Source organism: Vicugna pacos, chromosome 16, assembly GCF_048564905.1.
Source record: "Vicugna pacos chromosome 16, VicPac4, whole genome shotgun sequence".
Classification (NCBI taxonomy): domain Eukaryota; kingdom Metazoa; phylum Chordata; class Mammalia; order Artiodactyla; family Camelidae; genus Vicugna; species Vicugna pacos.
The window spans coordinates 36930604-36987705 of record NC_133002.1 but is presented as its reverse complement, the minus strand read 5'-3'; the positions used below and the strand labels follow the sequence as shown (position 1 = coordinate 36987705).

General features: G+C 51.9%; 1 protein-coding gene across 3 annotated transcripts; it reads left to right on the top strand.

Annotated features, from left to right (window-relative positions):
* The first annotated feature begins 28652 nt into the window (after positions 1 to 28652).
* On the top strand, positions 28653 to 56559 carry ITGA3 (integrin subunit alpha 3). Of its 3 annotated transcripts, XM_072938899.1 has the most exons (27): positions 28684 to 28792; positions 29228 to 29435; positions 36596 to 36723; positions 37049 to 37128; positions 38986 to 39235; positions 40740 to 40826; positions 41189 to 41396; positions 41840 to 42036; positions 43650 to 43738; positions 43864 to 44000; positions 44166 to 44252; positions 45298 to 45365; positions 45439 to 45575; positions 46152 to 46301; positions 46399 to 46496; positions 46729 to 46876; positions 47120 to 47188; positions 47780 to 47859; positions 47974 to 48051; positions 48571 to 48673; positions 48782 to 48964; positions 49137 to 49259; positions 50010 to 50123; positions 51074 to 51172; positions 53787 to 53912; positions 54296 to 54438; positions 55164 to 55302. In XM_072938899.1, the coding sequence occupies exons 2-26, from the start codon at positions 29230 to 29232 to the stop codon at positions 54404 to 54406; spliced, it is 3156 nt and encodes a 1051-aa protein (XP_072795000.1). In that variant the 5' UTR covers positions 28684 to 28792; positions 29228 to 29229; the 3' UTR covers positions 54407 to 54438; positions 55164 to 55302. The 3 variants fall into 3 exon arrangements, with proteins under 3 accessions (XP_031530525.1, XP_006218710.1, XP_072795000.1); XM_006218648.4 differs by having other exon boundaries at positions 28657 to 29435; positions 55164 to 56559; XM_031674665.2 differs by lacking the exons at positions 53787 to 53912; positions 54296 to 54438; positions 55164 to 55302 and adding an exon at positions 51288 to 51371 and having other exon boundaries at positions 28653 to 29435.
* The last annotated feature ends 543 nt before the right edge of the window (positions 56560 to 57102 follow it).

The following is a 57102-nucleotide window of genomic DNA, read 5'->3' as shown; positions in this document are numbered from 1 at the left end:
AATGGTCATCTTGATTTCTACGTTGATTCTAACAAATCCGCAAAAAACACACAACAAAAGGTTGTTGATATCTTACACAAATACAAACTAATCTTGCTCATCTGTCTTGGCTACCCAGCGGACAGGGCAAACTTTAGCAAATTCCATTCAGCCAATAAACCACAAAATAGAAAGGACCTTACCTGCTAAGTGGTCCGCACATCTTATGCACAGTGCTGCTAAGAAGGGTGTGATTTATTTATGTTATATTACTGTTTTCATAATGAATGTTTTCAGTCACTTTTCAGTTTCCTCCAAATGTGCAGAAGCACTTAATGAGTTTATTGACCTTATATAAAGGAGGTGGCTTCCTTAGACATGGGCCTGGGACAGCTATCAGTGTCACTGTCCACGGCAGAGATGTTAGAATGATGACCTGCTGTAAAATCACATATTTAAAGGGTGAGATAAAAAGAATGTACTTCTCTAATTTGCAAGCACAATAAAGCTGAGAATGGAAAAAGGGATGACAAACAAATTTATATGCAATTTCCCGAAAACTGCTTGACAGCCTTTGGAGAGACCATAAGGAGCCTAGAAAAGGATGAACCAACTGCATCTGAGTTGTTCATTCATGTGAAGGTTGTGACAAAAACTCATATAGAAAAAAAAAACACTTCATACTTTGGAAATAAGACTGCTTCAAGACTTTCTTAATTTCCTTACTAAAACTTGAACTTATTTGAAATCTGTATTAGTCTGGATTCTCCAGAGAAACAGAAACAATAGGATATTAGAGAGGTATATAGAGATAGATAGGTAGATAGATTGATTGATTGATTCATTCATTATAAGGACTTGGCTCACGTGGTTAAGGTGACTGAGAAGTCCCGTATGTGAAGTCAGCAAGCTGAAGACCCAGGGGAGTTGATGGTATAGCTCCAATCTGAGTCCTGGGACCTGAGAGCCAGGAGAACAGATGGTGCATCCAGTCCCAGTCTGATAGTCAGGCCTTCCAAGGACTGGATGAGAGCCCCCACATTGCCAAGGGCAATCTACCAATTCAATGTACTCAATCTACCCATCTCATTCAGACACACCCTCCCAGACACATTCAGAATAATGTTTAACCAAATATCTGGGTACCCAGTGACCCAATCCAGTTAACACATAAAATTAACCACTGCAGAATCCAACTTTGATTTTGCAAGTTCAGATTACCTCTGTGCTTTGAACTGTTTTCCCTGCGCAGGAAGTTAAACTTCTGATGACGTCTGAGTATTTTTAAATGGTGGCTAATTTACATACGGATAGTCTAGATGATGAATTCCTAGAAGCAAAAGACCCAACTGATGAACAGCTGGTCTGTGAAAACAAGCCGGTAGATAAAAGTAGATGAACATTTCTCAAGCACCGTAAACTCACTTTCGCAAGTCTACAAGCTGCGGCTGCCAGTAAGTAAAACCCCGCAGATTCCATGCTCACATCTTTTTGTTGCGAGGGTATTTACTTCCGTGTCACCGCACTGGACTGACACAAGGAGTCAGTATACCGTGGGCTTGATAAAGGCAGAGCTGTAGGTCCAAGTGAATTTTACATTTGACTGTCTGGAGTCGCACTACCTCACAAAAGAAGAGAAGGCTGTCCTAAATAAAGACTGCAGGCAGTTCAAAGAGTATTACTGGAATAGAAAACAGAGTCAAATCACCCCACTGTGCCCTGGACAGGAAGAAACATGTCAGTGCTCTTTTTAAAATTAAATATGGGTAATATCTGTTTAGTCTGTCCTATTATATTTATGTTCTCCTTTTTCAAAGCCTTATGTGTATGTATCTTAAGAATACACAACAACAAGCCCATGAAATGTTAGTATCCAAGAAAGTGTTTTAAAGAGTTAAAATAAATTTGTAAAACTACATGAGGACAAAAGGAGATGTTATAAAAATATTGTTAAAGTTTTATCATACTGATTATTTGTTTAATGGGTCCTGCTATCAATCAGTACTAATCTCCTCTTTAGTAATCTCCTCCTTTAGTCCTGTTGTTGTTTTGTTTAACAGCATTCATGGACCAGAAAAGTAAATAATAGAGAATTAACATATAATTGCAAAGAAATATTTTCATATTTTAATGTTAAAGTCACAAAGCATGTCTATATCATATATGATATTATTATGCCCTTATATTTTTTTTGTCTGGTTGTGTCCCAGGTTGGCCTTCTAAAAAATTGGTCACCCATAGGTGAGGGGATTCGCTGCCTTCTGAAAGCTAGGGTCCAGGCAAAACCCATTTCACAGAGCTCAAATGATGTCCCCAGGTCCACTCTGTCTGTCTGTCTACTTTCTGTGGTCCCCACCTCCCCCCACCTCCCAAGCTTGGACTTACATCATTCTCATCGAGCAGTCCTAGCCAGGAAAGCACATCCCCAGATGAATCCTGGGACTGAGTTTTAGTAGGTGCCCTGAACCACTTGCTCCATGTCCAAAGGGAGTTGCCAAGCCTGGATGCACTCATCCAAATGGGAGGGAGGCTGGAGGGAGCCAGCTCCTTAAACACAGGTTGTGGGAGTGGATAAGTTGTTCCCTAAAGGGAAACTGAGGGGCTCTTACCAGAAGAGGGAATAGATGCCGTGCAGGCAGAAGCATCCTTGGCTGTCCACTACCCGGTCAGAAGGGAGCCAAAGCGCTTTCTGCTCAGTTGTTTTTGGCCAGATCCCTGGAGCCAAACAAACATGCATCCATTTTACCACCATATTACATTGAAGGGATCTATCAATATGTCTCTTTTACCAACTGGACAGTGAGTTTCTCAAGGACAGAGACCACATCTGATTCCTACTCCGTCCCCAGTGCCTTGCACTCAGCCAGGCGCATAGTAGATGCTCAGTAATACCCCGGGATCCTGCTCTCAGCTCTCAGTTCACACGTACCTTGCACAGTCTCTTCCACTCCTATGGCCTTTACATCTGCAGCTCTGGCACAGACCTTCCCCCAAGTCTAGAGCTGAGCATTCTACCATCTTCTGGACACTCTAACTTGGATGTCCCACAGGACAGCTCAAACACTATCTGTTAGAAATTGAACTTGCTGTCTTCATCCCTACACAATCTCCTTCACTGCTCCCCTTCTCAGCAACGGCACCATCAATCATTAGTGTACTACACTCTCATCTGCCACAGTCAGGCATTCCCCAAGTTTTATTGGTCCTGCCCCCAAATACCTCTCAATTCCCCTGCCCCCCATCCCACCCGCTGCCCCGCCCAGGCCTCAGCATCCCTCCCCTGAGGATGCAGCAGGTGTCCTGCACCAGGCCTCCCTCAGCCTGCCCCTCCTCTGGACATTCTAGTCCAAAGCCCTTCAGTGCTTCACCTCCTCCTTCAAGCCCAGACCAGCAGCACTTCAGCGCTGCTGGCTCTGCCTGTGCTCCAGCCCTGCTGAGAGCCTTGCATTCCCTAGGGGTCCTCTGGGAGCACCACACTCCTGGAATCTGTCCTCCTTTTTCAGGTGCTAACTCCCTCCACTCCAAGACCAAGCTTGCCTCCAAGAAGCCCTCCATGATACACAGCCCCGTCCCCCAGCTAAGAGTCCAGCCTCTAGGCCCTCAGTGCTTTTCTCTTCCCTACCTCGTGTGTCCACTATTGTACTTGATAGCAGTTTGGCTCCCGGTGTTAAAACCTCTGCCGTTAGACAGGTGGTCTCTCTACTTACCAGTCTCTCCCTCTAGATTCTGAGTGCCCAGAGGGCAGGATAAGGTCCCTTATCGCTGGGACTCCAGCCAGAGTTTATTACAGGGTTGGCACATCAGTTGTTAAATGGACGATCGGCAGACCAGCTACAGCAGACGTTGGCAAACTTTGTAAAGGGCCAGCTAGGAAATATTTCAGTCTTTGCTGGCCCCATGGTCTCTGTTACAACAAGAAAGCAGCCACAGATGAACGGAAATAACATTGTATTTACATAATCAGGCAGCAGGCGGGATTTAGCTTGTGGCCTGTAGCTTCCTGAGCTACAGGGATGAATGCTTGGGGGGATAACTTCCGTCCCACCTTCATACCCATGAGACCTGCACCTACTTGCTGTTCTGACCAGCCTCGCTTCTCAGCCCAGCCCCCATGGCCCTTCCTCCACCCTGCTTCCCACTCTCTTACCCCATTCCATGGTCAGTGCCTCCTCACCCTCTTCAAGTTCAAAGCTATCTGTGGACCAGAACCCAGCCCTCCTTTTTTCCCTGGGGCTCCTCCTGCCCAGCCACTGGGACGCCCATCATTCCCCTCTTGACACAGTGACTAGCCCTTTGGAAGAAGGAGTGCTGAGCAGATATTTACCATGAATAGGACTTCCTTAGCTGATCAGAAGCCCTATAGGTTTGCGAAGCAGCTTACCTGCACTATTCCTCTCTTTGGTCAGCCCCTGCCTCTCTTGCCTTTAGTTGGGTTCCCCTAGAGGCTCGGCCCTCCTGGTCCCTGCCCATGGCGTGTCAATCAGCAGCACTGGTCCCCAGGAAGATGGGCACTGGAAGAGGGTTAGTTGCTTGCCCAGAAAACTGGGGAGGGGCAGGTATAGAAAAAGCATGGGAGATTTTGTTTTTTGATAGGAAGGAGGCAGAGAGAAGATGACAGTCAAGGCACCAGCCCTCGTCCAGCCCCACGGTCTAGGTTTGAGCTCCTGGTTAGGCAGAAGCATTTAAGTAAGAGACTACGTGCCTCTGAGCCCCAGCACAGCTGCTGCAGGGCCCACGTGCCTGAACCGAGCAGCGCTCTGGCACCCTAGGGGCTGGCAGTTTGGGGAGCACTGGAAACAGCACCCTGGGAAGGACCTTGGTGTTCTCTCCAGAGCACCCTTCGAGGGCCCTTCAAATTGCCTTGTGGGCAAAGGAGCTCAGCTTAGGGGGCTGGAGTGGGGGAGCGGCCTGGGTGCAGCCGGGTACCCATGGCCTGGGGACAAGTTTGTGCTTTCCCTCCGGGGGCTCCAGAGGTCTCGGCTGTCCCCAGTAAAAGTGGGGTCTGTGAAAAAGGAGAAAGGGAAGAGTGGATGTCAGGGGCAAGCAACCATGATTTCACCACAGTGGGATGCTTCTTGACAAGGACAGAAAGAAGGGGGCATCTGAGAAGTCACCTTTTTCTGCAGCTGACCCTGAGGGCAGAGAGCAGGACAAGGAATGGAGAGGGTGGAGGCAGCTGTGGAAACTGGGCTGACGGAAGGAGGGAAGAAGCACTACGGATGGCAGCTGGGTGTGGAGAGGCAGAGGCACCCCAAACTATACAGATGGGAAAGCTGAGGCCCAGAGAGGGACCATGACCTGCCCACAGCTGCACAGCGATGCCTCCTGTCCCCAAGCCTGGCATTTCCCCGTTTCAGAGCTGCCAAGCTCATCGCAGGCTCTCGTGGGTCCCCACGGCGTCCTGCTCTGGGAGGTGAATGGCAGTGCGACTCTGGGCCCTGGGTGCCCACTGGGGCTGCCAGACACCCCCAGAGCAGCCTGGTGTCTGCCTGCCCTCCTCTGAGGAGGGAGAAGCCAAGTTTTCCACACAATTGAAGAGGCAGGAGAGATCAACCCATCCTGGCACAAACTGACCAACCAAATGCATCCAGAAGCGAGGGAGAGACGGGCAGACAGACAGACAGGATTCCTGCCCACCCAGGGCCCGGCCCTTCCTCCAGCTGACCATCCTGTCTGGGTGAGGGGGTGAGAGCCTTCTCATCCTCTCATCCTTTCTCGGCCTTGAGGAGAGGGAATAGGAGGAAAACACGAAGGTCAGTCCATCAGTAGGATTTTCCAAGGAGCAAGGTTGAGGAAGAAAGCTCTTTCTTTGGAGGTTTTAAAAATTAAGAGAAATTTGCCCGAGTGTGCTGGAAAATAAGGTGATGTGGTCTGGAGGCAGGAGAAGGGTCAAGGTGGCCCTTGGGTCCGTCTTAGTGATTACAGCCCAGGGTTCTGCGGTCTGGAGAAGGGCACGCTCGGCCCTGAGCGCCGGCCGCAGTTAGCGCAACCGCCACCAGGTGGCGGGTCTGCCCATTGCTCACCGACCAGGACTCTGGCTGCCGGGAACTCAGACTGGTTGATGTATTTGCTTATTCATCCATCATTTATTCATTCATGGTTTTTATTCCCCAAGCACTTTGGACTCTTCGTATGTGCCAGCAGGCATTGTGCTAGGTGTAAGGAGGAAACAAAAGCGGCCAAGACAAGGTTTCTGTTCTAGCATGACTCCTCTCTGCTCAGCAGCCCCTCCGATGCTCGGAGGAGGGTCCACAGCGGCAGCCAGGTGTCTGTGGGTCAGGGCTGCTGCCCAGGTCGGTTCCTACTGCAGCCGCATGGGATGGTGCCCCTTGCCCTCCGTTCTGCAGCGAAAGCCAACGGGCAGAGAGCCCTGAGCCGGGTTTGGACCGCCTCCCACCCCGGTATCAGGTAGCCCGCAGTGGGTCTCAGGTGTAGCCGCACAGCGGTCCCCGGGGCTGAGGTTTTCTCCATTTCTGTTCCTCCTCCCACCAGGCCCAACCTCAAACCACCAGCCCCATCCCCTCCTCCTCTTCCTCCCTTCCACTGCTCTTTTCTGGCCAATTTCCTCAGAAATGCCTATCCAGAGAGCAGAAAGTGGGCCCTGGGAGCAGACCCAGGTCCTGGGTAACCTGAGGTCACTGTAAGCCTTCTGCCTTCCTCATGTTGGCTCCTAGCTCAGCCCCCTGCCCTGGGCTCCCAGGGCCAGTGTCACCTCCAGAGCACTGGTCTCCTGTGTGGTGGAAGCATGCGTCTGGGTGCTTTACCCCACCCCAACCTGAGGAACAGCCTCAGAAGTGCAGGGACCTCAACTTGTTCACTGTCCAAGCCCCAGGACCCCACACAGTGCCCTGACACATAGTAGATCTCAGCCAGTGTGGATCTTTGGAGAGCATGCAGCTTTGTAAAGGCTTTGAGGTCTTCCAAGGGAGGCTCCTTGGATCCACAGGAAGGCAGGGTGGGCAGAGGTAAGCTTGAATCCTGAGAACACACCTGAGAATGTCCATTTTCCAAGGCCTTGAGTCGAATCGAAGGACCCCCTGACCAACCTCAATGAGGACCAAGGCGTCCCGGTCTGCTTCTTACGCACCAGAACTCCAGATCCAGCAGGGGCGGGGTAGCGCCTACTTGGGCCACACAGTCTTTGGACAGGGGCCCCAGATGGCTTCCTCAGCCAGCAGCCATGGAGCCCTGTCCTCTGGAGGAGTGCCAGCCACTGTTCTGCCTCACTTCCCTCTCCCCTCTCTTCCTGCCCCAGCTTCCCTGGCAACTGGCAACCCCCTCCCTTAACCCAGCCCCGTGCCTTCTGACTCACGGTGGAGCTCAGCTGGAAAGCATCTGGCCTGATGCCCTGCATGTGGAGCACCCTCCCTCACACCTTCCATGCAGTTCCTCCATTAGAATTACGTCCACAGAAAACCTCCCTATCCCCAAGAAAATCCCCTGTCATCAGTGGGGGTAGCAAAGCACTCTACCCCCAGTCCTCAGTGCCAGGTGGAGTGGGAGTCCAGATCTTATCAGCTCATCACATTCCAAACATTCCCTGTGGGCAGGGGAGGGGTGGCCAGAAGAGGAGAATGCTGCTTGACTTCCACATCCTGTGTCTGTCTGCTCCTGTTTCTCCTCCCATGCCTCACCCCTAGCCCAGGGCTCAGGTCCTCTCCTTGTGCCACCAAGGCCCTTGCGTCTTGGACCCCATATCTAGCTCCTCATCCTTTTCTGGTCTGTTCTGTTCTTCCTTTCCCTCCATTTTCTTTCCCTTCTCTCAGTCCTCTCCTCTATGTCACCCTGGAGTTTGTGGTAGAAGTGGGGGGACCAGGCCAGGGGTCTCTCTAGGGCTTTTGTCCCTGTTCAAGGCATTCAAGAACTCTGCCTATCGTCTGGCCCCAACTCAGCACCACACCCTTGTGTGTCTTGGGTCCAGGACTTGCCTTCATGGGCCATTGGCTCCTCCCACCCGAACTTAGAGTGCTAAAGTCCTGGAGTCTGAATCTTTGGACTTTAAGGCTCTCCCAGGCTGATGGCCCAGATTTCCCCTGGAGAGAGAGTTCCCCCAAAATCTCCTTCCCAAATGCACAGGACCAGAAGTGAGGGCCGGCTCCTCCACCTGCCTTCCACCCCCACCAGTCCCAGGTCTCCTTCCTCTCTTGCTAAAGGAGGGGCTGCCTGCCCACCTTCTTTACCCAGCATCTGTGGCTATTTGGACAAAGTTTTCCTTTTCCTAAAAGACTTACACACACATCCCTCTGCCTTCTGGCCACCTTCCTACTCTTGACCAGAGAGTAGTGGCTGAAGGGGGACTGGGCTCCAGGAACCTCGAGTTCTAATTCTGACTCTGCCATTAACTTACTAATCTGAGGCTTGTCAATATCCTACTCTAAGCCTCAGTTTCCCTGAGAAATGAGAAGAATGGACTTGTGGTCTCATGTTCCAGAGCCTAAGGGAAACATCCAGCTCCCTTAGACTAAACTAAAGTTTTGGTGGGAGACATAGAGAGGCATCATCATGGAGATGTTCCCCCTTTGCATCATCGAGGTGCAACCCCATTTTGTTTTTCGGGTGAAGAGCAGGCCACTCCTAGGGGCTCCCCTCCACAAGTGTTCCCTACCCCTCCAACGATTTTCTTACCAGAAAAATGTGTCCAAAAAACAGTGCCATTGAAGAGTATCTTCAAACACACACACACAGCCAACTTCAAGCTCAATGGTGAAATGCTGAAAGCTTTTCTACTGAGACCAGAAACAGACAAGAAGTTCACTAGCACCATTTCTGACTAGCACTACAGTTGCAACTTTCAGACAGGACAATGAGGCAAGAAATAAAAGTTATGAGGTGGCAGACCAGTGAGCAGCAAAGAAAAGAATTTATAGGAATTATAAAGGAAGAAATAAAACTACCAATATTTTACCATGACATACACAGAGAAAATAAAAAAAAAAGATACAAACTATTAGGATAAATAAGTGAATTTAGCAAGGTTACTGGATAAAAGAGCAGTATAAGAAACCAAATGTTCTTCCATATATTACTAATGCACAATTAGGGAAAGGAATTTTTTAAAAAACACCATTTATACACCATAAAATTATCAAATACCTACCTAGAAATAAATCTAACCAAAATAGTGCAAGGTCAGTCAATACACAGAAAACCATAAAACATTATTGAGAAATACTTTAAAATATCTAAATTAACAGAGGAATATACCATGTTCATGGTTAGAAGATATTGTAAAAGTATTCATCCTCCACAAATCAACCTATAGAGTCAATGCAATCCCAATTAGACTCCTAGCAGGAATGTGTATGTGTGTGAGCTTGTATGTATAAATTGATAAGTTAATTCTAAAATTTGTGTAGAATGCAAAAGACCAAGAAATGCCATGACACTCTTCAAGAAGAGCAAAGCAAAGGAATTCCAGCACCAGATATTAAGACAGTGTGGTATTAGTGCAAGGATAGACCAGTGGAACAAAACACAGAGCCCCAAAACAGGTCAATATAAATATGGCCACATGATTTTTGACATAGATAATACTGATATGCTATGCTGGGGAAAGAATGGTCTTTTCAAAATGGTGCTGGGTTGATTAGATAGTGATATGGAAGAAAAGCATATTTTTTCAATTAAGGCATAATTGACATATAACATTATAATAGTTTCAGCTGTACAACACAATAATTCTACATTGCAAAATGGTCACCACAGTAAGTCTAGTTATTATCTAGAAAAAAAAAAGATATCTTGATCCCTTTTTCAACCATACCAAAAATTAATTCAGGATAAGTTTAGACCTAAATATAAAAGGTAAGACAACTAGAAGAAAACATGGAATATCTTCATGCCTTTGGGACAGGCAGAGATTTCCTAACCAAGGCACAAAAAGTACTAACTATAAAGTAAAAAAATTTGATAAATTATTCTTCATTAAAAATTAAGAAATTCTGTTTATCAAAAGTCACCAATAAGAAAGTGAAAAGGCAAGCTACAGAGTTGGAGAAGATATCTGCAATGCAAAGGGCTTGTATCCAGAATATATAAAGAACTCTTACAGATCAGTAGGAATAAGTGGACAACCCAACTGAAAATGGACAAGGTGCTTGAACAGGCACTTTACAAATAAGGCTTCCAAATGGCCTGTAAACATCTGGGAAGATGTTCAATGTCATCAGTCACCAAGGAAGTGCAAACACCATAATTAGCTAAAATGAACAAGATCAAACTATTAAACATTGGCAGAGATGAGAAGATGTAGCACTCCTGCACCCAGCTGATCACTTTGGAAAGCTTTACGGCAGCATCAATTAAAGCTGAATAGATTCAACCCCTGTGACCTAACAACTTCCCACCTGGGCATGTATCCAACAGAAAAGCTTCTATTACGTCCCCAAAGTCAGGTACAAGAGTGTTCACCACAGCACTATTGTCAACAGCCACAAATTTAAAAAACTGGTTATCCATCCATCAGCAGTAGAACAGACAAGGAGAGGGTGGTATGTTCATATGATGGTGTATAACCAGCAATGCAGAGGAACAAACTACAACTGTAAGAAACAACATGGAGAATCTCACAAGCTTAACACTGAGCCAAAAAAGAAAAACAAAAACAAAAAAACAAGCCAGGCACAGAAGAACACATATCGTGCCGTGCCATTGATAGAAAGTTCAAAAATAGGCAAAGCTAGTCTGAAGGTGGTAGAAATCAGGGTGGTGGTTACCTTTGGGGAAAGGAGAGATTAGGAGGAGGCACAAGGGGCTTTGAGGGGTGCTGGAAATACTCAATTTTTTGATCTGCAGTTTGGTTACACACTTGTGTTCATTTTTTGAAAACCCGTGCTCTTTTCTGTCTGCGTGTTACACTTCAGTAAAACATTCACATCACAACAAAATTAAGTGGTGGCCCAGAGAGACCCGTGGACTTGCTCAGAGTCACACAGCTCTTAGACAGTCCATTAAAAGTCCTAGGTTCTTACTCTTGCTTTGTTCCTCGTTCTGGAAGGCCCTGGGCAAGTTGCTTTCTATTCTAGGGCTCAGTTTGCCCATCTGTGTGGAGTGGGAGGAAAACAAAACCACAGCTGCTATCATAAAAGCCGGCAGCAGAGTTCCCCTGAGAGGAGACTCTGCCTGGGAAATAACTCGCTGGGCTCTCTCTGGGCAGGAAAGGCAGAGCCCCGTGGCCCCAGCTAATAGCGTGGAGCACTCTGGGTTTCAGGAGAGAGTTCTTGAGGAGGGATGTGGGTGGGGCCGGGGCGGCAGGGGACAGAGAGACAGAGAGAGAGAGAATGAGAACCAAAACAGCAGGATGGTGGGCAACCAGGGTGAGATGAAAACACACCTGTGGGAGGGGAGGGCAGCAGTGGTGCTTGAAGACCAGTGGCATCTGAAGATCATCACTCCTCTCCCTCCTCCACCACCCCCACCCCTCAGGAATGATCCCCCACCCTCACCGCCTTGGGTGACTAGTATTCAAGGAGGAATTAAGGGAGAGGGGGGCTGCATTCCATACCTGGGCTGACAAAGTGCAGAGCCAACAGCTCACAGGTGAGAGGCAGAGATGAAATAGAGAATTCAGCAAAAGCTGGAAATTAGAGGGAGACTGGAATCCCAGCACCCCCGGGTTGGGGGGTTCATGCTGTTCCTGTAGGATTTTTAATGCAAGAGGGGAAGAGTGAGTGGAAACTCGAGTTCCCCAGGTGACTGACCCTTGGTTTCATGTGAACGAGGCAGTAGAGATTGGATGTGGTTTAGGCCTATCCCGCTCAGCTGACTTGCCCCAAGCCCCTCCCTGCACTGGTGAGGGACTGCAGGTCAGACCCTTCCCACCAGACATGACACAGACACTGTGGAGGATGTCAGTGGTCAAAGGCCAAGACGGCTGGAGGAGACCATGGAGATTCACCTCACTGACATCCAGGAGATTAAAGGAAGTCCCTTTCCCAACCCACCCTGACACCTGCCCGGTCCAGGCCAGTCCTTGGATGGACGTACCCCCACTCTCAAAGAAACAGGGATTAAGTGCAGGCCAAAGGCCCCGAAGGGACAGTCAGGGGTCCTGAGGAGCAGGTGACCTGCTGCCCTACAAATCGGGGCAGCTCCAGGGGAGCTGAGACTGAAGAACAGTGGGCTTCAGCTCCCCCCAGGGAACCTGGGGAGATGGATGTTTGCTGTAATATCTTAGTTGCCTCTCACAATTTGGAAACCCCAATCCCCTGAAGTCTGCAGGTGCCGCTTCCCGTGGGTCTGGTGTGTTTGCACGTAGGTGCAGGACCTCCCCTCTCACAGACCTGTCACTAGCATGACCCCCGTCGATCAGCAGGGAGACAGCGGGAGGCAGTGTTGAACTATTTCTATCGCACTGCTGAGGCTCCAAGAGGCTCCAGTCCAGACCTGAGGTGCACAGCAGGGAAGCCATAGGGGTAGAGGAGAGGCCGCGCCCTGTGAGTTGGCCAAGGGCAAGGAGCCCACTTTGCTCCTGTGATTAAGGAGGCTCCAGGCTGGTGTGGGAGTGAAGGAGTATCGTGGTGGACACAGCCCCCAAGAGAGATAGAACCTCCCCATCAAATCCTGTCTCCAAATGCCACCTCCAGCAGGCCTTCCCAGATGCCCTCATTAGACAGGCTGCCCCCATCCTCAGCCCCATCCCCTCACCCTCCCAGAACATAGGCCCACTAGCCTCCCACCCCATGGGGTCCCTGCTCTGCCCGTCTCTCCACCAAGCACTAACTGACATCTGAACAGCAGGGGCAAGGGCTCCTCTGGGGCTCCTCCAAGCTGCCAACGCGGGCTTTGCACAGGGTAGGTGCCCACAGCACTTCCTGAGTCAACCAGAGTTACACCTGGGAGACTTCCTGGGAGAGGGAGCCCAGAAGAGGCAGGAGGACCTTCCAGAGATTAGGGGAGAAGAAGAGAGGCTCAGATCTCCTAAGATAACCACGTGTCCTACTGTACCCTGATTCTAGGCCAGACCTACCTTTTGCTGCCCTAGCTGGGAACCCCCCAAAAGTATGGAAGGACCAGCCCACCTCCAGACCAGTGCCAGCCAGGGAATGCCAGGTCTAGGGGAGGAGAGGCTGTGACTCAGCAGAGGACCCATCCTTTACGGGAACCCTTGGGCCTGGACTCTCTTAGGCAGACAGCCCCTCCCCACACTCGCCTAGAGCAGAATGGGGCTCCCCAGGAGGCAGGTGGGGCAACTCTGCCCACCCCCATTCTCAGGGGTGATCTCAGGGAAAGGGTGGCCTTGGGGGTAGGGGCACAGGTGTTTACGTGGTCGGAAAGGCTTGGCTGAAGTTCAAATTTAGGTACTTAAACTACACCAAGGGTAAAAGAGATGCTTAGTTCCTATGTGGCTGCCCCAAACCTCCCAGGGCACAGAGGGGCTAGACGGGCCCCCAGCGTGCCCTGTGGAGCCACAGCCACTTCCCCTGGCCTGGCTCTTCCTCCCACCAAACCTCTAGGCGGCACCTAGATTCTTGTCCCTGCCTGTCTGTGCAGAGAGAAGAGAGATGAGGAGAGAGGGGACAGAGACAGAGGAAGACAGGATGAGGGGCAGAAGTTGTGTGATGGAAGCAGTGGAGGGGGCAAGGGAGAAGTTTCCAGAAGGCACCTGGGCAGAAGCCCTGGGAGTGGGGCAGGGTTGCTCACTGTCCTGGCCCAGAGGGAGGGAGTTGCACAGGGGACTGCCCAGAAATTTATCTTAACTTTCTGGGGGACCGCCCCTGCCTCCCAACAGGCACCTGAGGGTAGCTCTGAGCGTGTGTCTAAGGGCTGGCCCCGTGATGGGGCAGTGTGCTCTGGGAGGTGGCTGCCTGTCAGGCCGACAGGCCTAGGGCAGCGCCCCCACCCCTGTCAAGCTCCTTGATTATTTTTTCCTGTCGGCTCTGCCTTCCATGGACAGGCCTCCTCCCCAGGATGTAAGGCAGGCAGCAGCTTGTCTGACCCAGCCTGGCCCTGGGGGAGCCCCCACTCTTAGGGGGCCAAATAATCTGAGCCAGGGAGACAAGAGACACTGCTCCCGCTGCCATTCTGGGAGCCTGGGAGGCCCCCCTCCCTGCCCCCAGTTTCCCAGCCTCTCCTCTGAGAGCAGCCTTTGGGATGCAGCCAGATTCCCGCAGGGCGGGCGGGTGGGCTGTGGGAGTTCCAGCAGGCAGGCTACTGTTCTTCTGCGTCTCCCATCCCCCTTGCAGGGGGTGAGCCCAGCTCCTGCCTCCTCCGGCTTCCCCTCCCTGTGTCCAGGGCCTGCCTGCCCGGCTGAGACAAGAGTAATGGACGCAGCCAGGGTTTGACCCAAGGGCCTTGGCTCTGAGCCCAGTGCTAGGAACACTGTCTGTAAATATTTGGGGAGTGAATTGTGCCTGCCCCTCCTCATTCAGCTGACTCCTGTAGCCCCAGAAGGCTTGCAGAAGAAGGCAGCCTTAGTGTCCATCTTCTGCCTCCGAGCTGGGAGCAACACCCAATACCTTGGGGTGGAGTCTGCTGGGCCCCCAACCAGGTCTGCCCACAGGGAACACCACCTTCTTCATCCATTATGATGAGCTACTCCAGCCATCCCCCTGCCTCTAGGCTGGCCAGGGCCTAGTGTAGCCCCGTGACCCCATCTTGTTGATGGATGTTCTTTCTGAAATCTAGCTTCTCTCCTTCAGAGACCCCTTTACTTGATATTGGGGTGGAAATGAACCCTGGCCTTTGGAAAGTTCATTGTGGTCCTCACCCTGCTCTACAGTGCCCCGTCCTGGAAAGCTGTCTGCCTGCTGTCACCCAGTCTGGAAGGGCTCAGCCCTGGGTGGGTGCCTCCAAACTGCTTGAGGGTCCTCTTCCCTGCCCTAGGGGGAACCTGGTGGGGAACATGCAGCCCTCCACTTCCCCCTCTCCCGTGGCCTCAGATCATGACAACAAGGATGTCGTTTGAAGGAAGTCTCCTGACAGTTCCCACATCAGGCAGCTGGGAATTGGAGGTAACCACCAGCCGCCTGCTGCGGGGGATGGCTGAAGTAGTCTCCGGGTGCCCCCTGCCCCATCCTAGGGCCTCGGGATAGGCGATGGAGCAGGAAGGCGGGAGTCAGGGCTGGGAAGGAGGCAGTCAGGGGTGCAACCTCCCTCCCTTGGTCTAACTCAGTATCTACCCCCATTTCATGAGACTCCCTTGGTCCTCTGTCTTGTCATGTAATATTGGGAAAGTTATTGCAGGCCTCCAGGGCATAGTTTCCTCATCTGTGAAATGGGGGTTGGAATAGGGCCCACTTCACAGGGTTATTTTAAGGATCAGATAAGATAATGCAGGCAGGACGCTTAGCCCGGATAAAGTGTGTAGTAAGTACTCAGTAAAGGTTAACCACGAAGACTAAGACTTTCAAGACTCAAAGGCCAAGTTCCCCAAGCTCAAGTGTGCTTCTCATGGCCTGGAGAAAGGAAGATTGCCCAAGAAGTAATGTACTTTGGGACCAGACAGACCCCTGTTCCGACCTGCCTGGCGCTAATCAACCTCGTCCCACCCACTGTTGCCCTCCCCACTGGGTTCTCGTGGGTCCCCAGAGACTCGTCTCCACCCACTTCCAGCCTTGCCAGGCTGGTGCCCATCCCACTTCCAGGAAGAGGGACATAAACACAGCTGGGATGGATTTAGAGCCCCCAGCATCATCTCCGGAAGCGCCAGGATGGTTGGGGTTCCTGTCTGGGTCAGGGAGGTAGGGAATTCCCAGAGCTTGGGTTAGGGAGCCCAGAAAGGGGAGAAGCACCCTTTCCAGGAGCTAGGGAGGGAGGAAGCAGGGTGGTACCCTCAAAGGTCGAGTTCAGGCCCCTGCCACCTCTGCCTACATACCTAGTGTGTGTGAATTGCTATCTCATTGTGGTTTTGATTTGCATTTCCCTGATGACTAACGATGTTGAGCATCTTTTTAAGTGCTTATTGGCCATTTGTAGATCTTCTTTGGAGAAATGTCTAGTCAAATGCTTTTAACCACCTTGCTGGCACTAAGCCACTAGGCTCTCCTCCTGGCTTCTATTCTCCCCAGCCCAGCTCATCCTCCTGCTCAGTGCCGCTCTCACTTTAACCTTTAATGGCTCCCCATGGCTTCCAGCCAAACTTGCCAAATTGTGTTCTGTGAAAAGTGTTTTGTGAGAGGTTAAGAGAGGCTCCTTTGAAGATGGTTCAATGATCAAACTACAGTCCCAGTTTTGGGAAATGCTGCATCCTCTAACCCATTGCCAGCACATGTTGGCCCAGAAGTCCCAAAGCAAACAATCCCCTCCTTAACCCATCATTTCCCAGATGAGTTTGATGACAGTCATACTTCCCCCACCTTGTGTGTATGGGTTTTTTTTACAGCTTGATTGAGATATAATTCACATACACAACTGATTCACTTAAAGTACAATTCAGTGGTTTTTATTATTTTTAATTTATTTTTTTATTTTGTTGGCAGGGGAAAGTAATTAGGTTTATTTATTTTTAGAGGAGGTACTGGGGACTGAACCCAGGACCTTGTGCATGCTAAGCATGAGCTCTACTTTCCCCCTGCTCAATTCAATGGTTTTTAGTATCGTTACAGAGTTGTGCAGCCATCACGACCATCACTATTAGAACATTTTCATCACCCCAAACAGAAACACCATACTTTTCAATCTACCCACCTCATTCCTCCCTCTCAACCCTGCGCAACTAAGAACCTACTTTCTCTACATTTGCCTTGTTCTGGGCGTTTCATATAAATGGAATTACACTATATGCAGCCTTTTGTGACTGGCTTCTTTCACTCAGCAACATGTTTTCATGGGTCACCCATATTGTAATGTGTGTCAGTACTTCATTCTTTTTTATGGCCAAATAATAGTCCATCGTGTGGATAAACTTTTGTTTATTCATTCATCAGTTGATGGACATCTGGGTTGTTTTTACTTTGGGGCTATGATGAATAATGCGACTGTAAATATTCATGTACAAATTTCTCTGGTAACATATGTTTTCATTTCTCTTGAATTTTAGGAGTGGAATTGCTGGGTCAAATGGTAACTCTATGTTTAACTATTTGAGGACATTCCAGATTATTTTTCAAAGCAAGTGCATCTTTTTACATTCCCACAGCAGTGTTTGAGGGCTCCAATTTCTCCACATCTTTGCCAACACTTACCTGAGGATTCTTGGTTTTTTTCATCCTTGAGGGTGTAAAGTGGCATCTCACTGTGGCTCAATTTGCACTTCCTAATGATTAGTGATGCTGAGCATTTTTCATGTGCTTGTTGGCTGTTTGTGTATCTTCTTTGGAGGAATGTCTATCCAGACCCTTTGCCCATTTTTAAACTGGCTTACTTGTCTTTTTATTATTGAGTTGTAAGTGTTATTTGTATATCCCAGACACAAATCCCTTATCAGATATATGATTTACAAATATCATCCTATGGGTTATCTTTTTTACTATCCTTTTTTTAATTAATTTTTTCCCCAGGGGGTGATTAGGTTTATTTATTTGTTTGTTTTTAAGTGGAGGTACTGGGGATTGAACCCAGGACCTCGTACATGCTAAGCATGTGCTCTACCACTTTTTGCTATATCCTCCCCCCATGTTTTGCTTTCAGGAAGATGTGCTTGGAAGCACAATTTTGATTAAGTGCAGTGTCTCAATCCATTTGGGCTGCTAGAACAAGATACTTCAGACTAGTAAGCTTCTAAACAACAAATATAGGTCTCACAGGTCTAGAGACTGAGGAGTCCAAGGGCAGAGTGTCAGCATGGTGGAGTGAGGGCCCTCCTCTGGGTCGCAGACTTCTTGTTGCAGGCTCACATGACAGAAGGGGTTAGGCAGCTCTGCTGGCCCCTTTATAAGGAATCTAATCTCAGTCATGAGGGCTTGGTACTCAAGGCCTTATAACCTCCCAAAGGCCCCACCTCCTAAAACCACTACCTTGGGGATTAGGATTTCAACAGATGAATTGGAGTTGGGGTGGGGGGACAAAAACTTCCAGACCAGAGCATTCAATTTATCTGTTTTTTCTTTTGTTATTTGTGGTTTTGGTGTTATATCTAAGAATCCATTGCCAAATGCAAGACCACAAAGATTTACCCCCATGTTTTCTTCTAAGAGTTTTATACATTTAGCTCTTATATTTATGTCTTTGATCCATTTTGAGTAAATTTTTGCGTGTGATCTGAGGTAGGGATCCGTTCTTCTGCACGTGGCTATCCAGTCCTCCCTGATGCCACCATGTGTATTTACAAAGCATCCAGTAGCATCTCCTGGAACTCCGGTACTTCAGGAAACACCAATTGGGAAATACCGACCTACACGATCCAAGTCCAAGTATCTTAGCCTGGCCAAGGCCTCCCACCATCTTCCCCCAATTTGCCTTTTGCCAGTTTATCAGGACTGGCCTCTTGCTCTTCCTTAGACTTGCACTAGGTTTTTCTGCCTCCATGCTTTAGTATATGCTGCTCCAACACTTTCTCCAACCGCTACCACGTTCATACTCCCATGTTTTCCTGCTGAAATTCACTCATCCTCTAAGGAATGATAAGAGCTAACGTTATTGAGCACTTGCTATGCACTATTTTCCTAAGCATTTTATTTGTAGCACTTTATTCATTCAATTCTTACACTAACCCTGTGATGTATATACTCCTATTATCCCCATTTTACAGATGAGGGAATCAAAGTTCCACATGGTTCAGTAAATTGCTCAAGGTTACACAGTTAGCAAGTGATGGAGGGAGAATCTGAACCCAGACCATCTAACCCTAGAGCCCTTGCTCATAACAAGTCACTGTCCTCCCATCAACCTTCGCTTACCACCACCACACTGCCCGCTACTTCACTGGTACCAAAATATATTTATTGAGCTCTACTACATATTTTGCTGAAATAACAACTTAGCAAATGAGTAAAAGACTTAATGGAACTGCACTGTCGGAGCTGAAAGGGCCTCAAGCTTCCTGGAATGTGAGGTACATTCCAAAATAACAACCTGATCTGATGGATGGGAGGCCCTGTGACTCACCCAGGGTCACAAAGTGGGGCAGAAACCATGTCAGGACCAGGTCTCTCTGCCTCCCACAGGCAGTTTTGACACCATGTCTGCTCAGCCCCCATTTAACACATATTTACTGAGTTCCTTCTCTGTGCCGGGCTCCAATCTGAGCTCCAACTGAGGCAAACAGAACAAGACCCCTGGGACCCTGCCCTACCTGTCTGCCTGGGGAGCTTAGACCTAGCAGGGCTTCTCCTAGGTTTCAAGGGCCATCCCCTGGGCTCTGACCCAGCTTTCACTGTTCCCTTGGAAGAAGCGCCGAGAATGGGAGGCAGCAGGTGGCCAGGGGCACAGGACTGGCCGGGAGAAAGGGCCCCAGGTCAAGTTCATTTCCTGGCACCCTTGTTTGTCCTGTGCCACTCACTTCTGCTGGCTGTTTCCGCCCGCCCACAGCCTCCCTGGCTGAGTGGGCAGCTGACCTGGGACTGGAATTCTCCTACCATCCTCAGTTTCAGCTGTCTCTCCGATGGGCCCTCCCTCAAAACCCAACAGACCCAGATGAGAATCCTGCTCCCTCCACCAGCTACATGATCTGGGGCATGCCACTGCCAGTCTGGGCCTTTGTTTCCTCTTCTGGAAAAGGGGATAACAGGACTAACCTCATAGGCTTGTTATGAAAAATAAAGGACATAATGTACATAAGAGGCCTGGTACAATGATACTTCCAATAAAAGATATTTTCCCTTTTCTCAGCCTAGCGCTCCCCATTTTCCTCCTCCAGGAAGTCTTCCAGGATGCCCCCTTTCCCCTGTCTCCCCATCCCTGTGTTGGGGTCTCAGTCTGAGCCTTGGGAAAGGCCCCCTGGGCTCCTCTGTGATGGAAGTGCTATGATGGGGTTGCCCAGGTGCAGATACCTCCACTAGCTCTCAGGGGTCCATTTCCCTGACATAGGCATGTCCTCATCCCATAGTGAATGGGGCTGAAGGGGACCCACAGGGAGCCTTGTGAGTTTCTCAATGGACCAGTTCAATTCGATGCACATCATTGGCCTCCACTCCGAGCAGAGCACTGTGGGAGGAGCTTTTGGCACGGTGGAGAAAAAGCAGGCCTGAGCTTACTTTTTCTGGAGGACTGAGCTGTTGGGGGAGAAACAGGCACTGCCACCTCCACCTCCACCTCCATCCCCATCTCAATAAAAAATAACACTTATTGACCTACTACTATGTGATAGACCCTGTGTAAGTTCTCTTTCACTCTCCACAATGACTCTATGGTTAGGGTGCAATTTTTAACTTAATTTTACAGAGATAGAAACTGAGGCACAGAAAGTTTAAGCAACTTTGCTCAAGCTAATAAATGCCATCTGGCCAAGTGGGACAAAGGCTCTATCAGATGGAGAAACAGGGTTATGCTGGAGCAGACAGCATCCATTGAGACCCAGGGGGCCTGGGAAGATGATGGGTTTCAGCTGGCCATGAAGGAACGGGGACTGTCAATGGGCAGGAGGAAGCTGGAGCCCTGCTTGCAGGCAAAGGTCTCAAGAAGGGGGCGAGCAGGCATTTAGGGGACGAAGATCTGCCTGGCAGCTGGGACTACGTGAAGGGGGATGGGAGTGTGGAAGGCAAGGGCAGAAATAAGTAGGACGGTCATGGAGGACATCAGGCCCCCAGACTTGGGCTTTGGGTTGGGTTCTGCAAGGCATCCAAGGTAGTGTTTTGAGTGAGGTCAGATCAGAGGAAAGGATGAGGGCTTCCTGGGGCCAGGCGACAACTGTCTAGGAGAAGAGAAGGGAAAGGCATGGTGTGTGGCCCGATGTCAGGTGCCTCATGTGTGATCTCAGTTAACCTCCCAACGGTCCCTAGAGTTGGACATGATCATCACCCCTTTGCAAATAAGCTTGGGCTCAGAACTGACCAGAGGTGGGTTAGAGGCTGACAGCATTGGGGTGGGAGACCCCACTCCCGGAGGTAGGGCCAGAGCAAATGTGGGTTGCAGTCTCTGAGGTCTTCCCAGGGTGTCTGTGGGTGCAGAGAGGAAGGTGGGCACAGAATGAATGAGGTGGGGGCCCCTGGGGTTACAACTGGGAACTAAAGAGCTTGAACCACAAGGGGACTAGAAGGAAGGGCAGAGCTGAGGGGCTGAAGCTTGGGGTGTAGGCGTGAGAGGCCTGTGGGAGTCGGAGCCCCAGGGGATATCTTGGGTGAGCTTGCTATGGGCCCAGGCTGACAACAGCCTGATCAAAGTCAAAGCCCAGGCTGGTGCTCCTGGGGAGAGGCCTCTAAGAATTTCCCTCTGCCAGTGGGTTTGGGGTGCACCTCCTGGGCTCTGGCCTCCTTGTCTATCCCCAGCCCTCTGGGAGATTGCCAGCCAGACCTCCGCCTCCATCTAGAAAACCTTAGAGGTCCCACAGACTCACTGGCTGTCCTTGCTGCTGACCCCTCCCGTGTCCCCTGCAGCCCACAGCCTACCTACAGTTATCGCCCAAATACCTCTCAAGTCCACCTACATCTCCCAGTAAGGCAGCCCATCATCCCTTCTCATTTCTGTCCCCACATCAGCCCCTAATGGGTCTCCTTGATTCCCAAACAAAGGAAGCTTCTGAATCCACAAAAGCCATCATCAGCTTACTCCCAGGCGTGAGTTACTCTCATCAGTTCCCTTCAGTTCCAGCAAGCTGAAGCCCAAACTCCAGGCCCTAGTGCTTTCCGAGTGTATGTATCCTTCACAGCCAGCTGTGCCTGTGACTGCTGCCCACTGCCCTGCCTACTGCATCTCAGTGCCCTCGTGTGCCCCTCCCCACGATTCTGGCTGTCCTCTCCCCACCACCGACCCCTGAGTTCCCATGGTGGGCTGGGCTCTCACCCCACCCCAGAGCTACACCTGTCAGGGGCACCACCCAGAGCAGTTCTGCCACTGACGAAGTGGCCTTTGCATCCCCCAAGCCCTATCTGACCTCTCCCCTCAGATGAGTCCCTGAAGTCCAGGACAAGGTGAGGAAGGGGTCCCCTAGGGGGAAAAGGCTGAGACCCTGGGGGATTCTTTTAGGAAAGTAAAATCTCTATCATTGTCCTCCTCATGCTAACAGTTAACCAGAGAGGGCAGCACCAGGGCCTGTCTGGAACCCCTGCCTGCCCTGCCCCCGCCCTGCCCACCCCTACTAAATCATTCTTTGTCCCAGCTCTTCCCCCACCACCCTTTCCTCCCTCCCCCCACCTTCCTGGCTGCCTGAGTCATTTATACCCCAGGGCCCTGGGTTCTGTGGGTAATGTTGTAACATCCTGCCTTATCCCTGCCAGAGAGCTCCCATGCTATCCTGCCAGGTAAGGATCCCTGCATTTTAATAGGAACCTTCAGGAGATGGGCCTTAAGCCACACGCAGGTTGCCCAATGGTGAGAGTTTCTGTGATCCCGGCAGGGAAGGAGAGAGCCATGAGGAGGAGGAGGAACTTCTGCTGCCTCCCAGATCAGACTCCCGCAGGGTGCTCTGCCTTGTACATCAGACTGGGTCCTGAAAGCCGGCTTGTGCCTCCCTACTCAGTCTGCCCTGTAATCTACTCTTTAGCTTGCTGAAACTTGCAAGCAGATTCCAAATCAGCAATAACTGGCCTCACTGCCCTTCTTGCCACAGCCAGCCGCTTGGGGTGAGGTCTGAAGCAAGGGAGTAGGGTCAGGGGTACCCGCTGATGAGGGTTGAGAACTGGAAGGAGGCAACAACCTGTGTTACTCAGGGCTCTGGACTGCCCCGTCCGGAGGGCGGGGAGGAGGAAGTGAGTCAGTGGGCACAGCGATTCATGCCTCAGAATTCTGACTTTCCTTTTCAATCCACTGAGCCAAGACGTTTGTCCCAACAGGATCCCGTGGTGGGGGAGGGGATGGAAGCAAGAGGATATTTATGAGACAAAACTGGCCTCTCAGTCACCTCTACTGGGTTCCCTTTTTTAGGGCCATAAAGAGTATGTGGCCACCTGAATCCAGCCAGACAACAGTGGTTGAAGACCTATTGTGTGTGAGGGACCATTGTGGGTGCTGGAAATACAGATGTAATCAACAGTCAGCCCAGCTAGCTCTTGGTGAGTGATTTCTGGATCCCAATTCTGCTATTTTTCAACAAACCTGTGAGTCTGGTATTTTTACATCCAATTTATAGTGAGGAAACTGAGACTAAGAGAGGCGAAGAGACTTGTCCAAGGTCATAGCCCTGTCAGTCCATAATCTATAATCACACTGAAGCTCAGGCTCTAAGTCAGTGCCAAGGCCGGGAAGACACAGTAGTGATTACATCTCTGTGTGTGGGTGTGTGTGTGTACAAAGAGGTGCAGGGGGCAGGGGTGAGGGAAGAAAGTGAAAACTCATGGAAGATTTTGAAGAACAAGTGGATATTTCCCAAGTGGACAAGGGGGTATAGGGCATTGCAGGCAGAGGGACCAGCATAGGCAAAGATCAAGTGGCATAGACTGGCTCTGGTGTGTCATGGAATCCTGCTGGGGGTGAGGCATGGGGACAAGGGAGAAGGTGGTGGGGACAAGGGGGAGATGCTGAACCTGTTCTAGACACGCAGAATCTGAGGACCCTGCGAGTGGCCAGCTGGTGTTGAACATCAAGGCTGGAGCCTGGAGGAGGTGCTTGGGCGGGAGTCATCAGCATGGAGGAGAATGCTAATATACCAAGGGTGATCCCAGGAGGCAGAGGGATGAGAACCATAAACAGAAGCCCAGGGTGGGCTGAGGAGTCTCGCAAGGGAATGAGGGTGCTGGGCAGGGACAGTCAGGAAGGAGGGTTAAGAGAGGTCACAGAGGAGTTTAAATACAGAGGGCAGTCAGCAGGGTCACTGCTGCCACTGCAGAGAGGTCAGCAGCAAAGAATCAAAGACTACTGGCTTGGTTTACCGATCAGAGGAAGCTGGTGCCCAAGGAGGTAAGGTTTCAATGAGATGAGGAGGCTGAAGCCAGGTTGAGGAGATAGATGGGACCAAGGTAACTGGAGGGTAGAAACCCTACTCTGGGGAGAGCAGACAGGTGACTGCACTCCGAGGATGTTCTGTCTAAGCTGTAGTGTCCTGGAAGAATAGAAGTTACCCATGATGACTGTGGGTGGGGTGGGGCCAGGGTAGTGGGGTTCCTGATGGAGGTACTCACGCCTCTTCCATCCTGGGCATCTCAGTATTCTCAGTTGTAAAGTAAGTGACATCTCCATCTTATAAGGTTATTAGAAAACACATATAAAGAGTTGGACACACAGTAGGTGCTCAGTAAACATTAGCTCCCTTTCTGAATTCAGTTTTACATAAAACACTCAGAGACACATAGTCACCTAGTCAAACATGTGTGAAGGCGTAAGGGACCAGGTGCACAGACATGTGTCCCAATCAATATACACGTAGGAGCGCTTCACGGACAACCACACGTGGCCCTCCACCCCCAGAAGAATCTCTAGGAAGTCAGTAGGCGTGTGGGGGGGAGGTGGATGAAGTCCCCCACCTGTCCTGATTTCCCACCTGAGCACAGAACCCTGCCAATAAGAAGGCGGCTCCCCAAGAAATGGCTGGTGAGGGCTGATGGCTCAGCTTGGCTGGGGTTACCAGGTGGGCCCCCATGGCCTCCCAAACTTGAAGGGACCATCTTGGCATGAGGTAGGGACTGCTCTAGAGCCCACCAGAGTCATAATCTCCCAGCCAGGAGGGCAGGGCATGTGCCCCAAGGCCAGGCCATGGAGGGCAGTGAGGGGACCCTATGGAGAAGGTCAGAGGAAGTAGAAAAACAAAGGGGTTGGCCAGCAGGGAAGTTTCCTGATGTTTGGGGTCCTCTCATCAGGCCCCTCCGTGGGGGTCACTGCCCATTTATCCCTGGAACCCCTCCGGTCTTCCCCTCTCCCACCCGCCACGCACCCCACCACATCCATACCTGAAGTCCAAGTCAAATCCGCGCCTTGGGTCCTTCTCCCTCCCTCCCTCCCTCTGCCCCTGCCCCCACTTAGCCCACTCCATCCATTGCCCAAATTATTACAGCAGCCTCTTCCTGCCCTCCAGAGTAGTCCCTCCTGGCAATGCCAACATCATGGTGTAGCTAAAATGTTCTTTCTAACATCCCTCATTGTTCCACAATCACCAGCCCGAAAATATAATGCAATGTGGGTTTAGCCTGTTTAAATTTGAGAGCTTTGAGAATGGAAGGCCAGGATGAAACCCTGGCCCCTGAAGATGCTCTTATCCATCTTTGAACCCCTGGAGGTTCTCAGCTCTGTGCCAACATGTGTTCAGTTGTCAATGAATGTTTGAGACTGACATATTCTGAGCCAGAGAAGTTTTCTGGACCGGGTGCCTGCCCCGCCCCCATATCTGGGTCACAGGAGAAAGGAAATCTGATAAACCCATTCACGCTTCACTGCTCCTCCCTCCCTCCCAGTAATTTGCATTTTCAATTCAAGTCTGAGATAGAGACTTGAGTCTTAATTCAATAGCTGAGATTGGGTCCACTTAGTTCAACAAATATTAGGAGCCTTGGGACATGAGGGCTGCCTGATGAGGAATAATAAGGGATTTCTTTCAGAACTTTCATTTCATAGAGGGTGAAATTGAGGCCTGGAGGAGGAAAGTAATTTGCCCAAGGTGAGAGGGCAGAAGAGAGCCTGCATTCACTCCCAGGGAACCACAATTCCCCTCCATCACTATCTCTCCATCTACACGCTGCCCGTCCAGTGAGAAGTAAGTGAGGAAGTGGTGTGGTCCGGGTGGGGCTCTGGAAGAGCGTGGGGGGGCATAGAGGAAGGCTGGTGTGAACACAGCAAGCACTGGATAAATGGAAGGTAACTTTACAGACATTGTCATGTTGCAACTGGGAAACTGCACTGCAAACTAGGCTCCAATTGTTCTGCTTTCTTTCCCAAGGCTCCCTCTTGCTAGTCCCTTTCTTCTCACTTATCCAGGTACTCCTCCTTCAGGGAGCCTCCCTGACCCTACAGCAGAACCTACAGTTTGTATGTTGTTATGGTCACCCATAGAGGCAGATGGACCCCATCCAACATTTGGTTCAAGGTCACAACTGATGATGTCAAACACACACCAAAAGGGTACGAAAAGGCTCACTATTTACATAACTGAGGTCTCTGGAGGAGTGGGGCGCCCCCCCACCTCAAGCAGGTCCAAATGGCCTGAGAGAGCAAGGAAAGGAGACTGGGTGAGGGAGTGAGGCTGAGTAAGTATTTGTGCAGAAATGGGTTTCCACGGTTCGAATTTCCCGTGGACGCCAAAGGAGGGAAATCAGGCTTTTTCATCAGCTTGTCCAGGTGCGGGGCCCAAGGGCAAGAGGGAGAGGGGATGGTTTCAAAGGTGTCAGCAGTCAAACATCAAAAAACTGGGCTTGGACTCCTCATTACACATTTTATTCTCTGTGTCTACATTTCTAGGTGGGTCCCTTCTCCACAGGGAAGGGTTGGAGTGATAAAGCCACTGAAAGATCACTTGAGGCTACGGATGATAATGTCACTAACATCAGAGGATTTGGACCTTCGACATGAACTTGGGATTTCTCTTTCTGCATCTTTCCAGCCCAGAGACGCTTCCAGTCCCCACATCTCCCTCCATCCCCATTCCATCTCCCCCAGATCTGTCTGACACTCCCCCACATTCCTTAGCTCTGGCCCTCCCCCTACCAGGCGGCCCTGCTCCCGCTCCCACATTCCCTCTGGACACTCCCCTGGAGTGGAAAAACCACCCTCATCCTTTTCCTGCTCCGAGCCCCAGGATCGGACATGCTGGTCATTCCTGTTTGGGATGGCCAAAGAGATAACGCCTGGCATGGAACCCATCTGTCGTCACAGGACTCTCAAAGCTGTTTTAGGTGAGACCCCTGCCCACACTCATGTCCACTCTGGCCCTTGAACTCCTGGCCCTGGATGCTTCCCTTTCTCCAAGAACGAGATGGGGGACCCAGCAGCCAGCTGGACGGAGAGCAAGGTAACTGTTCCACTTCCATCCAAGTCAGCTTCCTGTTCCTTGCCCGACATCTCCCAACCCCTGGAGGCTCTGGGCCACAGGGCAGACCACCGAGAGAGGTTGGGCAGCTCTGAGAGTCATGGCTCAGGAACAAACACTGCCCTAAGGACAGACAGGGACAAGTGTCCTCTCTCCAAATACTGCAGAGAACGTTGCTGTTACAGCTGCTTTTGTTCAGGCATGTCTGTTTGCCTGACCAACATCTGCCTGGAGTTTGTCTCTTTAAAGACACAGCTGTGGCCTGTGACCTCCAGTCCAAGCTCTGCCTCCCATGAGCTGTGTGACCTTGGACATCCAGGTTCTTTCTTAAGTCAAATGAGAAGTCAAATGAGGCCAGGAGAATGAAATGAGTCTGCACTTGAAAGGATTCATAAGCTGTCAAGTTCAGCTCAAGTCCCTTCCTCTGAATCTAATTCTGTACTCCAAATTCTTTATCCTTTTCCTTAAAGAGGGCTCCAAATTGTACAAGCTTCAGGCCCTACCAAACTTAGATCTGCCCTGGGTCTGGCACAAATGTTAATTATTAGCATAAGTGGTCAAGAAGGGCTCTGGGGTCAGATAACACAGGATTAAAATCCAAGTTGTGTTGCCTTCAAGTTGCTTAACCTCCCTGAGCCTCGGTTGTCTCATCTTATAGCAGAGCTAACACCTCAAAGATTGTTGTGAGGATTTAATTTAATAATATTTGTAAAGCACTTAGCATAGTTTCTACTGTACAAGCACTACCCTATGATGTTTTTTGTTTGTTTTTATAAACTCTCAGAGATAGGGGCTCTAAAATGAACTTCAAGGGAATGAGCTGCTAAGGACTGAACTCCTGGACCAAAATAGGAAAGCTCCATTAGCCTAGAAAAAGGAATGCTCAGGAGAAATGGGTTTTTGTGCTGCAATAAGGGAAATCTGCGTTAGACTCAAGAAAGTACAAGTATCTCTCGAAGCTCCTTTTTCATTACGATTCTTTTGCAGATTATTAGACCTTTGGGCCCCGCCCTCCTACCTCCCCCTGGTGCCACCCACGACACACCTGTAGGGGCGTGAGTCCTCACCCAGTCTCAGTTGGAGCCTGGGTGGGAGGAGGGGACCTTTGGGATTCTGCTGGGCTGGGCCCTGAAGGCAGGGGTGGATGAGAAATGGGTACAGTCTGGGCCGAGCTCTCCGGCCACGCACTGCATTCTAAGGAGAAGAGACTTATTTTCACATCGACGGGATAGCGATGATACAAGAGGTATCAGAAATTACATCCCTTCGGGGAAAATGCTATCTTATTGTTAATTAACATTAGTGATGCTTGGTTATTCCCATTGCTAAATATCTGTCTAGCTTTGCTGAGAGACCATTCCCAGCACGGATTAGGGTGGATGGGGGCAGGTTGGCAAAAGAAATAAATTTTGACAAGGACGACGAAGGGGCTGGGTACGAGGAAGAACGCCCAGAGACCGCTAGCAGCCTCTCAGAGACTCACAGCGCAGCGGAGGCGAGTAGGGCATTCCAGCCAGTGGCTTGCGATGTAGGTTCCCTTATGCGCCAGCGCTGAGGCTCTCCACCCTGACCCGCAGAGGTGGCCGCGTCCGGAACCGCCTTTCCAGCAGCCGTAGCAGCCGCAGCAAAGAGGCAGGACAGATCCCACCCCCGGCCCCGCCTGTCCAATCCATCTTGCTCGGGAGGTGACGCTGCTCGGGAGAAGCAAGGGGCGGGGAGGGGAAATCCAAGCCTTTGGGGGCTCCCGACAGGTGTCTGGGGGAGAGGGCGGAGCCGGGTTAGGGAGGATGAGGAGGGAGGGGCGCTGCTGCCCCTTTAAGAGGCGGCGGCGGAGCCGGGACCTTTTCTCTTTCCCCGGAAGGAAAGCGTAGCCCGAGCCGGGCGCGCAAGGTGGGGAGGTGCGGGGCTGGGCGTGGGGAGGCGGGGCGCGCGCGCGGGGCCCCCCTCCCTCCCGTCCTCCTTGCGGTCGACCGGTCTGCCTGCCCAGATCCGCCGCCGAGCCTGGATCGGAGGCGACAGTGGGACCTAGTGGGCGCGGCCGGCACCAACTGGGGGTCAGGGTGCCCGGGGCAGGGAGGCGGTGACCCGGGACTGGGCAGGAGGGAGAATAGACCCTCGGACCTCCGAGGTTCTCTGAGAGCGCAGACCCTGAGCGGACGCGAAAACGACCAGGGCTGGGGGCCAAAAACTGATCAGCGCTGAGGGGCTCAACGACGCGGCCGGCCCGAGTGTTCTCCGGTGGCGCCGGGGAGCAGGTGAACAGGTCCTCACTCCCAGCTCCACGCCCTCACGCACTCTCGCCCGGAATCCCGCTCCCGCCTGCAGCCATGGGCCGCGGCCCCCGCGGCGCCGCTCGCATCCTACGCCCGACGCTCTGTGCTCTGGTCTTGATAGTGGCCGCCGGCGGCCGCGTCGGCTCCGCATTCAACCTGGACACCCGATTCCTGGTGGTGAAGGAGGCCGGGAACCAGGGCAGCCTCTTTGGCTACTCGGTCGCCCTCCATCGGCAGACGGAGCGGCAGCAGCGCTACCTGTAAGTGAAGCTGGCAGCGGTCGGGTGGGAGGGAGAGAGTTGGTGTACCGGGCCCGGATCCGGAGCTGAGTCTGAGCCCTGGGCCCTCTGGCTTCCAGGCCCGCTGGCTTCCAGGCTCGAAGGCCGCCTGCTCTTTCGAGCGAGGATTAAGGGGGCGGGGGCCTGGGCAGCCCCCCTGCTACCGAGGCTTGGCGGGAAGTGGAGGGATTGGTGCGGGATGGGGGGGGCAGTCATCATTGGCAAGTGCCGACCAGACCAGAACCTGTCTAGACTCAGCCCCTCAGCCTTTCCAACCTCCCTGGAGAACAGAAGTGGAGTCCTCTTTTCCTGAGCTCCCTCCCATTCTGGGAACCGAGTACTCAGTGTACTGAATGCCTCTTGTCTCCAGGGCTGGGAGCTGGGGGAAACTGCAAGATAAAACACCTAATGGATCCATCTTCCCCCTTTCCTGGGAAGAACCTATGGGCATATGCATTTAAGCCTGCCCCCACCTCGCACTTAGTCTGCAGCCACACCAGCCACACCCTCTGCAGAACTAGACTTGGAGGGCCTTCTCAACTGCTTGGTGGTTGGAGAGTGAGGTGATGGGCAAGTCTGGGCGTTTGGAGCTGTCCAATCGCTCCTTCTGACCCCTTGAGGATGGGGAAGCAGAAGTGAGATGAGCAGCTGTCCCAACTTCTGTCGGGTCTCCTGCACCCACCCCAACCCCCAGCAGTGATGCCCTCCCACCAGACTTCTTTGCATTCCACAGAATCATGTTCAATCTTCAACCCTGAGTGTTTGTTTTGGTTGAAGAGGGAAATAGTATTTTTCTCTTTCTTCTGTTCTTCTTCTCCAACAGCTGCAAGGAGAAAAAGGGGAAAGAGCTAAGCGTAACGGAGAGAGGGGAAGGAGACACAGCCAGCTGCTAGCGCAGTCCCCCACCCCCACTCCCATACACACTCATTCCCAAAGGGGCATGTCCAGGTTTCACGAGTTTCTCTGCCATGAGCTCAGTGCGCTGAGGTTGGCAGCTAGGGGAAGAGGGCAGCTGCTGGGGGTGAGACTGCTCCAGTAGGGAAGGTTGTTAGGACAGGACAGGCAGACCCTCTTTGGGTGGTAGCTCTAATGGTTGACCTCCCGAGATGTCAAACCTTGCTGAGCAAGAGGACATGGTCAGGTAAAGGGTGTGTTGAAACCTTTCCCAACTCTGGCTGGAACCTGCAGAAACTTGAGGAAGTTGAAATGTCAAAGTCCATCCAGACTCTGCCCTGCTGGCCCAGCCCCTGCCCAGTCTACCTACCTACTTGGCCTCAATTCCATCTAACTTCTGCAGAGTCCAGGGTCACCACACCCTTCCCAGTTCAGCCCCAGCAGCTGCAGTCTGGCCTTAGCCCATCCTCCATCTTTTGGAGACCCTAAGTTACCATCAGAACAACTTTCTATATTGGTGCTCTTTCCGTCCCAGCCCAGAAAAAGATTTTCAGAATTTTAATGCTGAATCTGCATGATATAAGGCAACACAGTGTAAAGAGAACATCAGAAAAGCAAGAGTAAATAATGCAAAGCTGAATAAATAATGGATTCTGTAATACTCTCCCCTTCTTTTTGCGATGTGACCTTGAGCAGGATATTTCCCTTCTCTGGGCCAGCTTTCCCCAAGGAGGGGTTGGGCCGGGATCTATATATTCCTTCCTGTCTCTTTTGGCCTATAAGAGGCAACTTGGCATCGTGGAGGGAGAAGAGGCTCTGGAGTCCCATTGCCAGTTTCCCGTTTTGGATCTGTCCCTAATAACTGAGTCTTACTTTCCTCACATGTCACGGGAAGGGGAACAGTGCACCTTCTTCATGGGGTGATAGTGGGGCTTTAACGAGACAATGCATGTAAAACACTCTGCATCTGCCTATTTCTCCAAGGAGCAGCTAAGGGTTCTCGTACTGAAGCCGGGACCGGGATGCCCCCTCACTACCCAAGGGCCTCACTCAGGATTTCTTCCTGGGCAGCTAAAGATGGCATTAGCCCTGCCAAGAGCCCAGAAAGTTCTAAAACTAATGAATCTCAGAGAGGCAGGTAGATATCGATAGAGTTCTTGGTCACTGTCTTGGGTATCCTCAGTCTTTTTCCAGGGTGGTTCTACATCTTGGCTCGTCTCCTCATCTCACTGAATTCTGCCTGTGACCCTTTGGGAGAGCCAGCTGGGCCAGCTGGGCTTAGCTGCAGGCAGCTGTGTAGCCAGATGTGAACAGCTGCCAGAGTGCACAGCTCAGGAGAACCAGCAAGTCAAGTTGCGGTCTTACACTCTGTTAGCTTCAAAGTCCCTTTGGGAAAGGGTGAGGGTTCATGGACTTCACTGAAGGTTTTCATGAGATTCGGGGACTCTGGAAAGTACATGCGAAATCATATGTATTTGTGCATTGTTCTGGGGCTGGGAGGAGGGGAGAACATAGCTTTCGTCATATTGTCAAAGAAGGCCTTATTCCGGAAATGGTTAAAAGCCCAGGTGTGTCTTTGTTTCCTGTCACTTTCATCTCTAGACTGAGGTTCCATGCCCACAACATCGGAGGCTCACCCCAACCCAGGCCCCACTTTCCCAGTTTCTGAAGTAAGAAGTCAGGATCAGGACAGAGGACCAAGATGCTTTGGGCTTCTTGGCCAGATACATGAGGACCCCAGGGGAAGTAGAGGGACCATTCCTCTGGGAGATGATCGCTGACCCCCACTTCTCCCAGCGCCTGTTCTGTCATTCCCTCCTGGGAATCCAGGTATCCTGGTGTCCTGGTCTGTCCTGACTTTGTGGGCTTTGGGAGATAACTCTGGGGCCCTTGCCTGGAAATGGGAGTGTCTGGGAAGCCTGGGGCGGGGGTGGCCACGGCTCCTGGAAGATGATGTCATACCTGAGGTAGGCAGGAACCAGGCTCACTTGCTCTCCTAAAACATGTTTCTCTGGGCAGGGCAGGCGCCTGGCAGCCTCCAAGGCTCGTGCCAGAGGAAATGGGCATAGCAACTGTGGCTGAAAGAAGGGTTGGGTGCGCAGTGTCCTTTTCCTCTGGCTCTCTCCAGTGACCAGACAAGGCCAAGGAGCTTAAAACCGGGCAGAAAGTAGGGGAAGCCTGATCTCGTAGAAAATGAAGTGAAAGGGGCTTGGTCAGAACCAAAGAAAGAAAGAAGACGATGTCAGTTACAACAAGAGAAATTGAGGTTAGATGACACGAAGAATGCCCTAAGGGATCAAATGTGGAAAAAATACTAAGGAGCCAAGGAAAGGGAGAAGAAATGAGAAAAACAGCCTTGTTCTTTATTACCGAAGCTTGGGCAAGGCCTCTTTCTCCTAGCTTCTCTCATTCTCTCGCTTCCTTCAGCTTGTTGCTGATTCTAGGGCTGAGTCACCAGAGGGGAGAGGGGGCTGGGTGGGCAGCAGTGTAGGATGGAGAGCGCTGCAGTTCCAGCTACCACAGGAGCAGCCTCTGGGGACATGGCTAATTTGGGCAGCAGGATTGGCACAGAGCTGGGATCCAGGCATCTGAGAGCTGCCCCCACCCCAGGGCTCGGAGCTGGAGCAAGCCCCCTCCTCAACCAGCTTCCTGGCCTAAGGAATAAGGCATGGGGGCCTGGTGCCTGAGTGCCAGCCTCTCTGGCCCCTCCGTTTTAACTCAAGTCTTCCTACTGGGGCCACCCCAGTGCCTCCCTGAGATGAGAAGTCTGGGAAGTGGAATCTTACAGGCCATTTCTCTGAGTTTCACCCCACCCCTGTGTCCCTCCGGGGGCCTCCTTCTCTGGGGTGAGCCAACCTGGTGCACTGACACCCTTGGACCCCCTTCCCCAGCCTCTGATTCTACTGTTTTCTATTTTGCTGTTCTATTAGCTTTGAAGAATGGTGGGGAAGGGGTGAGGAAGTGCTTCTCTGGAACTTGGAGCCCAGGGGCCTCCCTGGAGGCCAGGAGGGGCTATCTGTCTATAGCCAAAGGAGAGGGTGAAGAGGCAGCTGTTTAAAGGCCCTTAAGAGGTCATTTCACCATCTCCCTACCTCCTGGAGGGGCACCTGACCCCACCCAGCCCAGCCTGACTTCGGGAGAGAAATTTCCTTTCTTCCTTGCTCTAAGAGCAGGGCAAAGCATCCCACCTAGCATCTCACTTCTGACTGTTGCTGGGAGGGTGGCCTCAGTGGTGGTCTGGGAGGGATCAGCTTCTAGACTCTGATCTGGACCAGATCCAGCAGCAGGAGCAATGTGCTCATTTGCATAGTTATTTACATCTCATCTGCACACCAGTGAGGTCTTTCCCACCCTCTGAATTCTCCCAAACCTGGCTGTGGCTGGAGGAAGCTGGACCTGACCGTCTGCACGCCCGCTTCCCCCATCCACTCCCAGTCTTCTGGCTGTAGACCCATTGGATCCCGGGCTGGGAGCCAGAGGGCCTTAAAGGGCCTCTGAGCGAGCCAAGTAGGAGCTAAAAATACTCCAGGGGGCCTGGGGGAGGCTCCCTGTGGAATCTCTGGGGAGGGAGGGGCCTGGGATGCAGGGTTGGAATTAGGGCCCTGTGCCACTGCCCATCAGTGGGCACAAGATTGGTGTGGGATGAGGGCCGAGGGGGTATAGATGGTAAGGGAATTTATGTCAATCCAATTGCTGTTCATGCCCAGCTCTACCTCCTCAGAACCTCAGGAGGCTAAGAGGAGGGGTCCCTTAGGCCACTCGCTCTAAGATGTGTGAGCTGAGAAGGTGTGGCCACCCTGCTTCTCAGTCACTTCCTGCCCCCACAACTTGGGCCTGGCAGCAGGCATGGCAGCACTTCCCTTGGACTGCACACCCTGGAATGCAATCTGGGCTCCTCAAGGCTCCCTCGCCCACTGAGGCCTGGACCCATCCCTTCAAGGTCATTGTAGCCACCTGCAGCCAAATCTGAGCTCCCACCCTGGAATGACTCTAGCTGCCAGTACCCTACCCCCACCTTAGTAACTGCCTGGTATCCTTAGGCCATAGAAGTGTTACGTCTGTCTCATCCTCTGCCCACCCTAAACCCCTGAACTGGTCTGCTTTTTGCTGTCTGCTCCCGGCCCCGTTAATTGGTAGGGCGGAAATTCCTGGGTCCCTGCAGCAAGGCCTGGGGGTGTGCTAGGACCAGTCCTGGGGCCACAAGAGAGCAGACGGACAGTGTTCATGTTGGCCTCAGCTTCACAGTCAGAAGGCCCTTTTGAAGAATGAACCCATTTGTTCCCCCAACAACCCTGGAGGTTGGTGGGACAGCTGCTGTCCCATTTTACAGATGAGACACTCAAAGCTCAAAGAGGGAAGGGCAATCATCCCTCGAGGCAGAGCACATCTAGAAACAGGCCCTTTGGCTCCCCGGTTGAGATGTTCCTTTCCCACAGGCAGCAGCTCCCCTCTCTTACCTGTCAGGCATACCAGGAGCAGATGTCCAAAGGTGGACAGGTGGCAACTCACTCGGCACCCTCCCCAGCCCAGATCCAGGACAACTAATCGGCCTGGCCGCCACACTGACTCCCTGCCAGCCTTCCTGCCAGAGCTCCTAGCCCTGCTCTGCCTAGAGAAGCCACACCCCTGCCTCCAGGAACCCTTCCCCAGGGTGAGGTCTGAGGTGTGAGGTGCAGACAGAGGTCCCCTTCCTGCCACCCCTAGGCAGTGCATTCCTGACACCCAGTAGGCGGAGGCACCCAGGCCCTGGCACGCCCAGGCCCTGCCCTGCTCACTCCCTGCAGCCCTCACTCTCAGGTCCCAGGCAGGAGCTGCAGGCAGGGCTGTTGCTCTGCACGTCCAGACGCAGGCAGGAGGCCCAGCGCCCAATTTCTGAGCTGGGAGCCTCAGGCCATAGCCTTGCTGGAGCCTGATGGAGGGGCACTGAGGAGGCTGGGCCCAGCAGGATTGAGGAGGCAGTCCTGGAAGAACGTCCAGAGGCTGCAGGCAGATGATGCTGGGAGAGCAGGGGGTGGTAGAGTTGGGGTCTCAAACAGGGGTGCATGTTAAATATGCAGGTTCCAGGGCTCTACCCCCAGATTCAATTCAGATGGTCTGTGGTAGGCTGAGGAATTTGCCTCTGACAAAAATCCAGGAATTTCTGATGCTGGTAGCCAAGTCTTTTGAGATATTTCAAGGCCGACCACCTTTCTTCCTCTCCTCTAGCCACCTATCTGGTATGGGATGGGCTGCCAGGGCCCCAAGAACCCTTGTAGGAACTTGCAGTTGGGGGTCCCTCAAGATGAGTTCCACGCAAGCTGGGGCAAAGTGACTGACAGTACCCACCTATCCCCACTCTCACGCCCATCAACCAAGAATCTGCCCTGGGTCCACATTATCCAAAGCATCAGGTACCCAGCACCCCACCCCCTCTCCATACCCCTTATATCTGTCTCAAAGTGATGGGGAGTAGACATCACCCAGGTCACTTAGGGCCCTGCTGAACCCAGCACCCAGTTCTGGTTAGGGGTGAGTTGTCACCTCGTGCTCACATTCTTTAGTGCCGACCCCTAGATCTAAGTCCTCACATGGCTTGGAACCCAGGCCTCCAACGACCCACCCCACCCCACCTTCTCACACACTGTCTCCTCAGGCCAGGGGAATTTGAACCCTCCTCCAGTCTTGCTCTCTTCCCATCTACCTTCATCTCAGAGGCCAAGCATTCCTTCCCAAACCCAGATCTGATTATGTCACTCAGATGCCAAAACAGTCCTTTCAAAACCTAGATCTGGCCAAGTGACTCCCTTAATTATCCCTCCATGGCTCGCCTTCCCACTCTGCCCTCTTGTCCCTCCCCATGTTTCGGGACTCCGGCTGTACCGAGGTCCTTGCAGATCCCTGAGTCACCCCCCTGCTCACACTTCCTGGCTGGTGCTCCTCCTCTGCCATCACCTGGTGTGCACTGGTCATCATCCTCAGACTCAGACCGAGGTCCCCTCTTCTGTGGGCCTCCTTGATGGCCGCCCGTGCATAGTCTGGGCTAGTTTGTTCCCTGCTTTCCTCTCATGAGGCATTGCCTGAAGGTGTCTGTCTCCTTGTCTGCCTTCTACCCTGGGCACTCCTAGAGGGCAGGGGTGGGGATCCATTCATCTCCAGACCACAGAGTCTGGCACAGAGCAGATGCTCGGTAAATGCATGTTGAGCAGCAAGTTGTGTGAAGCGGGCTTTGGTGAGTTTGAGGCCGGCTCCACTTACCTCCTTGTTTCTAGGCTCCTGGCTGGTGCCCCCCGGGACCTCGCTGTACCTGATGGCTATACCAACCGGACTGGCGCAGTGTACCTTTGCCCACTCACTGCCCACAAGGATGACTGTGAGCGGATGGACATCGCAGAGAAAAGTGAGGGGAGGGCCTGAGGATCAGTGCTGGGTCAGGGGCCTAGTGGAGAGGGTAGCACAGAGAGAATGGCTGGAAGAGATAGGAGGCTCACCTGTGCAGTTTCAAGTCCCTTCTTGTCCAGCTGGGAAGAGGGAGCCCTAGAGGATAGGGGAACCATGTGGGATCTGCGGAGCTCAGACTGTGATGGGCTGGAGAAGGGGAGGAGGGGGGTGTGCCCTGCTGGAGGGGAGAATCCTGGAGGGACCAACCCCTGCCCTATGGAGGCTCTGGACGCTGGGAGGATGGGGCGAGGTGCCCTGGCTCATGATTCCTCCCGTGCCCACAGGTGACCCTAACCATCACATTATTGAGGACATGTGGCTCGGGGTGACTGTGGCCAGCCAGGGCCCTGCAGGCAGAGTGTTGGTAAGTGAGCTCACTGTCAATCCTGCCCTCTAGCCCTCTCCTTCATCTCCCAGAAGCTGAGGACGGAAGCAGCAGGCAGGAGAGGGGTCCTCGGTGCACACACTGGAGCCTTGAAAATGTCCATTTCTGTGGCTGTTTGTCTCCACAGACATGTGTGTCCTTTCATCCTGCACTTATGGTGGGGGGGGCGGCTGGCTGTCTCCAAAGGCCCGGCCTGGGTCCTGTCTGAATCACTCACTCACCCCCACCCCCAGGGGGTGCTCACCCTTTGTGGGAAAGAGCTGAGGGAACTGTGAGAGGGAAAGGGCAGAGAGGGCCTCGGGCGGTGTGGCCTGGGCGCGCTCCTTCCGGGGAGGCTGGCTGGTGGAAGAGGCACAGCCCTGCTGCCCCAGCTCACCCGGCTTGGGTTTGGGGGCCACTCCCTGCTGTCAGTTGTCACCTCCTGCCTGCATTCTTCAGTGCCGACCCCTGAGAGCTCGATTTTTGAGTCCCAGATAGACTGTTTTTCATTTTTTAAACTGATGTAATATTTATATACAATGAACACACAGATTTTAAGTTTCAGTTGAGTTTTGACAAATTAAACATCTGTAACCAACATGTATTAAAGAAATAACATATTTACATCATTCCAGAAAGTGCACTCCTTTCCAGTCAGTGTCACCCCAGAGCCTTCACTGTTGTGATTTCTGTCACATTTGAATATTTGTAAGCTCCGGGTTTGCACCAGTTCCCTAAAACACCCTTTCTAGTCTCTGTTATGGATGGTGTGGGTCTCAGATTCCACTTAAGAAAGTTCTAGATCCTGGGTCCTTCAGCAGTTTTCCACACACCCTTCCATTCATTCCATACTTTTTCGTGAGCACGTACTGCGTGCCTCACACTGTGCAAGCACTAGAAACTCGGCAGTGACTTGGGACAGACTCGGACCAGAGCCTGGGTTTGGCTCACAGCTGGAAGAGCACATAAAAGGCAAACTAACGAGAAATAAGCCTGGGTCTGGGTTTTGCCTGGCCCTGCTGTTTTTACAAATACCCTTTTCTGATTGATTTGTCCAAGAACTATTTTTGGAGCACCTCCAATGTGCCAGGAGAAGCGACAGCACAGCCTGGTGCTTAAGAGCTCAGACTCCAATATCCTCTGCCTCTCTAGATGCGAGATCTTAAGCAGGTTACTTAGTTTTCTGTGCCTCAGTTTCCTTATCTAAAATGGGGAAGATAATCGCCCTTGCTCCATAGAGCTGGTAGGAAGCTTAAAAGGATTAATGCGTGAAGAGCTTAGACTTGGGTCTGGAGTGTAGTAAGTTCTCAGTAAGTGTTAGCTGCCCCTATCGTGGCTTTTCTTGTTTTCTGATAGTGGTCCTTTCATTAAGAGGGCAGCAGAGAAGGAAGTTCATAACCTGCTGTGTATCTAGCTCCTTTTATTTATTTATTTATATTTTTTGTGGGGGAGGTAATTAGGTTGATTGATTGATTTAATGGAGGTACTGGGGACTGAACCCAGGACCACCTCATGCATGCTAAGCACTCACTATACCACTGAACTATACCCTCCCCCATCTAGAGCCTGAACCCCACATTCCTTCATCCTTTTCCCATTTTGTTTTGCCAGGCTCTCTAAGCCACTGTCAAATCCAGTAGCTTTTGGTCCTCCAAAAACAGCATTCCTAACTTTCAGAGCAAGTTTCTGAATTCTGGAAAGTCAGTGTCCATCCAGGCATCACTGTGGCAAGAAAGGAGAGCCAGGAGGCCTCTTTCCACTCCTCTCCCACAAAGCCAGGCACAGGGCCATGGAGTTGCTGGCCCTGGGTCCCTGTTCTGGGCTCAGCTGTGTGTGCTGGGGGGTTGGGGTCCCCAGGTCTGTGCCCACCGCTACACCCAGGTGCTGTGGTCGGGGTCGGAGGACCAGCGGCGCATGGTGGGCAAGTGCTATGTACGGGGCAACGACCTGGAGCTGGACCCCAGGGATGATTGGCAGACCTACCACAACGAGATGTGTAACAGCAACACCGACTACCTGGAGACGGGCATGTGCCAGCTGGGCACGAGCGGCGGCTTCACCCTGAACACTGTGTACTTCGGCGCTCCTGGTGCCTACAACTGGAAAGGTGGGCATGGTGCAGGGGGAAGAGGAGGAGCAGAGACCACCACCCCTGCTAGCCCCTGGGGCAGCCTGCCAGAGCATCCACACCGGAGGGCAGAGGAGAGCACCCCTTTGCTAACAGCAGCAACCATTATGACCTCCGCTATTTTAAAGCACTTACTATGTGTGCCAGATGCTTTACACATATGATCTTAATTAATCTTCAATATTCTACAAGGCAAGTACTATTATATCCATTTTACAGAAAACTGAGCCTCAAGGAAGTAAAGTAAATCGCTCAAGGCCAACAGTAGGTTCTGAAACCTGAATTGGAATGCAGGTCCCTCTGACTCCAGGTTAACTATTTAAAAACTTATTAAAAAATAAAACACATTCCTGGTACAACTACTAAATGGTACAGTAGGATTTGGTAAAATAACGAGTAAAAGCGCCATTCCCCTCCCCTATCTCCCTTGTCCCATTTCCCAGTGTACACTGCTAAGTGTCTTGTGGATCATTCTAGTCTTATTTTAGAATACATAGATATCTTAAGAAACACACACACACACAAACAAAATCATATTAAACTTGCTGTCTGCTACTTCCTTTTCACTTATCAATAAATTGTGGGCATTTTTTCATGTCAGTACATATAAGGCCATCTTTAGGGCAGGGCTCCAGAGTATTTCCCTGTATCAAAACCCATGCTTGTAATGACCACACCACACACTGCCCCTCAGGAGTCTGGCGGCTCACACCCCCTGCATCTCTGCCCCTCGCTCCACCATATAGTCTGCAGCAACAGTGACCCCTTTTTCCTTACTGCACCCTACTGCTGCAGAATCAACAGGCAGAGGGAGCCCAGAATCTTGTCCTTTGTTTTAATTGCGGTATAGTTGAGGTATAATATTATGTTAGTTTCAGGTGTAAAACATTAGTGATTCAACATTTAAATACATTACAAAATGATCACATGATAAGTCTAGTAACCATCTGTCCCCTTACAAAGTGATTACATTATTACTGATCATATTCTGTGTGCTGTATATTACATCCCCGTGACATTTATTTTGTCCTCTTGACTAACAGGTAGCCTGAGGTGTAGTCATAGCTCTGGGCTCACCTGAGGCCAAGGCCTCTGCTTACTTCTTTAGTCTTGCCTCCCACCCCCTGGTCTTTAGAACCCTGGCATTCAGCAGCTCTGAGGAGCAGAGGACAGGTAGGCAGCCTGAGTTTGGGGGCAAGATTAGGAGATGATGGTGTGGAGTCTGACTTCAATGTCTAAGGTGGGGGAAATCTCATCTAGTTTCCAGGTGCCAGGATGACTGGATTCCAGCCACGGCTGGACCAACTAGCACTCCATCCCTCAGCCTCACTTTTCTCATCTGCAAAATGGGGGTCATCATTTTACCTCACAGAACTGTTAAAGAGGAAGTGGTTTGCAAGTGGCAAAGTACCCACAAATAAATGGGGTTATTATTATCCTTATCTGGGAGACTTATACTCTCTCTTCTCAAATCCCTGTGAAGGAAACAGCTACATGATTCAGCGGAAGGACTGGGATTTATCCGAATATAGTTACAAGGACCCAGAGAACCAAGGAAACCTCTATATTGGTGAGTCCAGTCATGGTGGCCCATTGGGTGGGGAGGAGGAAGGCGGCTCAGTCCCTGGCACCCTGGCCCTCTCACCTTCAGTGCCTGATGGAAGAGTGAGGCCAGGTGCAGTGTGACTAGTGTTAGTTCAGCTCGCACACACTCACTGACCATCACCTCTATGTACTCAAGATAGAGAGTCCCTACCCTCATGGAGCTCACAGTCCAGTGTGCAGGTAGGACTGGAGGCTGGGCAACCAAGGTCCACTTTCTTGGCCAACTTAGAATAGGGAATAGAAGATAAAGGGGGGACTTGGGGGGATGAGTCCAGAAGGGGACAAACCTTACTGGGGCCTTGACTGACCGTCTTCCCTCCATCCCAGGGTACACAATGCAGGTGGGCAGTGCCATCCTGCACCCCACGGACATCACCATTGTGACGGGTGCTCCGCGGCACCAACATGTGGGCGCTGTCTTTTTGCTGAGCCAAGAGGCAGGTAGAGACCTGCGGAGGAGGCAGGTGCTGGAGGGCACGCAGGTGGGCGCCTATTTTGGCAGCGCCATTGCCCTGGCAGACCTGAACAATGATGGGTGAGAATCCAGGGACATTTCTCTGGGGCCAGGGAAAATGGCGAGGTGGGTTGGCTTGCCCAATCCAGGGTGGAGAAGCGGAGGTTTGCAAATACGCATTTTTTTGCCATTGTTTGCAGGGATTTGCAAGTCAATTTTGCACGTTGATTTGCAATCAGATTTATGAGATTCTGGGTGTTTGCATGTCAATTTCATGACACTTGCATCTCTTTGTCTATGCCTATCACTTGTATGGCCCTAGTGGATGTGGGCTGTTTGGGTGCCTGCATGGCTTCTCCACAACATGTGTTTTCTATTAGATGAGTCACTTTGACACTTCCATGTCCTTCCCATGACCTATGGCCAGAGGCACCATTTGTACATCATGTGCCCTGGCACAGTTTTGCCGGCTAAGTAAGACTAATGCTGCATGTCCCATCTCCCCCTCCTTCTCTCCTCTGCAGGTGGCAGGACCTTCTGGTGGGTGCCCCCTATTACTTTGAGCGGAAAGAGGAGGTAGGGGGTGCTATTTACGTCTTCATGAACCAGGCAGGCACCTCCTTCCCGGCCCACCCCTCCCTCCTTCTTCATGGCCCCAGTCGCTCCGCCTTTGGCTTCTCTGTGGCTAGCATTGGTGACATCAACCAGGATGGATTCCAAGGTATGAGCCAGCACTCCTACCCCAGCACCCACTGACTGAGAGCCAGCTGCATACCAGGCTTGACAAAGCTCGAAGACGAGACGGGCTAGGGCCCAGTTCTGGAGAGCTCACAGCAGTGCTGGGAAGATGATGTGCAGAGGGGGTCCTCAAGGCAAGCTCGGTGAACCTTCTGGAGGGGTGGACATACCATTGGGCAATGAAGGCTGGGCTGAGTGTGCACAATGGAGGGAACAGAAGGGGTGCAACATGAGTATGGTACACTTGCCTGATGTGCCCAAATCTAATGAATGTGGGGTGTTCACATCAGAGATGAGGCTGGAGAGGTAGTATGGAGGTGGGGTAGACACTTTGAAAGCTGGGTGGAAAAACTGGCACTCTCTATTTGGGTAATGGTAGAGGGACGTCCAAAAAGGTTTGGGGGCAGAAATATGATATAATAGCTTGGTACCTTGAAAGATGATTCTGGAGGTAGATGAGGGATGGATGGAGGGAAGAGCAAGTCTGGGGGTTTGTAAGATAAGGAATATAGTATATCAGGTGTGGGGTGTTAAGCGCTGGGACAGGGAGGAAGTCCCAGATATGGGGGGGCATCACTAATGATCTGCAGGACTTGGAGACCAATCAGACCTGGCATGTCAGGGAGAGAGGAACAGATCAAGGGGTCGAGCCTGGCTGCCACAGGAGCACCTGGCTTATCTGGGAGTCACTTCTCTGACAGCCTCAACTTCCCAGAACATGGCTGAAAACCAAAAGGAAGGCAGAGGAGCCACTAAAGGGCCAAAGCAAGTGCTGGAAAGTTCAGTTAATGGAGCCTAAGAACTTACTGATACAAGATTTGTCCGGTTGTCACTCAGGACCTATTACTCTTCCTTTATATACTCTGCTAACAAGCTTGGCTTTCTAGTCACCTAGACCTTATCAGTTCAAAAGCAGCAAACTAGAAAGTTTAAGAAGAGAAATCATTTTGGATTTATGTGTGGAAATAATGGTTAGAATTTTTTAAAGTCTGGACATTTTAACAGTGTTGTGATTAAAATCCCAGCCCCTACTGTTTGACATGGGCTCAGACAGCCTCTTCCCTACTCATTATCTGTGAGGCTTGGGGGCTTTCTGAGCCTTTTTCCTCCTCTGTGAAGTGCAGACCGTAGTAACTACCACCAGCGCTCTTGTGAGGATTGGAGAGATGAATGCTTTAGTAAATACCTGGCAAAGTCACCAGCAAGGAACACCTGCTTTTGTGACCCTGCTGGTAAATGTCACTAGAAGAACCAGGTGTTCAGAGGGGCGGTTGGTGGGGGAGAAGGAAGGTACTATAATAAGAGAAAACAAACAACAACCAGTGGTCAGGAATCCAGGCTTTTAGGCCTGCCTGAGACATTATCTTGCTGTGTGACTTTGGGTAAGTCACTTCCCTCTCCTGGACCTAATTTCTCTCATATAAAAGGACAATCAGGCACCCGATGGTCCCAGTTTTAATCCCGAGCCACAGAGCTCTGTTCCCTGATGCTCTGAGCACTGCCTGGCATGGTGAGATCAGTGCCATGCTAGGCTTATGGCCGTGGGACCCACAGTATCCACAGTACCATGACCCATGTACTATCTCTCTTCCCCAGACATTGCTGTGGGAGCCCCATTCGAGGGCTTGGGCAAAGTGTACATCTATCACGGCAGCTCCGGGGGGCTCCTCAGACAGCCCCAGCAGGTATAGATGGACAGGGACTAGGGGGCCTTCCTCCTTTCCCTCACCCATCCCTCCCGATTCCCCCTGGGCCCCACTTCCCAGAGCCTACCCCAGAGCCTGTCCCCACCACTTCCCCCTGCTCCCAGATAATCCACGGAGAGAAGCTGGGACTGCCTGGCTTGAACACCTTCGGCTACTCCCTGAGTGGGCAAATGGATGTGGATGAGAATTTCTACCCGGACCTGCTGGTGGGGAGCTTGTCAGACCGCATCGTGCTGCTGCGGTGAGCCAGGGCGACGTGGTCGGAGCCTTTCTATCCTCCATCCCTGTCTGTATGGAGCCCCAGCTCTGTCCACCTTCAGCACCAAGTCCATGCAAGCCTGAGCCCCGACCCCGGCCTGGCCTGGGGCAGGCCAGAGGCACTGATGTCTGTGTGTGTTCTGTGCAGGGCCCGGCCTGTCATCAACATCCTCCACAGGACCTTGGTAGCCAGGCCATCCGTGCTGGACCCCGCGCTCTGCACGGCCACGTCCTGGTGAGACTCTCAGGGCCCACTCTGCCCACCCATTCCTCCTGATGTATGGGCAGGCTAGGGGGCACCCTGGCTCCCCAAACCCTCCCTTGGCAACTCTTCATAACCTACTGTTAAAGGGTTGATTCTTGGGTAAGCATTGCCCTCCCTTCACACCTCATTAAAAAGCAAAATTCTGTGAGGAGTATGTAGCTCAGTGGTAGAGCACATGCTTAGTATGCACGAGGTCCTGGGTTCAATCCCCAGTACCTCCATTAAAGAAAAAAATTTGAAAAACTAAAAAGCAAAATTCCTTGCAGGAGGTAATGGGTAGACTGGGGCAGTAGAGCATGGTGAGTGGGAGTGGGAGCTCTGGACTGCTTGGTTCAAATCCCAGCTCTCCCCACTGCAGTGGTAGGGGTGGACTCTGGGGAGTGAGATCCTAGAAGAAGAGAGAAGAGGAAGACACTTAGGTGGATAGATGTGGGGAGGAGAGAGAGCCGTCTTCAGCAAATTATTAGTCTGAGTCTCAGATTCCTTGCCTATAACAAAGTTAATAATAATAACCAGTTCACAGGGTTATGATAATCAAATGAGGTAATGTACAAAAAGCCATTAGTATGGTGCCCTGTATACCGTTAAGTGCTCAAAAAATATTAGTTGCTAGGATGGTGATGATAATGATGGTGACGAGCCCAAGGTCGGTTTGTGAATGAGGATACTGGATCAGAAGGCAGAAGGAGACAGAGCAGGGCAGCAGAGGGTGGTGGGGAAGGAGATCTGGGCTGGGCCAACAACTGACTAATGACTTCAAGCAACTCCTTCTGCTCTCATGGCTTTAGTTTCCCCATTGGTACCCTCTAACCATGTTTTCTATGGCTCTAATGAAAGTGGGGAGAGAAGGAGCCAGGGGCGCCCCATACCAGCTCTGTGGACTCCCGTTATGCCCCTGCCTTTCCCCTGAAGGGCTCTGTTTCCCCTTGACCAGTAAAAGGGATGAGAGCCAGGACCTGGATATCCGGGTCCCACTGTGACCAAGCCCTCCTGTATGTCCCTCACCCCTCAACAGTGTGCAGGTGGAGCTGTGCTTTGCTTACAACCAGAGTGCCGGGAACCCCAACTACAGGCGGAACATCAGTGAGTGTTGGGAGGCAGGGTGAGGGGGGCCGTGCTCACCTGGTCACTTACTGACCACCCTGTGCACCTGCAGCCCTGGCCTACACACTGGAGGCCGACCGGGACCGCCGCCCACCCCGGCTCCGCTTTGCACGCAGCCAGTCAGCTGTCTTCCATGGCTTCTTCTCCATGCCCGAGATGCGCTGCCAGACACTGGAGCTGCTCCTGATGGTGAGGGAGGGGTGAGGGGCAGCATATGCGCTCCACAGTCCCAGGAGGAGGTAGCCAGAATTGCCCAGGCCAAGGGTGAGGGAATGAGGTCTCACCAGAGACAGGCGGTGGGTCAGCCTGGAAGGTCATAGGTAAGTAGAGGGTACAGTGCGCAGTCCCCAGCCCGTGGCAGAGAAGAGACAGAGACCCTCGGAGTGGGGATGGGGGCCAAAGTGAGGGGTGTGAGACTCAGCTCACCTTGGAGGAAAAGTGGTCCATTAGTGAGGGGCAAGCTCAGGCCCTCTCTGGGACATCAGGGTGAAAAGAGAGAGCTCAACCTGGGGACCCCAGGAATGAAGGGAGGCTCAATCCTCCCCCTAGAGGGATCTCTGGAGAGGAGGAGTCCCATCTCCTCACTTGTGGATCAAGGTGGTAGGAAGGGGGTCAATTTAGTAATCAGACCAGAGGGGGTTCAGCCTTACTGGGGGTGTTCAGGGTGGAGGAGGGGTGCTCAACTTCTCCCTAGGGGCTTAGGATGTGAGGATTCAAACTTGGTTTGCAGTGCAGAGCTGGATTCATCTCACCTTCCTTTCCCAGGACAACGTCCGAGACAAACTCCGTCCCATCATTATCTCCATGAACTACTCTTTACCTTTGCGGATGCCTGAGCGCCCCCGACTGGGGCTGCGGCCCCTGGACGCCTACCCAGTCCTCAACCAGGCACAGGCTCTGGAGAACCACACGGAGGTGGGTGGGGCCGGCGCCGGAAGGGCGGGCGCCGGGAGAGCGTTGGGTGAGAGGACGCTGTGGGTGGTGGGCCCTTCACACCTCCGACCACCCCCAGGTCCAGTTCCAGAAGGAGTGCGGGCAGGACAACAGGTGCGACAGCAACTTGCAGATGCGGGCGGCCTTCGTGTCGGAGCTGGGGCAGCGGCTGAGCAGGTGCGCTGTGGGCCGCGCTGATTGGCCAAGGGTGGGGCGGATTTCATTGGCTATCGGGAATTGAGAGGCCAGACCCTATTGGTCAGGGAGCCCCGAGAGACCAGATAAGGTCTGATGGAAGGGGCCTCAGAGCTCTCCGAGAGGGGCTTTCTTCTGAGGGGCGGGGCCTAGCGGAGTGGGGAGGACCCGGGGGCGGGGCTTTGGGCTCAGCCCGGGACTCCTCCCTTCTCAGGCTCCAGTATCGGAGAGACTTCCGAAAACTGCTCCTAAGCATCAACGTGACCAATACCCCGAGCAGAGAGCGAGCTGGGGAAGACGCCCACGAGGCGCTGCTCACCCTGGAGGTGCCTCCTGCCTTGCTGCTGTCCTCAGTGCGCCCCGTGAGTGCCCTCTGCCCCCTCAGAGCCCAATTAGGGCTCCACCGTGGATTTGCATCCTTACATACCTGTCATCTACATGTCCCCCGACTCCTCTGAGCTGGGCTTCCTCAGGGGCCTGCAGCGTCTCTGCTGCTAAGGGAACCTGGTTCTCAAACCTCTAGGGCTTCAGGCCCTGTGCCACAGGAGAGGGGAGGCGCAAGCCCTATTCTGGCCACCCAGACCTGATTTGTCTTCTTTCTTTAGCCTGGAGCCTGCCAGGCCAACGAGACCATCATTTGTGAGCTGGGGAACCCCTTCAAACGGAACCAGAGGGTGAGTGCCAACCACACCCTCCCAGCCCTGTGGGTCGCAGGCTGCGCATCTGATGCATTCCTTATCCTTGCTTCTGCCTTTCTGCTTCCCAGGCTTCCTTGAAGCAAGGAGCCAGAGAAGGGGAGGGGGAGAAACCCAGAGACTGTGGAAGTGGGGCCACTAGGGAGCTATGCATACAGCTAGAGCAGATGGAGGTGAAGAAACCAGTTTTGCTGAGTACCTACTACGTGCCAGGTCCTGAGCCCAATATTGTGCTTCTTTTATATGATATAATTCTCACAATCTTCTGAGGAGACACATGCTGTTTAACAGAAAGGAAGCACAGGCTTAGAAAATTTCAGTGATTGCTCAAGGTCGTATAGCTCAGAAGTATCAGAGATGTCACTAACAGGAAAGAAGGGGAAAAGGGAAATAGATGGGGCAGGGACGGTGGAAGAATGGAGACATACGGGAGGTGGAGACCTCGTCCAGAATGGGAGGAGGAGGCTGGAGAAACAACTTCCTAGCATGGTAGTATCCCCTCTCTTCCCCTTGGTTTCATCCCTGCCTGGCCCCAAACACCCCTCTCTGCCTCCCTGACCCTCATGGCAGATGGAGCTGCTCATCGCCTTCGAGGTCATCGGGGTGACCCTGCACACGAGGGAACTCCAGGCACAACTGCAGCTCTCCACGTGAGTGACCTCGAGAAGCCAGTCTGTATGGGGGTTGAGGGGTCCTGAGGCCCTCCCCCAACCCCAGCCTCAACTGAAACATCTTCTCCCCTACCCTCTGCATTCCTTCCCCAGCTCAAGTCATCAGGACGACCTGCGGCCCATGACCCTGACTCTGCTGGTAGACTACACACTCCAGGCCTCGCTCAGCATGTGGGTACCAGTCCCCCAACAGCCTGCTAGACTAAGCTAGGGCTTCCCTGTCCCCTAAGGTGTCTCTCTAGCTCCTCTGACACACCTCTCTTGGCCTGGTATCTCAGGCTAAGACGTAACAACATCACTATCATTATTGTTACTATTATTATTATTATTGCAAAGCAGGTAGCAGTGGAGGGATCAGCAACCCTGGGGCTAAGGTGTTGGTGTGGCCCGATAATTACATGGGAGCTCATCGTGCTAAGGGTCTTATCTACTTCATCTCATTGACTTCTCACAACAGCCCCATGATACAGTGACCCCACTTAACAGATTAACTCCACTTTACAGATGGAGAAACTAAGGCTCAGGAAAGATAAATAACTTGCTTGAGGTCATACAGCTAGTAAATGCTAGAGCTGGGGTTTATCTCAGGTCTGCCTAATGTCAGAGGAGCTGCAGTTAACCTTGGTGCCCACCTTCCCCTGCCAGGGCTCCTCCTGTCCCCTTTGACTCCTGCATCTTTCTTACCCCTAGGGTGAGTCACCGGCTACAAAGCTTCTTTGGGGGCACAGTGATGGGCGAGTCTGGCATGAAAACCGTGGAGGATGTGGGAAGCCCTCTCAAGTACGAGTTCCAGGTACCAGTGGTGGGTCCAGGGTCTGAGGGCGTGAGGGTTGGGGTTGGTGAGATGCAGGTGGTTTTCCAGGAGACAGTGGCCATGACCGACCCCAATGTGTACCCACAGGTGGGTCCAATGGGGGAAGGTCTGGCAGCCCTTGGGACCCTGGTCCTGGGGCTGGAGTGGCCGTACGAAGTCATCAATGGCAAGTGGCTGCTGTACCCTACGGAGATCACCGTCCGCAGCAATGAGTCCTGGCCCTGCCAGCCACCTGGAGACCTTGTCAACCCTCTCAACCTCACTCTCTCGGTAAGGACACCATGGGATCTTTCACTCCCAACTCACTTCACTTGCATGCCTCAGGGCACAAAGGCCAGCATCTTTCTCCTCCTCCGCTCTGGGGGCTGCCTCTCCCCTTGCCCTTTCCTCTCCTCACTTCTGTTCTCACTCCTTCCTCCACCAAATCGCCTCTTCCCTCTAGGTTCCTGGGGACAGGCCACCATCCCCACAGCGCAGGCGGCGACAACTGGACCCCGGGGGAGGCCAGGGCCCCCCGCCTGTCACTCTGGCTGCTGCCAAAAAAGCCAAGTCTGAGATCCAGCTGGTGAGTAGCCAGGGCAGAGTTGGAGAGGCTTGTGACCCCCCTGTCACAGGGCGTGTGGGCACCTGGGGGCACACGAAGCAAGGGAGAGAGGTGCTACTCACCAAGAGACCCTGGTCTGATGAGGGAATGCGGCCTCTGCCTTCAGGAGCAGAGCCCCTAGTCAGTGGGGAGACACTCATCTCCTACCCTCAGAGGGACCCCACTGCCCTTGCCTTCTGTTGGGGAGCAGCCAATACAGTGGGCCAAAGGAAGAGACACTGGTTTTATTCCCAGGAGCCCCGGCCTGTTGGGAATGATGTAGCTGCTCAAAGCCCTGGACCTTAGGGCTGGGGAATGAGAAGGAGTAAGATGAAGGGTGGGCAGGAAGTCCTGGGTGGTGCAGGGCACCCTCTGTTGGAAGGGAGAGGAACGGGCCTGGGTAGCAAGTTGAGGCCTATCTGGATGGAGGGGTAGGAGTGGCATCCCAAGAGGAGGGAACTGGGGTGAACAAAAGGGGTTGGAAAAGGAGTGTCTGGGATTGGGCCCCGTTTCCATGAGCAGGGATCAGGTTTCCTGTTCTCCATGCCCCTGGCATCTAGATATGCTCGGCTCTTAAATGTGTAAGAGCAGGGTTGGCAGGGAGTCTGCATGAGTAAAGGGATGAGGTCAGGCTCCTTCAGATCAGCCATGGGTGGGACAAAGCCAGGGGCCAAGCGGGGAGAATCTGGAGACCCAGCCTGTCTCATGTCCTGTGTGCCCTGCCCACCTCAGAGCTGTGGCAGTGATCGCACCCGCTGTGTGTGGCTGGAGTGCCCCATTCCTGATGCCCCCATCATCACCAACGTGACAATACAAGCACGAGTGTGGAACAGCACCTTCATCGAGGTCAGTGCCGGGGTCTGGAGGTCTCCACTGCCACCCACCCGAGTGGGGAGAGCAACAGGGAGAGGGTGAGGCCACAGTGCACGTGTGTGCCCGAGTGTGTCAGTGACAGCACTGAGATTTATGCATGATAGGTTGCATGCCGGTTCTCCTGTGCTGTGCCAGTGTGAAATTGTGTGCGCACATGACATCATTTTGGCTCTGGCCAAGATGACCTTCTCTCGTGTGTTCATTGTTCTTTTGTGTGACCATTACTTTTGCACCTCCCTGCCTTAGCTAATGCTGTTCCTTTCCCCTGGGTGCCAGTTCCTATCTGTTATCTCTGCATGTCAACCCCTGCTCATCCTCCAAGATCTCTCAGATACTTCACCACCAGCAAGGTCTTTTCTGACTTTTCTAGCTGAAAATGACCTCTGCCCCTCTGGACACCCCCAGAACTTTCTCAGAAGCCATGCATGGCGCTTACCACGCTCTACTCTGGGTTGCAGTTCCAGCCTTTTCATGACATCTAGACCAAACCTTTTCTATAACTGACCTGATTATGCATCTTTTCAGCTTTGTGGGCCAGGCAGTTTCAGTTGTAGCTACTCAATTTTGCGACTTAGCACAAAGCTGCCACAGACAATACGTGGATGAATGGGTGTGTCTGGGTGCCAGAAATACTTTATATACAAATCCAGGTGATGGGCCAGATTTAGCCCAAAGATGGGACCTAGACTGTGTGACCTTCATTGTCTCTGTTGTCCCAGCATCCTGCACAGGACGTGATGCACAGATGAATGAATGATGCGTGTATGTGTATGGAGGAGAGACCTGGTGTCAGGTCCTCTGGGGTGCTGCTTAAGGATGCTGTGCAGCAGGAGGGTGTCCCGGGGTGGAGGGCTGCTTAGGACCAGCAGGGAGGCTCAAAGGGGTTTAGCTGCTTTTTTTGACTCATTCTTTTCCCCTTCCAGGATTACAGAGACTTTGACCGAGTTAGGGTAGCCAGCTGGGCCACCCTGTTTCTCCGAACCAGCATCCCCACCATCAACATGGAGAACAAGACAGTGCGGGTGAGTGAGCGTGTTAAAGAGACCGCAGTGCCTGCCTGGCTAGGGCGTGGGGGCGCAGGGCATCTTCTCAGAGCACTTTCACACACTTTAGCTATGTGGTTCTCAATCTTGGCAGCACATTGGAATCCTCTGGAGGACTTCCGGTGTCTGGACTGCACCACTGAGCAATGAAATCTGAGTCTGTGGAGGTGGGACCCAGTATTGGTATGTTTGAAAGTACTCCCCAGTGATTCTACTGTGCAGCCAGGGTTCAGAACCTCTGCTGGAGCTCATTTGATCCACACAGCATCTCTGTGAATATGTTCCGTCTCTGTGGAAACTCGAAAAAAAAGTTCCCAAACTTGGGGGAGCGTAGAGCTCAAGTGGTACAGCACATGATTAGCATGCACGAGGTCCTGGGTTCAATCCCAGCACCTCTTCTCAAAATAAAGAAATGAATAAACCTAATTACCTCCTCCCTCAAAAAAACAAAAATAAAAAGTTCCCAAACTTGATCCTGAGTTACATTGGGAAGAATAAATATGACAAAATTGCTAATAATATGCTGCGAAAAAGACAGAAGTGGAGATATGTAGGAGATTTGTATAGGAGGTGAAAGAAGAAAGCTCGCTACATTATGGTACATTTCCTAAAATAAATTAAGGTAGTGGAGGAAGGGCCAGAAAGATCAATGGAACAAATACAAATCTATTTTATCATACAGACGGCATTTTTAATCAGTAGAAAAGGGTAGATGATTAAGTAGTATTGGGAGAACACATTTGGAAAGAAGAAAGAAAGCCCTGCCTCACACCATAAACAAAAACACATTTGAGTTAGATTAAATATTTAAATACAGGAAATAAAATCTAATATACCAGAAGAAAATTCAGAAAATAATTTACTGATGATCTTTAATTGTGCAGAGAGGGAGTTCTTTTATTAAACCCAGAAGTCACAAAGGAAAAATTGGACAAATTAGACAATATGAAATTTTAAATCTGTAAACAGCAAAACAGTAAAAAAACTAAAAAGGCAAATGATATATTGCTCTTTGAAAAGTTTATAGCATTTATGACAAAGTGTTGATAGATATATTTTTAAAATGTAAAGATAAAGGGCAGCATAAAGACAAACAGGCAGTGCACATAGGGTGAAAGACAAGTGTTCAACTCAATAGTAAAGAAATAAAAATAGCAGTAGTAAAATCTTTTTCCTATCAGATTAGAAAAATATTAAAAAGAATAGTGCTGTCTGGTGCTGATGAGGAAGAAAGAAATGCTGTTGATTGGAGTATAAGTTGATGGATTATTTTTGGAGATGAATTTGTCAATATCTATTAAATTTTAAAATGCACATTTCCTTTCATCCAGCATGATAGTATATCTTAAGGAGCTAATAGGACAAGTATGCGAACATAAATAAATGGGGATATTTTAAAGCATTGTTTATAATGGCATAAAATTGGAAACGATCTTAATGTCTTTCAGTAGGAGATTGGTTCAATAAATTATGGTACATTTCCTCCAGTGACTATGCAGTCATCAGAAGAGTTAGGTTGATCTTTATTAATTGACATTGAAAGATGATGAAAAAGGTCACAGACGAGTGTGTATAGTACACACGGATCCCATTTATGTGGAAGAAAAAAAAATATATGTTTAACATACGCATTTAAAAATACAGAAAGAGATTCAATGAAATGCTGAAGATAGCTATTTCTACAGAATAAAATTACTGGGAACCTTCAATTTTCTTTATATCACCTATATTTTTAAAAATAATCAAAATAACTTTTAAAGAAGTGATAGTCATGTATAGTCAGAAAAATACTTTTCTATATATAAATATATATGTAAAATATAATATGTAATAATTTCATATTATTACATATATTTATATTATAAAATTATATGTAATATGTTACAATAATATGTATTATATATATATATCTTCATTGTAGGGAAAGAAAAAATGGTACTATATACTATGCATTTTTCTGTGTTTTGTTAAATATTTATGGAGTGCTTGCTGGGTATCAGGTATTGCTCAAAATATTTTACTCATATTAAATGCATTTAATCCTACCCAGCAACCTATGAGGTAGGTATTATTATCATAATCCCAATTTTACAGATGAACAACAGAGAGGTTAAGTGACTTGCCCAAGGTCACAGAGCAAGTGAATAGCACAGCAAGTGAATAGCACAGCTAGGACTTGAACCCAGGTAGTCTGGCTCCAGAACCCATACTTTTGGCCACTCTACTATACTATGAGGTAGGCATTATGATCCCCTTAGAGAGCATGAAATGGAGATTCAGAGACGTGAAATTACTTGTCCAAGGTCCCACAGCTCATGAGAAATGGAGCTGGTACCCTAGCCCAGATGTGTGGGTCACAAACTCAGACTCCAGGCTGCCTCCCAGATCTGAGGCTGCTCCTGTGGAGTCAGCTCTGCACCCGGGAAAAACCAGGGAATGGAGGAATTTGCTGCTGTCAGTGGGCGAGCAGGGGCTTTTTCCAGTCCCTGAGTGACCCCTACTGGCAGTAGGTCAAACAGCAGGGTCCTGGGCCTAGCTGGAACAGAAGGATAAGTGAGCATGGTGCTAAGGGGCCCCTTCTCACCTCCTCCAGTTCTCAGTGGACATTGACTCTGACCTGGTGGAGGAGCTGCCAGCCGAGATCGAGCTGTGGCTGGTGCTTGTGGCTGTGAGTGCCGGGCTGCTGCTGCTGGGGCTGATCATCCTCTTGCTGTGGAAGGTTAGGACACCCAGCCCCGCACTGGGCCTCCCCCTCCAGGACTTCCTGCCAGCAGACCCTCACCGGCTCCCCCTTCATCTCATTCCTCACTTCCATCTTGTCCCACCCTTCCCCCACGTCCTCCCTACCTTCTCCCCGGCTTCCAGTCTCACCCCCTGCCCCATCCTTACCATACCCACTGGGATGCTTGTGCCTGGGTTAATGGGGGGACCTGCAAGCCAGAAAGGGGAACCAGGAGCTCTGGTTCCTGCCACGCCACCAAGCTGGGGCTGGGACCCACGTATCCAGGCTCCCTGGCCCTAAGCCCTAGTCCATGAGTGCTGCTGGCAAGGACCACCCCCAGCTCCCCCTGATGGCCCCTCCCTACCTCCCCCCCTCCGCAGTGCGGCTTCTTCAAGCGAGCCCGCACTCGCGCTCTGTATGAAGCTAAGAGGCAGAAGGCGGAGATGAAGAGCCAGCCGTCAGAGACGGAGAGGCTGACCGACGACTACTGAGGGGGGCAGCCCCCCACCCCCGGCCCACCTGGGTAACGCGGCCTCTGGGACCCCCTCCCCAAGCCCCCAGCTGGCTGGGGCCTCTGATTCTGTCCTGTCTGCTCCTCTTCCTTTATGGGCCCTCTCTGCACCTCACTCTGTCCCCAGCACCACCCCAGAGAGCAGGCCACTCTGTCGGCCTCCCGTCCACACCCTGGGAGAGCTCAGGCTGTCTGCTCTCACCAGCCCTCCACTGAGCCCCTCAAGGACTTGAGACCCCGAGAGGGATCCATTAAAAAACCCTTTTCTGCCCCCCTCTGCGCTCTGGGGATTGGAACTGGGTTTGGGCCAATGCTAGGACCCACCTCTGTAGGTCACCACGCCAACTTGAGAGTGATTCTACAGGGAAGGAGGGGACTAGTAGAGACTGCACTTTTCCTCTTGTGAGCCACCCTCAGGGTGACAAAGTGACCCTCCCAACACTGTGGTAAGGGTAGACCACCACCCTCCTAGCTACTCCGGCAGCAATCTTGGCGACTGCCCCTCTGTCTCCATCTGCCTCTCCCTCTGCTCTCTGCCTTCCTCAACTCCTCCTTCCTCTGGGGCCTGGGGTGGGGAACCTCGTCCTCCCCGTCTCAGCACAGGGAGCTGGCGTTGTGTTTGGGTCCGGGGTCCTAGCTTGGCGGACCTCTGGGTGGGGAAGGAAGGGGCTGGGCATATCTTCCCGCTGGCTCAAAAGCTGGATGCTAATGGCCTTCGTCGTCTCCCCCACCTCCAGTGTGACTTTTTCAAGCGGACCCGCTATTACCGCATCATGCCCAAGTACCATGCCGTGCGGATCCGGGAGGAAGAGCGCTACCCACCTCCAGGGAGCACCCTGCCCACCAAGAAGCACTGGGTGACCAGCTGGCAGACTCGGGACCGATACTACTGACACCCTCCCTGATCCCACCCCCTGTTCCCCCTGTGTCCCTTTCTTCTATTTATCGTAAGTTATGCCCCGACAGCCCGCAGGAGCTGCTGCCTTTGGCCGGCACCAGCAGGCTCAGACACACACACCTGCTCAGGTGCACACATGTGCCGCCCAGTCATGGCCTTCTCCCTGAGGGAGGGCTGGGACCATGGACCTTGCATGGCTGAGCACCGCAGCCCTGTGCCCTGGACACATATGCACATGTGTGGGTCGCACTGCTTGTGGACTGTGTATGTGCACTCTGGATGGTGCGTGGACCTACATGTCCCAGCCTCTGCCAAAGGTGCCAAAACCAAGCCAAAGGGGCTCCACCAGAGCCAGGAGGAAAAGGCCCCCAATGTGGTGACACCTCCTCTGTTCACACTGGACCCATCATGAGCCATAGTCACTGAACTGACTCTGCCCTCGCATTGAAAACTACTGACAGGGAGCCAGGCCACCAGGACCCCGGCTGCAGCTCCCAGGACCCATGCCAGAGAGTGGGGCGCCTACCTGAGGTTGTCCCTGGGGCTGCTTGCAGGATCTGGCATGTGCAGACCCAAGAGCAGGATGAACTGGAAAGAAGGTCCCCAGGATGGCTTTCTTTCATGCATCACTGCGAAACCTCTGTCCTCAGCCTCAGCCGGTCCGAGCACTAGCAGGAAATGCAGCCATGAAGAAACAAAGATGGACATGCTGCTAGACAGCCTTGACACACTGCTGGGACTGCCCTGGGAGCATGTTGGAATCCTCAACAGAGGAGGAGACCGGTCCTGAGCCAAGGAGATGTTGGAAGGATACAGAGGAGAGACCACTTCTCATCCACATTAACCATCCCAGCCTCTGAAGGCCTGGAGCGACCCCCACAAGATCACAGAGGGAGCGACACTTGAATGTAGAGGAGGAACGGAGCCCTGTGCCTGCCCTATCAGCCAGATTCCACTCTGCCTCCAGTGACCACGGGCTGGGGACCGAGAAGTGGAGCTCTTGGCTGTCCTTGGCTTTCAGAGCCAACTTGGCTCTGCCTCCTCCCCTGTGACCCATTAGAAGTTGAGGCTGGTTCCAGAAAACCTCTCCTGACCCCTGCCTGTTGGCAGGCCCCCTCTCCAGCCTCTACCCCCTTCCACGGTACTGTAGCAGGGGAGTTCCCTCCCCTCCTTGTGCCTTCTTTGTATATAGGCTTCTCACGGCAACCAGTAAACAGCTCCCAGTTTGTACACACCGCAGCTGCCTCCATCCACCCCCACCTTTCCAGCCCCATTCAGTCTGATGGATCATGATATCTAGCTGACCCCCAGGTGGACAAAGCCAGGTGCAGGGGTCTTAGACACTGGGAGGGTGAAGTTCTGTGGAGGAGATACCTGCTTCTGTTCCCAGGGGTGCCCCTGTCTAAAGGGTGGTCATAGACACGTAACTGAGATCCAGAACATCAGAGGAGGGGAAAGATCTGAGTAGACTGGATGGAATCCAAAATGGCTTCTTGGTGGACAGTGCACTGTCTCTGGGGAAGGAGGAGGGCTTAGAGGTGGTGGTGTGAGGGTCTGGAAGAGGCAGGAAGTGTCTTTGCTATAGAAACCGGTAGTCCTGGGTAATGATGGAGGGAGGCTGGGTGCCTGGCTGGAGAGATGAGAGTCCTAGTCTGGAGGCTGAATTTAGATAAGAACCTGATTTACTGCCTTGGTTTCCCCATGACCACCCCTAGGCTCCATGATGAGTAGATCAGAAGGTGAACCAGTGACCCAAGACTGGGAAAACTGAAAGGTCA

Bases quoted from the DNA above. Each gene is read 5' to 3' on its own strand.
- ITGA3 (XM_006218648.4), top strand. From the start codon at position 29,230: ATGGGCCGCGGCCCCCGCGGCGCCGCTCGCATCCTACGCCCGACGCTC. The intron at 36,724-37,048 runs GTGAGGGGAGGG...CCGTGCCCACAG, and splicing joins GATGGACATCGCAGAGAAAA to GTGACCCTAACCATCACATT. The intron at 51,173-53,786 runs GTGAGTGAGCGT...CACCTCCTCCAG, and splicing joins TGGAGAACAAGACAGTGCGG to TTCTCAGTGGACATTGACTC.